Source organism: Balaenoptera acutorostrata, chromosome 20 (genome assembly GCF_949987535.1).
Source record: "Balaenoptera acutorostrata chromosome 20, mBalAcu1.1, whole genome shotgun sequence".
NCBI lineage: Eukaryota > Metazoa > Chordata > Mammalia > Artiodactyla > Balaenopteridae > Balaenoptera > Balaenoptera acutorostrata.
The window spans coordinates 43,137,522-43,206,001 of record NC_080083.1 but is presented as its reverse complement, the minus strand read 5'-3'; the positions used below and the strand labels follow the sequence as shown (position 1 = coordinate 43,206,001).

Here is a 68,480-nt window from a genome sequence, read left to right as displayed (position 1 = left end):
TGCTGGATGCTTGGCATTAAATTGCCCATTTTAATCCTTACCCTAAAAATATAAGATATAATTATACCTTGGAGATATTGCAGGTTCAGTTCCAGACCGTGGCAATCAAGCAAATATTGCACTAAAGCGAGTCACACAAATTTTTAGGTTTCCCAGTGCATATAAAAGTTATGTCTACACTGTGCTGTAGTCTATTAAGTATTCAGTAGCATTATGTCTTTTAAAAATGTACAGAACTTGAAATGTTCATTGCAGCTCTATTTACAATAGCCAGGACATGGAAGCAACCTAAGTGTCCATCAACAGATGAATGGATAAAGAAGATGTGGCACATATATACAGTGGAATATTACTCAGCCATAAAAAGGAATGAAACTGAGTTATTTGTAGTGAGGTGGATGGACCTAGAGACTGTCATACAGAGTGAAATAACTCAGAAAGAGAAAAACAAATACCATATGCTAACACATATATATGGAATCTAAAAAAAAAAAAAAGAAAAAAAATGGTCAGAAGAACCTAGGGGCAAGACGGATATAAAGATGCAGACCTACTAGAGAATGGACTTGAGGATACGGGGAGGGGGAAGGGTAAGCTAAGGCAAAGTGAGAGAGTGGCATGGACATATATACAGTACCAAACATAAAATAGATAGCTAGTGGGAAGCAGCCGCATAACACAGGGAGATCAGGTTGGTGCTTTGTGACCACCTAGCAGGGTGGGATAGGGAGGGTGGGAGGAAGGGAGACGCAAGAGGGAAGAGATATGGGGACATATGTATATGTATAACTGGTTCACTTTGTTATAAAGCAGAAACTAACACACCATTGTAAAGCAATTATACTCCAATAAAGATGTTTAAAAAAAAAAAAAGACCTGTATGCAGAAAACTATAAGACACTGATGAAAGAAATTAAAGATGATACAAACAGATGGAGAGATGTACCGTGTTCTTGGAGTGGAAGAATCAACATCGTGAAAATGACTATACTACCCAAAACAGTCTACAGATACAGTGCAATCCCTATCAAACTAACAATGGCATTTTTCACAAAACTAGAACAAAAAATTGCACAATTTGTATGGAAACACAAAAGACCCTGAATAGCCAAAGCAATCTTGAGAAAGAAAAACAGAACTGAAAGAATCAGTCTCTGTGACTTCAGACTATACTACAAAGCTACAGTGATCAAGACAGTATGGTACTGGCACAAAAAAACAGAAATATAGATCAATGGAACAGGATAGAAAGCCCAGAGATAAACCCATGCACATATGGTCACCTTATTTTTGGTAAAGGAGGCAAGAATATACAATGGAGAAAAGACAGCCTCGTCAGTAAGTGGTGCTGGGAAAACTGGACAGCTACATGTAAAAGAGTGAAATTAGAACACTCCCTAACACCATACACAAAAATAAACTCAAAATGGATTAAAGACCTAAATGTAAGGTCAGACACTATCAAACTCTTGGAGGAAAACATAGGCAGAACATTCTATGACATAAATCACAGCAAGATCCTTTTTGACCCACCTCCTAGAGAAATGGAAATAAAAACAAAAAGAAACAAATGGGACCTAATGAAACTTAAAAGCTTTTGCACAGCAAAGGAAACCATAAAGAAGACGAAAAGACAACCCTCAGAATGGGAGAAAATATTTGCAAACAAAGCAACTGACAAAGGATTAATCTCCAAAATATACAGGCAGCTCATGCAGCTTAATATCAAAGAAACTAACAACCCAATCCAAAAATGAGCAGAAGACCTAAATAGACATTTCTCCAAAGAAGATATACAGAGTGCCCACAAACACATGAAAAGATGCTCAACATCACTAATCATTAGAGAAATGCAAATCAAAACTACAAGAGGTATCACCCCACACCAGTCAGAAGGGCCATCATCAAAAAAATCTACAAACAATAAATGCTGGAGAGGGTGTGGAGAAAAGGGAACCCTCCTGCACTGTTGGTGGGAATGTAAATTGATACAGCCACTATGGAGAACAGTATGGAGGTTCCTTAAAAAACTAAAAATAGAACTACCATATGACCCAGCAATCCCACTACTGGGCATATACCCTGAGAAAACTTTAATTCAAAAAGAGTCATGTACCACAATGCTCATTGCCACTCTATTTACAATAGACAGGACATGGAAGCAACCTCAGTGTCCATCGACAGATGAATGGATAAAGAAGATGTGGCACATATATACAATGGAATATTACTCAGCCATAAAAAGAAACGAGATTGAGTTATTTGTTGTGAGGTGGATGGACCTAGAGTCTGTCATACAGAGTGAAGTAAATCAGAAAGAGATAAACAAATACCGTATGCTAACACATATATATGGAATCTAAGAAAAAAAAATGTTTCTGATGAACCTACGGGCAGGACAGGAATAAAGACACAGACGTAGAGAATGGACGTGAGGACACAGGGAGGGGGAAGTGTAAGCTGGGTCGAAGTGAGAGAGTGACATTGACATATATACACTACCAAATGTGAAATGGTTAGCTAGTGAGAAGCAGCTGTATAGCACAGGGAGATCAGCTCGGTGCTTTGTGACCACCTAGAGGGGTGGGATAGGGAGGGTGCGAGGGAGATGCAAGAGGGAGGGGATATGGGGATGTACGCGTGCATATAGCTGATTCACTTTGTTATACAGCAGAAACTAACACAACATTGTAAAGCAATTATACTCCAATAAAGATGTTAAAAAAAAAAAAAAAGAGCAGGGTTTCCTTAACCAACGCAGATGCTCTGAACAACTGGATAAAAAGGTAGAGAAAGCTGCATAAATAAAGCACCTACCACACACAGGCTGTTTGAATGCATGGGATGAGGCTGTGCATGCACTCTGCACACTGTAGAATGCACGTAAACAGGGAACACGCTGCGTGGTTCGAGGAGTTGACAGCGTGATTGTCAGGTCACAAGCCGGCACCATCTGTCTGCTGTTTCCACGCAGGAGGCAGGCAGCTGGAGCGGTGGCCAGAAGAGAGGCTCAACCCACTGCCCAACCCCTGCCTATTTCTGTGGAGCAGCGCACTGGGGTGTGGTGCGCTCTGCGCATGCCCGGCCGCCCACCTCTCGTCTGAACCTCTGCCAGAAACGGAGTTGCAGACCTCAGACCCCAGAGCAGGAGTGCGGAGCACAGAGAGCGGCAGGGCAGGGCTGAGACCACGTGGACTGGCCCTGCTGCCCGGCCTCTTGCCCCAAAGCCAAGCAGGTCTGAGGTTGAGCCCTTTGGGTTCAGCTCTGAGGGTGCGGCTGGCGGGCAGTGTTGGCCCCGACAGCGTCCTGCCGTGTAACCAAGCAAAGAGCTGGGCCTTCCCATTCCCCACTCTCCGCCCAGCGACGCTTCATTTAATACCAGCGCTCATAGCTACCACTTCCGGGCACTGTGCACACATTGGAGCCTCCCCCAGCCCCATTTTACAGATGCACCAGCTGGACCAGAGAGGTCACGTGACGTGGTTAGGGTGCACAGCCAGACTCAGCACCAGCTGCTCCAGCTCGCCCGAGCGCTTCTTCCCCTAAGGTCCAAGATGTGTTCGCTGCACCTCTGGCTTGTCAAGCAGGTTGAAGATTCCTGTTTAGCACCAACTACCTGGTGACACAGACAGAACCAGGTCTTTCCCGCGGGTCTTGGACTCAAGTTAAGAGCCCAGAGGTAGAGAAAAGAGGGAAGGGGGTCGGGGAGAGACAGAGACAGAGAATCTGTGCGCTGGGAAGGGTGCCCGAGTTAGAGTCAGAAGAGCTGAGCGATGGCCTCGTCCCCGCCACTCACCACTGTGAGGCCTGGGGCAAGTCACTGCCCTCTCTGGGCCTATATTCTCAACTGAAGAATGAGGCAGGGGGACAAAGGAGGCATGGGGCCCTCAGACTTCTCACAGCCCATGCTTCTCTGATCAGAGGGGCGTCCAGGCTGAGCCATGCCCAGATGAGCATGGCTCAGCCAGTGGAATCTGGGGCACTCTGAACTCTGCTCCACAGTGAGGTCTGGCTGTCCCCTCCCCCTTCCCCACTTCACTGTCCCTGCCGCCCTTCACTTCAGCCCTGTGTCCAGTGTTCGGGACTTGGGTTCACCCAGCCTTCCCACCTGCATCTCCCAGCTCACACAACTCCCCTCCCTGGAGCGGTTGGCCTAGGCTGGCTGCTTGGCGTTTGCCTCTCTGGGTGGCACCACCACTCCTAAAATGCCCACAGTGCCAGGCCTGGAGGTGGCCAGCGAGGTGACAGGAGCTGGACAAGGGAGGAGAAACTGAAGGGAAGAGAGAACCACCAGACCAGGCAGGGCTACCTAGGAGGACGGCTTGGGAGCCTTTGCCTCTCCTGCGGCCGCCCCAGGTGGTCCCCATGGGCAGAGCCAAGCCTGTAAGTTATGGCCAGCAGCCATCGGATTAGGTCAGCGTCTGTTCTCATGGACCAGGCCCTCAGGTATCCCTGTTATGAAATATTTTGAATCATTCTGTCACGTCCTACCACTCAGAGCCAGAGGAGACAGACCTGAAACCAAAATCCACACCTTCGCAGCAAGCCCAGATCAAATACCCCCAGTAACTAACCACAGAAGATCGACAGAGGCAAGTTTGCTTTGCCAAGAGAACACACTTTATTGGGTAAATTTCCAGGGAAACCTAGCTTTACACGGCATAGAAGCAGTAAAAGTCAGAAACACAATCCAAGAAATATTTTTGGTAGAAAAATCTGCTGAGCGGGGAGTGCCTCTAGGGAAGGGGGGGGGGTCTTTTAGAGCTGGGACCCAGGGGGGTATCCTCCTTCCTGTGGGCCAGGGCCTGCCCCTTGAGCCGGGCAGCTGGTTACAGCGGCTGCACGTGCTCCCTGCTGGAAATGACTTTCCCGTCTCTGATCTCCTCCTTGATGGTACGGATCTGGGTGCTGAGCTGGGGGGCCGGGGCGCAGGGCACACTTGAGATGTAAGGAACTCTAACTGCAGGCTTGCATTCCATGGCACAAGGGTGGGTAGGCAGCCTGAGGAAACGAGATCATATCAGGGTGTTTGGCATCGGCCATTGGACTGACATTCGCGTTAAATGTAAACAGGGGTCAAGTGAGACGGGTGGGTGACAATGACAAATGGCTCAGACAGTCCCTCTGAAATCCCCAAGGGCTGCAGGGATGAAGACCAGAAAGTCCCAGCCAAAAACAATGGTTGGAGAAGTACCATGAATGGGGCCGACTTGTCCCCCTGCAAAAGCCCAAAGCCCAGGGCTGGAAGGACTCTCTCTGAAGATGCTTTGATCAATCTCCCTTCATCTGTGCAATAACCACTCTAGGACTGACGCGCTCACCGCGGCACTGAGGGTTGGGCCCAGGTGAGCCCTTTCCACAAGCCGGGACCTCCAGAACCCACTCACTTGCAGTCTTCTCCCTCCAGCAGGCAGCGGTAGGTGGTGATCTCCGACTCCAGGCGGGCCTTGACGTCCAGGAGGACCTGGTACTCCTGGCTCTGCCGCTCCAGGTCACAGCGGATCTCGGACAGCTGAGCCTCCACGTTGCCGATCAGGCCCTGTATCTGAGCCAGCTGGGAGCTGTAGCGGGCCTCGGTCTCCGCCAGGGTGGATTCCAGGGAATTCCGCTGCAATGGGAAAGAGGAAGCACTCCCAACAGGAGGGAATCCCACCCAGAGACCCACAGCCCTGGGTATCTGGGTACCATTTGTGATCACACCCCGTGATAACCTGAGGCTGGTGGATCAGGGTGCCTGCCACGAGCTTGGCCAGCCACTCAGGCCGGGGCCACTCACCATGCTGTGCTGGGCCTGCAGCTCGATTTCCAGGGCATTGACCGTGCGTCTCAGCTCAATGATCTCTGTCTGGCAGCACTGCAGCTGCTCCGAGCTGGACACCACTTGCTGGTTCAGCTCGTCAGTCTGAAAAGCATGAGAGGACCCAGAACATGGTCAGAGCAAGTGAAGCTACTGTCAAGGGTGACCCCTCCCCTGAAGCTTGTCCTGGGCTGGCCCGGCCCCACCTGGGTGTTGAACCAGGCCTCCACGTCTCTGCGGTTATTTTCCACCAGGGCCTCATACTGGCATCTCATCTCATCCAGGATCTTGTTGAGATCCACTGGGGGGGCGGCATCCACCTCCACATTCAGCCGGTCCCCAAGTTGGCATCGAAGTGTGTTGACTTCCTGCAGAGAGGAGGCAAGATGGCATAAGGCTGTGAAAAAGATGCTGGATGAGGGTTCGACTGACCTGGCTAAAAACCCTCCTCCTTCAGTTGCCAGCTGTGTGACATTAAACAGGATACTTAAGCTCTCTGAGCTTCAGCCTCCTTGTGCACCTCTACCTGCCTCCTCAGAGGATTTGGGAGAGTAAAGTGAGACGATGCAAACACCAGGCAAATAGAATCATTATCAGGCACTACCCTCCAAATGGAGATTTAGTGTCATGGGCAGGAGTCTGGGATCTGTGTGACATTAGGCTAGTGACTTAACCTCTCTGTGCCTCAGTTTTCTCATCTGTAAAATGGAGCTTGTAATAGTATATACCTCCTGGGATGATTGTGAGGTTGACATGAAGTGAGAATGAAATGCAAAGTGCTTCGTATAGTTCCTGGCACACAGTGGGCCATCAGTAAATGTCAGCTGGGGTTACTGTGGAGGTGGCTGTCATAGTTGTTACACCCAAGGGTCAGCAGTGGCTCCCTGCTGGATGGGAAACATCGAGAGGGTGCGTGGCATCAACCTCACCTCCTCGTGGTTCTTCTTGAGGCACATCAGCTCCTCCTTCAGGGACTCCACCTGCATCTCCAGGTCGGCCTTGCACAGAGCCAGTTCGTCCAGGATCCGGCGCAGTCCATTGGTGTCAGCCTCCACCAGCTGCCGCATGCCCAGCTCCGTCTCGTACCTGCACGCACAGAACCCTGCCGAGTCTGCAGCAAAGCAGCCATGCACAGGCAGGGCCCACTGCCCTGCTGACCAGCTGCAGTGGCTGATTTGGGGTCAGCATCACTGTGGTCCTTTCCCTTGACCCGAAAGGGATCCAGGATCGATTGCACATTTCCCACCTACAGCTCCATCGGGCCTCACTCCCACTCACCAGCTCTCAGAGGCGGGGGACAGAGGCAAGGGAGCAGCACAGAAACCTTCCTAGATCAGGCCACTCACTTGGTTCGGAAGTCGTCAGCAGCCAGCTTAGCATTGTCAATTTGCAGGACCAGCCTGGCATTGTCAGCCTTGGTCAGCAGGATCTGGGGAACAGGGGGTGTCCCATGAGCTGGGGAAGGCCCAGCAGTGTGGGGACAGGTGGGGAGGGGACAGCCCATCTTTCGGATGCCATGCTTCTAAGTACCACCAGCACCTTTGGCATTTCCAGCCCTGAACATTCTGAGCCCAGGTGTAGAAGGAGAATCAGTCCCGGGAGGGGCATCACAGGGATGTCAGTGGCCATCAGTCCTGACATCCGCAGCCCCAAAGTGGCCCAGTGGGTGAGTGGAGAGGCGAGTGGAGAGAACCAGGCCGACCTGGATTCAGGTTCTGCATCCAACACCAACAGGCTATGGGATCTTGGGCAAGTTGCTGAACCTCCCTAAAATTCAACTTCCGCATCTGTTAGATGGATCCAGTAATATCCATCTCTATAAGATGAGGAATAAACAAGCGAAAGGATGGGAAGCTGTCAGCCCCAGGGCTTGTGTCCAGTAGGGGCTTGGTGCATGCGACTGCTCTATCTATAGCTGAGACAGCGGAGGGAGGGGAGGAATGGCTGGCTGGAGAAATGGCTGGATTGGAGGGGAGGTTACAAGCAGCAGAGAGGTCTGGGTCCCCCCAAGAAACCAAGACCCTAGAGAGAAAAGCTGGCCCTGATAGGAGAGAGAATCCCCTAAGAGCTACAGTCCCATCTGTAGTGGGACAAGACAGACCCCTCCCAGGGTTTGGGCTGCTGGGCTGGAGAGGGGCCAGGTCCCAGTTACCTTCTGCTGGAGCTCCTCGATGGTCCGGAAGTAGGACTGGTAGTTGGGGCACACAAGGGGGTCTTGTTGCTGGCTCCGCTCCCGGATGCGGCTCTCCAGCTCCGCGTTCTCCCGCTCCAGCTGGCGCACCTTCTCCAGGTAGCTGGCCAGCCGGTCGTTCAGGAACTGCATGGTCTCCTTCTCGTTGCCATTGAAGGAGCCCTCGCAGGACCAGCCCCCGCTCCCGGTAAAGCAGGAGGAGTGGTACCCAGAGGACAGGCAGGAACGAGGCAAGCAGCTCCCAAGGCCGGAGAGGCCCAGCCTGACAGAGGAGGCTGACCCCCCAACACCAGAAAGGCCAGAGACTCTGCAGGAGCCCACAGAGCGGACACAGGACACCCGAGAGACGCCACCTGTGGTACCACAGAGGCCTTTGATGGACCCAGAGGAGAAGATCGGAGAGCAGAGCTGGCTGGCCATGATGCTAGCAGAGAAGTTTGCAGCTTAGCAAGGAGCTCAGGTTCTGAGTCTCATGGCCTCTCTGGGGCATTTATATACACTTTCCGTGGGGTGTTGCCATGTTATTCCTATTCCAGGAAATTAGTCTCATTAGAATGTGATTTTTTGCTACCCATCCAAATTCCTTGCCTTATAAAAAGAAAAAAAAAATTAGTTTGCTAAGTCAGGACTCTCAGCTGTTGTCATTTGCTAGCAGAATATGAATTTTATTGCCTCCTCAAAGTTCTTGCACCAGATCCCATGAATCAGGAGTGACCTCACAAATGACATTTGGTACCTGCCCTCTCTGCATGATTTCCCCGAGGAACCAGTTATTTGTCACCTCTGTCCACTACCCCAACCCCCCCCCCTCATAGCTGCTCACCTCTGCCTGGGCCACTGGGATGGTAAGAAGGGAGCAAAGGGAACTAAAATTCATGGAGCACTCATCATGTGCCAGGCTCGTAGTTATTTCATTCACACCTCACAACAATCCTGAGAGGTGTTCAATATTATTTCCATTTTACCAGTGTGGAGAGTGAAGGTGAGAATGGTAGAAAGAAGTGAAAGAAAGAGAGAAGAGAGAGAGAGAGAGAGAGAGAGAGAGAGAGAGAGAGAGAGAGAGAAAGAGAGAAAGAAAGAAAGAAAGAAAGAAAGAAAGAAAGAAAGAAAGAAAGAAAGAAAGAGAAAGAAAGAAGGAAGGAAGGAAGGAAGAAAGAGAGAGAAAGAGAGAGAGAAAAAGAGAAAGAAAGAAAGAAAGAAGGAAGGAAGGAAGGAAGGAAGGAAGGAAGGAAGGGAAGGAAGGAAGGAAGGAAGGAAGAAAGAGAGAGAGAGAAAGAGAGAGAGAGAGAAAGAAAGAGAAAGAAAGAAAGAAAGAAAGAAAGAAGGAAGGAAAGAAAGAGAAAGAAAGAAAGAAAAAGAAAGAAAGAAAGAAAGAGAGAAAGAAAGAGGAAGAAAGGAGGGAGGGAGGGAGGGAGGAGGGGAAGGAAGGAAGAGAGAGAGAGAAAGAAAGAAGGGAGGGGGGGAGGGAGAAAAATAAAGAAAGAAAGAGGGAGGGAAAGCTTGCTTGAGATGAACAGGCAGTGAGTAACAGATCTTGGATCTGAAACCAGGGATCTCGGACCCCAAATCCCATGCCCTTGTCCCACTGCTTCCCCCATACAACCAAGGTCAAGTGCAGGCACCCAGAATTTCGGGACAGGAGACCTAGGTTCAAACCCTGGCTCTGCTGATGATCTGCCCTGTGACGCTGAGCACATCATTTCCTCCCAGGCATCCTCAGGGTCCTCACTGGGACAGTACAGAGCATCAGTCTGCCCTGCCTGCTTCACACGGATACGAGGAGAGTCAAACCAGGCCAGAAGTAAAAGTGTTTTAAAACCCATCGGGTGCCGTAGAAAAGTTGGTTGGGCTCAGAGGACAGTCTTTGATGATGGTTTATGGCTGTGGCTGGCAAAGGGTCGTGGCTGCTTTGGAGGGAAGTTTCCTTTGTGACCCCCAATTTCCTGAACCTAAGAGGGTAAAACCAGGACCCTGGACACCCCACGGGTGCCTAAACAGGTTACAGAAACAGTCAATGCAGCAGACCCTTTGGACAAGGAAGGGAGGAACGGATGACACACTGCCAGAGAGTTAAGCGAGCCAGGAGGAGAGCCTGAGACTTAAGGACCAAAGGTAAATTCAGTCTTCCACCCTCAAAGTGGGTTTTCCCAAGGCTTGAACAACCTGCTTACTCTTCCCCCACACAGACACACGCAGCAAGGCTGGCGTTTACAGAAGCATTTATGTGCTTCTGAGGTTGTAATTTACCAACCTCTTAAAACACATTATAAGCTTCTCTCTGAAATTACTCAGGAGGGTTGGCTGTGGTGCACACACCTCGCCCAGTTCAGTGGACACCTCAACAGGATGCCCGAGAGCCACCCGATGGGCTCCCCGGGGTGCACACGCCGTGCGGCCCCTCCTAGGAGGGACTGCAGGGGCATCAGGCCTCCAGAGCTCCACTGCCTCAGCAATGGTTCCTTATGGCTGCCCATCCTCCCTGCTCTCCCTGCAGGGCCTAGGACGGGGCTGTCTCGAGGTCTCTCAACCTCGGCCCTGTGGACATCGCAGACTACGTAATTCCCAGCGCGGGGGCGCCCTGTGCATCGTGACGTGTCTGCAGCATCCCTGAACTTTACCGCCGGATGCCAGTAGCAACCTCTTCCCCCAGGCGTGACAACCAAAAGTGTCTCCAGACGCTGCCAAATGTCCCCTGGGCGGCAAAACTGCCCCCAGTTGAGACCCACTGGACCATCAGGACGGGGGCTGGGGCTCTGGCCAGATCTCCTGTAAGCACCTCCTTTGTTTTCTCTGACAACTAGTGCAGAGTCTGGCTGTCACTGTAGGGCCCATTCAGGCAAGTCCTTAATGCACCCATGACCCAACTCACCTCACTTGTGACACAGCATGCTCGTCCTGAGGGTAGCACCTCCTATGCCCCTGACACAGCTCTTCTCTCTTTGTGGTCTCTGGCTGCTGGCATCTGAAGTTAACGTTCTCATTTTCTTTCTTTTTTTTTTTAATCCCTCCCCTTGTGCAATCTGTATCTGAAGCTGGTTCTAAGTTTCCCTCAGGGCAATGGAGTGAACAGGTGTCTGCTGCTTCAGCTGTGTCCCGTCACTCAGTACGTACATCCAGAGGGCCACTGCGGGCCGGAGTCCAGACAGGTGTCTCCAAGGTTGTGAAGAGAAGCACGTACCTCTTCTGGAGCGAGTGACAAGCTGGCCAGAAGGTCTTTCGGTCGCCCTTGGTCCCCTGCTTTTCTCCATGGTGTAGACTGCAAGGCCACCTCTTGGAGGGAAGTGTGGTAGGGGGGCCTCATGGGAGGAATTCCTCTGCTCTCTTTCACCTCAGAAGCCTGGACCATCAAGGGATGAACTGAGGCCCGAGAGGAACACATGCTCTTCCTGTATCAGAGGAGAGAACCCAGGACTCATAGGGCTGCTCACCTCCCGAGGCAACTCAGCCCACCCCCCCCCCACACCCATGGTGGCCCTGGAGAAAATCCACCTACTCAGTGTTAAGTACATCAGGGGTACCCAGGCATCAGGTTTTATTTCAAAATAAGGTCCTATTCTGAGACCATCCATCCTTTCTAACATGAATCAAAAATACACTGGGCTGGGCTTCCCTGGTGGCGCAGTGGTTGAGAATCTGCCTGCCAATGCAGGGCACACGGGTTCGAGCCCTGGTCTGGGAAGATCCCACATGCCGCGGAGCAACTAAGCCCGTGCGCCACAACTACTGAGCCTGCACGTCTGGAGCCTGTGCTCCGCAACAACAGAGGCCACGACAGTGAGAGGCCCGTGCACCGCGATGAAGAGTGGCCCCCGCTCGCCACAACTAGGGAAAGCCCTCGCACAGAAACTAAAACCCAACACAGCCAAAAATAAATAAATTTTAAAATGTTAAAAAAAAAAAAATACACTGGGCTAAGTGTCAGGGGGCCTGGACTCCAGGCCGACCTCTGCCATGCTCTGTTTGAGCCTCAACCACTCTGGGCCCCAGAGCCCCAGTCTGAACAGGAAGGGTCTGGACAGGGTGAGCCCAAGGCCCTTGCATCTCAGACATAGGATTTAAGGCCCAAGTGTTTCCCGTGCAGCCGGCCAGGAGTCACCTGGACATGTCTGTGACTCCTTCACCATCAGCCACTGTCACTGACCACAGGACAAAGTGGAGTTATGGAGGTTCAGCCTGTGACACGGTTGGGTTTTCTCTTCTTTGCAGTCCGCGTGGACCTCAGTCTCCCTTTGCCTCCAGGTCTACTGTATGGCTGTTAGCATAGCGCCATCTTGGGCCCTTACAGCTCCTCCTCTCCTTCTGCTGACCCTACCCAGGACTGTACTGGGCAGTAAATCACCTCTCTGTCATCAAGGACTTTGTAGCTAATAGATATTGTCTAATAATCATTAGGACCGGGTGACCTCTGTGCTGTTAGTCCCCAAACAATGATGAAAACCTTCCATGACATATTCCCGGCATCCGTGAGACTAGTTACCCATTCATAAATCTTGACTCAGGAATGCACGTCCTGTCTCCAAGCTCCTATCCCCATAGCCTAAGTTAACTCTAAAGTTGTCCCCATGGTGCCTCGGTGGTGCGGAGTACAGCTGCAGATGCTTCCAGATCGCTGTCAGCCCCATCCCACCCTGTGAGTAATAAACTGATCCCACTGATTGGATGGAGCTGCCTGCCTCGCTTTTTGGTCTCAAGATGCCTTCTCAGTTCGGTGGGCACTTATCCTTCCCGCCATCCTCTGACATCCTCCAACACCTGCACACCAGGAAAACGCAATGGTTCGGCTTCCTCCCAGCCTCCCTCCATAGGCAGAGGCAACATGAGTCCACCTCCCAAGGCTGGTCCCTAGGAGGGCCCATTTGGAGGTGCAGTGTCACCAGGACATTAGTCAGTCATCCCCGCATGTCCAGGCTGAAATGATATCTCTGGCCAACTGAGCCAACTAAGACTTGGCTTTGCAGAAGAAGGGCTTAGAAAGTATCGGGCAGGACAGCAGGGCCCCTGGGCCTGGACTCAGCCAGACCTTGGTTCAAGCTCCTTAGTTTCTTCAAGCCTCCGTTTTCCCAAAAGGTGAGTGGAGCTCATAATGCCGTATTCACAGGATTGTGACAACTAAGTTGAAACGTGCTTGATAAACAGGAACTCACTTCTCAGATTTAAGAGATCAAAACTCTTCTTAAGGGAGATCCCTGGTGACCTAGTGGTTAGGATTCCAGGTTTTCACTGCTGTGGCCCGGGTTCAGTCCCTGGTTGGGAAACTGAGATCTCGCAAGCCGCATGGTGCAGCCAAAAAAAAATGAAAATCTTCTTACAACCCATGTAGTCTGAGCCCCAGCTGAATGCTATTTCCAGGGCACAAACTGCTCACCCAGGTTTCATGGGATGCTGATTCGGAGGCCTAACCCAGCTGTACAAGGAAAGACAGCTGCTCAAAGAGGTTGTAGCTGGGACTGTGTCCAGAACTGCAGTGGCCCTAGACTGTATCCAGGTCTCTCTGGCCTCTTTACTGTAGAAGCTCCTAAAAGCTCCCTGACCCCACCTATTGCAGACACAGGTGCTGGCTTGGGGGCTACAGAGCTGACAGGATGCTCTCTGACCACCATGACCTCAGCTTGGGGAGCAGGGCGAAGAGGGAGGTTGCTGCTGCAGGAACAGAAAACACTCTTGCTTTCCCCAAGCCCACCTTGGAAAGCCACCAAGTTCAAAGTCAGTGGCTGAGTGTGTGGCTTCTTCTCTGGTAAAAATAGGTCTCCACCCTCAAATGAGTTTCCATTTGAAAGCCAAGGTTCCCCTTGGGCAGAGACCCAGGAAGTCAAGCCTGAGTCTCTTCTACCCAGCTCTGAGCTGTCCCTTCGATGCAGAAGGCTTCAGGCACCGCCTGTCACAGTGTGCCCAAGGAGCCCTGCTCCTCTGATCTGTGGTCAGAATGTGTCAGCACCTACAGTGCCCCAGTGGCAGTGGCAGAAGCAGACAGTGGACCATGGGGCAGCCAGATCCCCTACGACTGGGCAGCAAGGGGAATGAGACCATTCAAAAAGCCCAGTGACTGCCTCTCTTAGAGTGTCCTGCTGGCGTAGGCTTCATCTTCCTGGTTTTCTCCTGCTCCCTATCCCATCTTCGGCATTCACACGCGCAAGTCCTACAAATTTCCCACCGTAAGAGGCATCTAAGAAGTGCTGACCCCGTCTGTGTCTTAACCTTTTTAGACTCCGGCCCAGAACCCACCCAGAAAAAGGGAGACCCACACTGATCTCATTCCCCTCAACACGGGTGCTTTTTCCTTGTAACAAAGAATTTGTTCGAGCAACAAAGCACTCAGGATTCCCAGCCCCTCCCTGAACAACAGGGTTACTACATACTCTGTGTCAAATAACCACATCAAAACTCCTGCCAGATCTCCTGCCAGCTGATGTTAGATTTCAGTACAGACAGGCAGGAACAGGTCCGCAAAGTTGAAGGAAGCATTATGGTAGGGGAAAAAAAAATCTTCAATTATGGCATTTCGAGCCACCAATTTAATTTGTCCAAAGAATCAGAGAAAGGTCTTGCTTATTTGGTTTTGATGGTGGAAAACTCAGGGCGGTTTGCAAACCTGCTGAGGGTAGGGTTGCCAGATTTAGCAGATAAGAATACACGCAACATCTGGGACATATTTATACTAAAAACGTATTCGTGTGTATTTGCAACTGCAATTTAACTAGGCGTCCTGCATTTTCTCTGGTAATCCTCACTAAGGAAGTATCACTGTTTGAGAACTTCGGCCAAACATGACACAGCTGTTCCTTCCCTCCTTCCGCTGTGACTTGTCACCATGACTGGCTGGTCTCAGGAACAGGTATAATGGGCTTCCCTTGGAAAATCGTGACTTTCCGTCCTTTGTACCCCAATCTCAGTGGCTGCCATTTTTGCCCTCACAGGCCCGGTGAGCAGGATTCAGAAGAGTGCTAAGGTGTCCTTTCTCTCTCCTGGCCACCTCAGTGACATTCCACCCCTACAGCAGCTGCCTTCAGCGGGGTGACTCAGTCCTTCCTCGGCAAGATTTGGCAAGTCCCTCTTGGCTCCATTTCCTGGTCCCCCGGCCTGTGCCCCCAACTTCCGCCTACCCCCTGCTGTCGCCAGGCCTCACCAGCCTCAGGGCAGTCTGAGTGCACACACTAATTGACCATGGAGGTCTTCCCCACTCCCTGGCTGCCGCTCTACAGGGCCCAGAGCCAGTGCTAGGGGCCTCAGGAGAGCAGCGAGGTGACCGCGGTCCTTGGCTTCTCCCAAGACTCTAGGGCTCTGCCAGGCTCCTCAACATCCAGCTCCTCAATGTGCCGCTCCGTGGATGGTCCTGAAGCCCCACTGGGCCAGGACCTGACTCTAATTAGGCCTCAATACTCCCCCTTTACCAGGCTCAGAATCACCCTGGAACCCCCATCTCTCCCAAGATATAAAGGTACTTTCTCTCGCCCTGGGGTATGGTTTTGGCAATTGTCCAGGGCTGCAGGATTCTGCCCCAAACTGTTCTTGCCATTGGGGTGGCCCAGAGAGCTGCCCTGACCCCAATCTTAAGCCATACCTCTCCAGTTCTCTCACACCAAGCTCTGCCTTCTGCATCCTAGGGCCACTTCTGTCTCGCCCACAGGCCAGCTCTTCCTGCACAACTGCACTGGCTCACCGCTCCTGTATGTCTGGAAGAGGCCAGGGCCTCCTACTCAGATCCACTCAGTTCCTAACTCCCCCCACCCGGCTTTTACAGAGAATTCCAGAGCTGTCACTGCTCTCCCTGATGTCCTTAGAGAACCTGTGGTTTGTGGGAGACGCACAGAAGCTGGCCCTTCAGCTGGTGCTTCAGTCTCCCGTGTCCCCTTGATTCAGGTACCACTTAACTGGACCACAAAACGAGTTCCCCAAACACCCTGTTTGATTGGATTCCATCGTCTGCATTTCCAGGGACTGGGGTGCAGTCGACCTCACTCTCTTCCTGCTAATGACAGTTTGTCTGCAAAACAGACTATGGGCTCCAGGCAGTAATTAACCAGGATTTATACTGGGGGTTCTACTTTCAAACTCATCTGAGATCCTCGGATGAAAGAAGCCACAGAGTTATTATGGCTGTTCATAAAAATGGGCCAGAAGAGTGAATACCAGCTCCTTGCCAACTCCCTCAAATCCCCACCCCCTCCAACAGGTGCCCACCCACCTGGTCCCTCCCGAGCACTGCAGCAGGACGGAGAGTCTGATGTGCTCAGCTCTTGGAGAGCCCCCCAGGACAAGCTGCTCAGGAGGATGCCGCCTGCATACCCTGCTCCTCTCCAGCCCCCAACAGCTCCAGGAACACCATCCAACAGGGGGCAGGTCCCAGCCACCCCGAGATGCTCTGTCCCAGGCCGCCAGGGAAGAAGGGCACAGCCACGGACATGCGGAAGCTGGGACAGTGCGTCATCACACCCCATGGACCACAGCCCTCCTGTGACATCTCTTCCTCCTCTTCCCTCAAGCGAGATTCCCCTTACTAGGAAGCCCCAGGCACCCTCATCATACTCAGGGTCTTCTGTGGACCCTCGAGGCTGCTCCCCAAAACAGAGGGACAACAGGCACCCAAGGGGTCTCGGGGCTGCAGCTCTGCCCTTAGCCATGGCCTGCTGCCCAGCTGCCCCACTCAAGGCTGGGGACTGGACAGGGTCTCATGTCGGGACCGTCCCTCCACTCCATGTCACAGCAAGTGGCTAAAGTGGCACTGACATGCTTTCTGGAGTGAGCCTACCCCCTGCAGGGCCCAGGCAGGACGCACAACCCCATTAGGGAAAGCAGAGGTGCGCTGGTCCATCCACCCAGGGCGGAGCCTTTGGGAGAGGGAGGCGCCTCGTGCTGGGGGTGAGGAAGAGGCTGACTGTGCAGCCAGGAGTCACACAGCAATCAGCCACCTTCGTGCAGCACTGCCGTGGGGAGGCACCTCCATCCCAAGCTCTGAGGCACGGGGATGCTATGGGCACATTCCACACTGATGCCTTTGTCCCCTAAGCATTGGGGCTTAAGTGAGAGCCCACTTCTGCCACAGATTCCAGAGCTGAAACTTTGGCTTTGATAGAGGGCCAGCCACAGTCTTGGAAAGCACGTTGGAATGTGGATCCCAGCTCTCCTGCTGGGCAGGTCTCTCAACCAGTCTGAGCCTCGATCTTCAGATGTGTAAAATGGGTGCAACAGTGCCAACTCGGGGTTGTTGTAAAGATGAAATGAAATAAAGAATAAAAAAGAGCCCTAGACAAATGCTGGACACGTGACTTTCCCCTTTATTAGCATCCCCTCTATTTTGGCATCTTTTGCATTAACTGTGTTCGCTGGCAACCAGTGACATAGAGGTTAGTCAGCCTCCGCGGACAGGGCCGTTCCTCACAGCCCTGGGAAGCAGGGGTGTTGAGCCTGGGGGAGGGGTGGGGCACGTGGGCACCTGGCCAACCCAAGGGAGGGGCAGTATTGACCAAGCAGGACTGATGAAGCTGCCCTCCCTTGAATGGTCACCCCATGCAGATGACTGAGGGGATGAAATGAGTCCTGGATAGAAAGAGCAGATTGCCCTCCCCTCCCCCAAGCCTCTCCCACATCTCAGACCAGAGCCCTGAGGTCACCACCCCTGTGCAGCTCAGGAAGGCTCCCGGATTGGCTTTGACAGAAACAGCCACCACCCCCCCCACCCCAGGGTCCCCTCCAGGCTTCCTCGGGATTCCTGATAGGGCCACACAGACCCTCGGATGCAGCGCAGCTTCTCGGTATCCTCCCCGGGGTCTGGGTGAAAGGGTCCCAGGCCAGAGCCCCTACCAGGCCCAGGGTGCAGCTCATTTCGCTACTCCACGTGGGCGATTAACCCCACACACCACCAAGCCCCCCAGCACTGGCTCAGAAAAGGAGGGGGCTGTTCCCTACGCAGCCTTGGCCTGGGTCTCGGGAAGAGGGGCTGCTCCAAGCCCGGAAAGGCCTGGGAGGGCCTTGCACCAGCCCTGGGGCTCAGCTCTCAGGGCCTTCTCCAGCCCAGTCCCCTCCCTCATGCCTGCAGGACAGTGTGCTTGCCTACCTCTTTCATTGCCCAGAGCTTGTCTTCCTTGTCAGCTCTCATCCCTCCATCCAACACATTTACTGAGCTCCTGTAACAGCCTAGTTAGGAGGATGGTGATGAGGACAAATCCATCCCTGCCCTGAAGGAAAGAGGACAACAGAGCTTAGTTTACTGGGCGCTTACTACGAGCCTGGACTGTTCTAAACATTTGACTTTCATAACTTCCGAGGGAGGTGGTACTTAACAGGTAGGAAAGTGCGCCCACAGGGTTAAGTGGCTTGGCCAGGGTTACAGATGGAATCAGTGGCAGAGATGGGACGCACGCCAGGATAACGTGTCTCCAGAGCCTGTGGCCACCGCGCCCTGCCCTCCAATAATGGCCATGATGGCCATCAGTACAGGGGGCCTTGGGGACGGACCGGGGAGGGTGGGAGTGGTGGGGAAAGAGCAGAGGTCTGTGGCAGAAGGTGAACCCTGAACTGAGCTTTGAAGGTAGCAATAATTTATTGTTGCGGGTGTCACCTCCTACCGCCCGCCAGTCTGTGAACCCCCTAAAGAAAGAGGCTGCGTTTTTGCACATCGCTTTCTCTCCAGGATCCAATATAGCGTCTGATACGCGGTGCACTCAATTAACAGCTGCTGATGAAATAGATTAACAAAAAAAGGAAGCGGGTTTGGGAATGGAGGTCATGTCCTCTTTCTCTCTGACGTCTGAGCTCCTAGCACAGCTCTGGGCACGTGGACGAGAACTGAGCCGCACCTCGTTCCTCAGTGGGGGTGGGATCTGGGATGAGTGGACAGAGACACCTTTCCCCTGGCTTAGCACGCTGGGCGGGTCACCTCTGAGCGACCGCTGTGGACTAAACCAACTGCCCAGTGCCCAGACAGGCTTGGGGTGGAGGAGGAGGAGGAGGATGAATGAGGGCAGCGACTATGTGGACGGGGGTGGCGGGAGGGGAAGGGGAAATGAGGAAGGGGCAGGGAAAGGGCAATTGGCAAGAGTGGCAGAACCCCCCTACCCTCTGGCCTACTACCCCATGACAAAGCTCAGATGGCATCCGAGAGGCACTCCCCCAGTTCATTCACCGGTGTCTCCCCTCAATAAGCACTGGCTGAGCCCCAGCAGTCGGCTGGACACAGCCCGGCCCCCTCAGCACACACGGTCTACGGTCAACACCCGGGCAGGAGGGCACAGATATGCCAACACCTGAGTGCACCCCGCTCTCTCTGGGTGCCACAGAGGAGGGGGTGTCCATCTCAGTCGGAGTGTTGAATAAAAACCTGGTGGTCTCCAATAAAACAAAGAGAACAGGGGAGGAAGGTCAGATCAAACGGAGGTCATTCATTGAACAAGGGCCTGAGGGGTCCAGCCATGTGGCTGGCTCACTGAGAACAGTTTGGAGTGGCAGGACCTCTGGGTGGGCGGGGAGAAGCTAGTGTAGAATTAGGGCCAGAGAGAGGCCGGAAGAAGCCAGACCCTGCTGGCCTCTTGGCTGGTGAGGAGTCTGGACTTTCCTCAGTGGCCTGTGGGGAGCTATTGCAGCATCTCTAAGCCAGGAGGAGGACTTTCCATGTCCAGCAATGGCCCTGGCTGGCGTGTGAAGCACGGATAAAGGGGAAGCTCAAACTGGAGGCAGGGAGGCCAGGGAGGCTGTGGCAACCTGCCCAGCAAGTTAAGACATTAAGGACATTGTGCATCCACAGCATGAACTTGTGAGGGGGTGAAGGAGAGAGGGAACCAAGAGGACGCCCAGGCTCCTGGCTTGGATTTCTGGGTCCTCTGGGATGGAGGACCAGGAAGGCCCAGATCTGGGAGAAGAAGGGATGTTCCTTCAGATGAGTGGATCTGAGGAGGTGACGGCCGGCTCATCTGGGCATGTGAGACTGGAACAGAGGAGAGGGGCCTCGGTGGAGAGTCATCAGGACATACTGGTAATTGTGACCGCGGATATGTCCCAGATGGCCCGAGGAGGGGCGGGGTGAAGAAGCAAAAGAGAAGACTGCCTATGTCAGAATTCAGGGGACCCGTCCCCGTGAGGAGTAAGCAGAGCCAGAGGAGGCTGCACGTCTAAGCTGGGATGTCCAGAGAAGCAGGGGGAAGAGGGGTCCAGAGGGGAGGCAGGGAGGAGGGTCAGCGTGAGCACAGGCTGAGGTCACTCCTTGAGTCGTGCATCTGGTCACTGAGTGGCTTGGAATGGCAGGACCTTGGGGCAAGCAGAGGGGTGGGGGGACTGCAAGTGAGGGTGCCCAATGGAAGCTGTCTCCACAGAAAGCAGGAAGGCAGTAGTTGGGGCTGGAGCAATTGTCCTAGGCCTCCTTCTCCCCACACCAGCCCTGCACTAACCCCTTGCATTCTGTCCCAAGCCCTCTGTACCTCTTTCCCGCATGTGCATGTTTGCAGGGCGCCATCACCCGTGAGCCAGCTGTGGCCCTGTGTTTGTCATTATCGACCCCGTGGCTGACGGTCGGCCCGGGTGCCTTGTGTCCCTCCCAGCTGGGAGCTCTCTGGGTCGGGGCTCGTCAGAGTGGGCCGCTCAGCCCGACCTCACCCGCCCACCTCCCCCCGCCGCCCCCAGTCAGGGCCTTGGCAGGTGTCACCCTCAGAAACCAAACCAGAATCAAAAATACATTTGCAAGAAAGTGGGAAACTTTATTGAATTAGCTTTTCTTTTTAGTAGAGAAGTGGAGGAATCAGAGGAGACAGGTCAGGGGGAAGAGGAAGCAGACCCAGAGAGCAGGGCGGGGAGTGGCCGTCCTCGGGGGGGTGCGGGCCGAGAGCGGAGTGGCCAAGCCTTGGGTCCTGCAGTCCCTCCTTTGCTCCTGCAGGGAACCGTCAGCTCTCTCCTCTGGGTGCTGAAGACAGAGGGAGGGGCTGCCCGGCAGATTTAAGGCTTATTTTTTTCTATAAGGCGGCGAGTGGAGCCGGTGGTGCCGCTAGTAGAGATGATGGTGCTTCCTGGGAAATGGAAGAGGCAAAAGACCTTCAGGCTGGAGAAGACCCAGCTCAGGCCAGCTCAGGCCCCCCAGCAGGGCCCCAAACCCCTAGTCAGTCTGGTGGTGTGGGGGGTAGTTGATGGGGACTGTGTTATTGTCTGGGGGACTCCCTCCACGACAGCCCCGTGGGTCTGCGGGGACAGAGCCACCTATTCTGAAAGGAAAACAGAGGAGCACGTGACCACTTCTGCTCTAGTACCATCCCCCCTCCCTACACTGGGGAACCCGGCACTGCCGCCCAGCCCGCCCACAGGGCAGGAGGCTCATCGCCTCTCCCACTGGGTTATTTCCTTACCTCCTGTGGCGAAGGCGGGCAACCTGGGAGAAAGGAGAGAGGCAGCCATGAGCGGACGGCCACTGAGGACAGCCGCCTACCTGTCCTCACATGGAGTCTCTGAGATCATCACTTGGAGCCCCTGAGTTGGGCTCTTTTCCCAGCTGTGCCCCCAGCCCCACAGAGCAACAGCAGCAGGTGACTCCCAGGCCTGTCCTGTCTGTCTGTCTGTCTGTCTGCGAAGCCTCAGGAGGAGATATTATTAGGCATTTGCTGGTCGTCTTGTCCTCCCTCTGCTTCACTCGACCCCTTACCCCTCCCTTGATCCCACAAGGATGGCCTGATCCCTGCAGATAGTCTGAAGGCAGTTAAATCTCTATTTTAACAGCTTTGTTGGGCTGCCCTGAATCCAAGCTAATACTTTTCCAATATGAGATATTTTCTCCATAGTCCCTAGTCCTGCCAATCTAACCTGGAGGCCTGAATTAAAAAGTTAAAGGGGGCTTCCCTGGTGGCACAGTGGTTGAGAATCTGCCTGCCAATGCAGGGGACACGGGTTCGAGCCCTGGTCTGGGAAGATCCCACATGCCGCGGAGCAACTGGGCCCGTGAGCCACAACTACTGAGCCTGCGCGTCTGGAGCCTGTGCTCCGCAACAAGAGAGGCCGCGATAGTGAGGGGCCCGTGCACCGCGATGAAGAGCGGCCCCCACTTGCCACAACTAGAGAAAGCCCTCGCACAGAAACGAAGACCCAACACAGCCATAAATAAATAAATAAATAAATAAATAAACATGCGGTCTTGCAAAAAAAAAAAAAAAAAAGTTAAAGGAAATGCCCCTACAGTCTGATGCCAGAGGACAAAGAGGAAGCTCTGGTCCTGGCTCTTGGTCCAGGCTGTTTAAGCTGACAGGTGTCCTTCCCTCCCAGACGCAAGGGCCTGATCCCTAAGGCCCTGCCTGCCCTGACAGCCCAGGGTCCCGCAGTCACTTTCCCACATGACCTACCTGGTGTCCTGGCCCTCCAGCAGGCTGCGGTAGGTGGCGATCTCCTGCTCCAGCCGCGCCTTGATGTCCAGCAGCATCTTGTACTCCTGGTTCTGGCACTCCATCTCATTGCGGAGCTCGCTCAGCTGGGCCTCGATGTTGCTGATGAGGCCCTGGATGTGCTGCAGCTGCAGGGCGTAGCGGCACTCGGTCTCCGCCAGCGTGCTCTCCAGCCCGGCTTTCTGGTGGGGCAGCAGAGGAGAAGGTCTGAGGGGAGCCGGGCCAGGGGGCGGGGCCTAGAGGGGGCAGCCACTGGGCAGGGGCAGCAGGTGTACCATGCTCAGCTGGGACTGCAGCTCAATCTCCAGACCCTGGAGCGTATGCCTGAGCTCCGTGATCTCCGTCTTGCTGGTCTGGATAATGGCGGTGCTGGAAGACACCTCCTTGGTCAGCTCTGCACTCTGGAATTCAAGCAGGACCAAGGTGACGGAAGAGCCCAGCTGGAAGGCCCGAGCACCCCCTGGCTCAGCGAGGTTAGAGGGCCAGGTACCTTGCCACGGAACCATTCTTCCGCATCCCGGCGGTTCTTCTCCGCCATGGCCTCGTACTGCTCCCTCATCTCCGTCAGCACGCGGGTCAGGTCAATGCCTGGGGTGGCGTCCATCTCCACATTGACCTGGCCGACCACCTGGTTTCTGAACTCCTTCATCTCCTGTAGGGATGGAAAAGGAAGATGCATGAAGCTCCTCAGCCTGCCCCTCCTTGGCTCTGAATGCTACTGGAATGTTCTGGAAAGTGCTTCCAGGTCCCACGGTGGAGGGCTGAGCCTGGCTGTGGCAGAGGGCTCCCCGTCATCACTGAAGGTGATTCAGCCATGGCAAGCACAGCCCACCTCTCACCTCCTCGTGGTTCTTCTTCACGTAGGTCAGCTCCTCGATCAGGTTCTCAATCTGCATCTCCAGGTCGGTCTTCAGCAGGGTCAGTTCGTCCATCACCCTGCGCAGGCCGTTGGTGTCGGCCTCCACGCTCTGGCGCAGGGCCAGCTCGTTCTCATACCTAAAGGATTTTTAAATTGAAAAAACAACATAGAAATGGTATTAGGAGTTTGGGTTTTTGAGCACAAGTCACCCATTCTCCTTACTTAGCCCTGCAATAAACCTTTCTCTGCTCCAATAAAAAAAAGGAAGGAAGGAAGGGAGGGAGGGAGGGAGGGAGGGAGGAAGGAAGGAAGAAATGGTATTAGACACTCCACTACCCCTGCACTGGACTCTGCTAACTTCCGCAAGACCTTCACTCCTGGGATGCTCTGGTTACATTGTTCAGAGGAACATTTGTCTAAAACTATAACTGCTGGGAAAGGGGAATGAGGGAAATAAACTCACTTGAGCCTGAAGTCGTCGGCAGCCAGCCTGGAGTTGTCAATCTCCAGAATGATGTGGTTGTTGTCAATGGTGGCCGCCAAGATCTGCAAAATACAAAAGGTAACCAACCACTGGAGGGTCCACAAGCTTGGGGAGCAGGACTGAGAAAACACGGGCAGGACGGGTGGCCATCAGACTCTGCCTCTTCTCTGCCCCTGTGAGCTGGGACAGGGCACTTCTCTCTGGGCCTCAGTTCCTCTTCTGTAAAGTGAGAGACAGGACAGGTCCCCTTGGTTTGTTCTGTCACTCCATCATTCTATGTCTGGTCATGGTGGGAAAGATCGGGATGTACATTTCAGGGGAACGACCCCACCAAGAACATCTGTGGTCAGTCACGTCTCTGCAGCGTCAGACTGGCAACCTCTCGAGGCCGCTGTCTTGAGAGCCTTTCTTCTCCTTAAGATCAGGAGAGAATCAGCCTGGCTCCTCACAGTTCATAATAACATCACCGGAGCTGGCCTCCCCTCTGAGCAGGGTGGAATTCCAACAAATACCCCCATCCATTTGAATTTCTTGTCTAAACTTTTGTGTTCCAAAGCATTTAAAATCCACCCCACATAGCTGGGACTCAGCCCAGGCAGATGGATTTCTGTTCCAACAAGCTGGCATCACAGCGTGATGGACAGGCCTTGACGGAGAGAATCTCAGCTTAGCACTGCCCAAGCCTCTGCCTGCATCTCCCCTACCTGGTCGCTGCCAATTGAGAATGCCAGTTTCAAGGAGGCCTCTACAAAAAAGTGTTCCCAAACCAATGAATGAACATACATTCCTTTCTCTGTTGGTTTTAGCCATTCTTAGTGGCTTTTAAAACTTCCAAATAACCCAGCACAGCTTCCAAATAACCCAGTGGGTTAGGATTATAGAGATCAAGTCACTAATAACATAACTGGAAAGCAGTAAAAAAAATGTTGGCATGAGTAAGAACAATAAAAATGAATAATGGGAGAGAACACATAGCCTGAGAAAGCCCATCAGGAATAGAGATGCTTGATAGGCAGTAAAAGACTAGATTTTCCCCCAAAGGAAGGGTAAGAATTCTGCCCACACTGCACCTTCTGGTCCCTAGGGACCCTGCTTTTCCTGGCCATCGCATCTCTGCCCTGCTCAGAGGAACCCTCCTCGACCTGCAAGGACTCACCTTGCCCCGGAGGTCCTCGATGGTCTTGAAGTAGGGGCTGTAGTTGCGCTCTTGGCTGACTGGGCTCTTCTTCAGATACCAGTCACGGATCTTCACCTCCAGCTCCGTGTTGGCCTCCTCCAGGGCGCGCACCTTCCCCAGGTAGGAGGCCAGGCGTTCGTTGAGGTTCTGCATCGTGATCTTCTCATTGCCAGAGAGGAGGCTGCCATCGCCACCACCGAAGTCACCAAAGCCACCTCCAAGGCCACCTCCAAGGCCACCTCCAAAGCCACCTCCAAGGCCACCTCCAAGGCCACCTCCAAAGCCACCTCCAAGGCCACCTCCATAGCCTCCACCCAAACCACTACCAGCCCCTCCACCGAAGCCGCAGTTTATGCCACCTCCAAAGCCCCCAGCTGATCCCCCAGAGAAAAACCGGGTTGAGCCGGTAGAGATACTGCGACCTCCTCCCAGCTTGCAGGAGCCACCCCCAAAGCCACCTCCATAGCTGGCAGAGGAATTCTGCAGGAAACTGCTCATGGTGAGAGCGAGATGGGCAGAGAGCTGGTGCAGTAGGATCTTGGCTTGGCCTGGCTGAGGTCTGTGGCTCTTCCCCGGAGTGGATGCCTTTTATACACCTTCCAGGGGGTTGGACGGTTGCCCCATCTTCTCTCCTCCCTTCCCCACCCTCTTACTCGTGCCAACTGCACGTCTGTTTCCCACAAGCTCATTACCTCCGTTCTCCAGGGTGGGTTGTGCCACTGGGGGAGGGGGCATTTTTTTTTTTCTTAATCCTTAACAAAAGTGATGATTCAGAGGGAACGGTGTTGTACTTGAGACTACCCTTTGACAACTGAATTCTGTCTCACCTCTCCACTTAGGGAACTCACTCCCATCGGCCCCACCCAACGTTAGAACCAGGACTGAGCTACACCGGTCTGCCAGGGAGCCTCTGCCGAGGAAGGGTGGCTGCAAGGTGGCCCCGCGCTGTCACTTCAGCCCTCTGCCTCCCTTCTTCCTGTTTCTAAGAGGTCTGACTGGAATGTTCTGCGTCTTTCTCAGCATTTCATCTACTCCAGTGCTCCCAGCAACAATGACAAACTTTGCTTGGTCCTGTAGAATCAACAACCTTGAAGGCTTTTAGGCTGAGAAAAAAATGGCTCCAAGACCATCAGGTAAAGTCATGGTGGCAAGGGACCTTAGGGACCATCCAACACAGCTGGGGAAACTGAGGCATAGAAAGAGCAAGTGGCCCTGCACATTATAATAGCTAACACCCTGAGATCCCTTACCATATGCAGGCACTGGGCTAAGAAATTTATATTGACTGCCTCATTTAATCTTTGCAACAGCCCAATAAGGTGAGTACTCCTATTATCCCCATTTTACACAGGAGGAAACTGAGCCTTAAGGGCAGAGTCAGGACTGAAACCCAAGTCTGGTCCTGTCTACACTAGGCTCATTTTTTTAGGCATTTTTTTCCTACAGTAAAATGGACAAATCATAAGCATCCAGCTTAATGCATTTTTACCCACGTATGAAAATTTAAGCATGTGTTTACTTGTGTAACCACCACCCAGAACATTTCCAGCACCCCATAAAGCTCATTGTACCTTTTCCCAGTCAATCGCCCCCCGATACACTCCGTGCCCCTAACATACCCATAATTCCAACTCTGTCACCATAGATCAATTCAGATGTTCTCAGCCAGGGGCTATTTTGCTCCCCAAGGGACATTCGATAGTGTCTGGAGACATTTTGGTTGTCACAACTGGGGGATGCTACTGGGATCTGGGGGATAGACACCAGAGATGTGGCTAAATATCCTGCTGTGCACAGGACAGCCCCTGCCCCAAAGAATTCTCCAGCCCAGAAGGTCAGTAGTGTCGAGGTCAAAAAGCCCTAGGTCAGCCTGGCCCATGGGTTTAATTACTCCATTATAGCAGCCACAGAGCCACAGCCACGTCCAGAAAGGAAGTCTTCTAATACTGAGCAGGGCTCTTTCTAGCCCCCCAACCACATGACACCTGCCCCAGCTTGTGAGTGTTTGACCAAGAGGCCACATAGAGGATGTGACCCAGGGCCTGGGGCCAGGATCTCTGCCGAGGAGCCTGGGATGTGACTGAAACTCAGGGTCTACTTAGGAAGCCGGCGGAGGAGACCTCACCACTCAGGCTGAATGAAAAAAGAAATGGGCCTTGAGCTGGCCTCTCAGAAGCCCGGGAGAGAAGGAGAGTTTCCAGGGCTGAGAGTGCAGGACACTGGACTCGAGCTCCAAGCCTCCACTCACCAAGGGGGCCAAGGTTGCCGTGAATGGCCTCCTGGGAGCTGCCTGCCCACAGCAGCCTGAAGGGCTGGGTGGGATAGGCCAGGAGCTGGGGTGAGGTGGCACAAGCTTGAGGTTGTCCTGGAAGCCCCTTCGCTGATTCAGCAAGACCAGAAAGGAGGGCTCGGAGTCAGGGCTTTCTTGGCCTTTGTTTTCTGTGGGTAGGGAAGTGGGCCTGCGTCTCCCCCAGCGGGTGTCAGTGTCAGGGAGAGAGCCAGGCCAGGCTGCGGTGCTCTAAGACCACAGGGAGGCCAGGGATTCAGGCTGACCCCTGACCCTGCCCGGCCTTCCTGCCCAAACTGATGGCTCAGCTCTCTCTCTGAAAACGTGTGATTCAGCCCAAAGCAGGAGCCCTCGCTCTCTCAGTGGGGATCAAAACTGACAAGAAGGTGATTAATGGAACCTGCCAGACCTGGAATGACAATCCTCCTGGGGCTGAAGAGCAGGTTCAGCCAACGCCTCTTAGAGGAACAATAACCACAGATCCTCCAAAGCCCCATGGTGGCCAGGACATGCCTCCCTCACAGGGTCAGGGCACGGCCCCTCTGCACCCCTCCCGAGCAGGGTATGTGATGCCTTGACACCTGAATGCCTTCCTCTGACCCCAAGTGAACCCCAGGGCCCATGGGGCGGGGGGACACATGCCAGCGCTACTGAAGGAGCTGGGTAGAGACCCATCCTGGGGACCCCATTTCTCCTCTCCCAGCCCTTGTCCAAAAGGGGCAGGACAGAGTGCTGGGGCTGAGGCACTGCCCACATGTCTAAAGCTTCCTTCTTTGCTTTCTGGCAAAATCACCTCCGCTATAATGTTTCCAGGGAGGGGGAGGGAAAGCCCCATTTATGAGTGACCCCTGCAGAGGAAGCTGAGCTTAACAGGTTGTCACACAACAATAGGAGAGGGGTTTTATTCGCCCCATTTTATAGATGCGGCAGCTGAGGTTCAGGGAAGCTAAGTCACTAGTCCAAGGTCACCATGAAGTCAAGATTTAAACTGGCATCTGGCTCTCTCTACCCCACCGGTTGGGGTCTTGGAGCCTTGCTGCAAACTCAGTGTCTGATCTCTGAGGGTTCCATTCTGTATGTATTAAAAGATAATAAAATAACACTAGCTAACATTTCTGAATACTGTGTGAAACACTCTACATGCATGACTTCATTTGGTCCTTGAAACAACTCTGCTATTGTTATTGTATCCTTTTTGCAGATGAGGAAACAAAGGCCCAGAGAGGTTAACTACATTGCCCAAACTTGAGTATGTCAGAGCCAAGATTCAAACCTCTGGCTCTAGGGTCTGCGCCCTTAACTACTGCCTGGTCGATCCCTTTCAGGCCAGTGTTAGCGCTGTCCCATCCAGAGGGCCTTCTATCTTGCCCTCTCCATTCTCAGGCCTCCTGTCACCCAAGACCCAGCTGGTGGATGGTCCTGCATCCCACAGCGGTTAGGCCTGTGCAGCTGTTGGCCTGATGGTCAGCCTGTCTGCCGTCTGGCCTGATGTGAGCTCCAAAGCTCGGGGGCTTGTAAGGGTACTTACTCAACGCAAAATGTCAAAGCCTAAATTGTCATAGGAAATTCCCCATCCAACTCCTTCATTTCACACGTGGGAAAAACTGAGACCCAGAATGCCAAGGCCCAAGGCAGTGGGAAGGGAAGAGTAATGCATGGATCTCTAGCTCTACCACTGATTAATTGCGGGCCTTATGTTGAAATGACTTCTAAGTTTCCTTCAGCAATGCCCTCTGAGGCTCTTGTTCTCCAAAATTTATCCAGAGTCACCAGATTGTTCATCTGCAAAGCTGAGGCCTAGACTTCATCCCCCAGCTCCTAACCCAGCGGTCCTTGCTTGAATCTTGGGTCAGTCTCCTCCCTCCTTCCCTCTCTCCCTGGACAACAGGGGGCCCGGAGCCCAGGCTGGCTGACCACCTCCCAAAGGGTCCTAAGGCTCCCCCCCAGGGGAAGGGTCTCTTGTGAAAGGCAGACCCACCCCAGACGGTGGACCCGGGCCCTCTGGCAGCCCTCCACCCTCAGAGACACCTGCTTGACACAGCAATCCTCAGGAGCCTTCTCCAGACTAGCCTCAGGGCCTCAGGGCTTCACGTTTCTACATAATCAGCTTTCTAAAATCCCTTTTATACCACCAGGGTTCCCCAGAAACCCCAGCGAGGCCAGCAAAGGCTTTTAATTAGGTGGACCTGTTTCAACCCTACTTCTGCCACAGACTGGCTGTGTGACCTTGGGAACGTTACTCAACCTTTCAGTGCCTCAGTGACCGCAACTGAAAAATAGGCATTCGATGAGTTAGTATTTGAGAAGCACCTGACCCACAGGAGCTCCCGGCAGGCGGAAGGTTACTCTTCCCTCCCTGTTACAAATGAGGAAATGCGAGCTTCTCCTTGTTAGATGACCCGTCGGAGGATTCTTCTGGGCCTCCTCCATCCAGGGCCAGCTCGTTGCTTCGCCTCCCTCTCTGGTCTCTGCAGCCAGCACGACACCCACGGCAACCAGACATGTGACAGTTGGTGGCATTCCTATCTTATTTCCCCCACTCAGTCTTACATTCCCTGAGGACAAGGGCTTTGTCCTCCAAATACTGCTCCTGGCACAGGGGAGCTCTGGCTAACCGTCCGAGAAGCTGTTTCAGAGACACGCTGTCTGCTGGCTTTAGGTGAGAAGGAATATCTAGCAGGAATGGTATCAAGTGGGGTCACCCCAGCTGCAAATCTCATGGGAAAAGCTGCCACCTCCTTATTTCCCCTCGTGCCGCCAGCTGCCCACGGAGGGACAGGTGACCCCCAGGTGGGCACATGCCCAAGACATGAGCGAATGTCCAGAGCCATGTCTAAGGCAAGAAAGAGCAGAAGAGAAGAAAGTTCATGCCTTCGTGCAACAACTATTTATTGAGCTACCCTTCTGAGGACTCAGCAGTGCAGGGTGCAGACACAGCCCCTGCTGTCGCAGATCCCACAGGCCAGGCTCCCTTCAGAGGTCCCAGGACGCAGAGCAGCTCATAGACAACCTCAAAATCATCTCATCCAGTCAGACGCCTCCATTTAAAGATGCGGAAACGGGCTTCCCTGGTGGCGCAGTGGTTGAGAATCTGCCTGCCAATGCAGGGGACACGGGTTCGAGCCCTGGTCTGGGAAGATCCCACATGCCACGGAGCAACTAGGCCCGTGAGCCACAACTACTGAGCCTGCGCATCTGGAGCTTGTGCTCCGCAACAAGAGAGGCCGCGATAGTGAGAGGCCCGCGCACCGTGATGAAGAGCGGCCCCCGCTTGCCGCAACTAGAGAAAGCCCTTGCACAGAAACGAAGACCCAACACAGCCAAAAATAAATATAAATAAATAAAAATTTTAAAGATGCGGAAACTGAGACCCGGAGGAGAACAGGGACCAAAGTCCTCGGGGAGAGAGGGGTGGGCATGCCCCACGCCTGCTCTGGGAAGGCCAGCCTGAACACAGGACACGCCCGGGGCCCTAATCCCTAGTCCCAAAGCTGTCCTCTCTGTGGGGAGGAGAGAGGCCTGCTGCCTGCTTCCCGGATTGGCTGGAAAGCCAGCCCCACCTCCATCCAGGGGCAGGAAACGGGCTGTTTCTGCCCCGAAGATGATTTAAGGGCTCAGCCAGGCATGAGCTATCCCTAGGTGTGGGCATCTCACTCCACGGTCAGGCAGGGCACAGGACTTGGCAGGTTCCAAGGGCTTCTCTGATAGCCTGTCCCTGAATCCCAGCAGAGCAGGAATGGGGATTCGGGGGAGATAGAAGCAGCCTCCCCTTCCCACCCACCCCCAGCTCAGGGTCTGGCCCAGAGAGAAGGCTCACTGGATGAGGGCTGAGCCCCCATGACACCCTGCACCTTTGCAGATGTGGTTATTTTTGCAAGCAAAGAAGACTCTTCGGTGGCTGTTTAGAAGGCCTGAGACCTCTCAACAGAGGCCCGGAAGTCGGCGAGGCAGGAACAGCAGCCCGGCCTCAGTGGGGTCGGAGAGTTCCCAAAAGGAGCCTGGCTGATCCCAGGATGTTGGGGACATGGAACCTGGTGCTCTGGGCTTGAACCACAGCGTGAGAGACCAAGGTGGCATGTGACGACAACCTTTCTGACTGTAATGGCTGTGTGACACTTGAACAGGCTGCCCCTAGAGGTTAAGAAATGGGTTTTAGGGACTTCCCTGCTGGCGCAGTGGATAAGACTCTGTGCTCCCAATGCAGGGGGCCTGGGTTCGATCCCTGGTCAGGGAACTAGATCCCGCATGCATGCAGCAACTAAGTAGTCTGCCTGCTGCCACTAAGACCTGGCACAACCAAATAAATAAATATTTTTTAAAAAAAGAAAAAAAAGAAATGGGTTTCAGACCAGCACACCCTCTAAGGAAGGTGTTGCCAGCTTCTGTCACCTTTATGGCATCCAGGGAAAAGCAAAGGTCTGGAATCAGAGAGACCGTCCCTAACCCAGTTTCACTATTTCCTAGTTTATGGCTTCATTCAAGTGACTCAGCTTCCCTGGGCCTCGGTTTCCTCTTCTGAAAACTGCCGCTGAAGTCTGACCCCCAGCTTCAAAAGCTGTCTGGAGAGTAAATGAGATGCCATCCATCGAATGCCCTGCCCAGAGCCTGTCAGTGTGCAGACACTTAATAAATTCCCTTTCCTTCCTCCGGCCCCAGGGAAATCTGGCCTCAAAGTGTGTACTCAGGAGACACATTCTAGATTAAATCTCCCCCAGAAAGAACAGATGCCACCTTCTCTCCAGCCATGGCTGCTGGGTGAGGAGTTGTACCCAGCGAGACCTATGGGTTCCCTCTCAGAGGACCTGGCCCTCCTCCCAAATGATCTGAATCTAAGGAGAACAGCGGCACCTCCTACCTGCTCTTCCCAGCAGAACAAAGAAACCGGTTCTCCCTCTCCCCGCAATCCTCACCGGAGCCCAGCCCAGCCATGGCACCCAGAGTTCTCCACTTCCTCATTCCCTGCCCTCTATCAGGGGCTATGAATCCCAGAGGAAATAGCCTCAAACCAGAAGCAACAAATCATGTGTGCATGGATATCGCTGCTCTAGTGAGCCCTCAGGTGGAGACTGCTGACAGGAGAGCAGGAGCAGGATTTAGCCAGAGAAGGGCAAGTAGGGGTTGATGTTGCTTTGGACTTAAGCTTGGAGAAATCAGGGAGGACTTCCTGGAGCTGGCGTTTTTCCCTCTGGGCACTTTCAGTGCTTTGTGGGGAGATGGCAGCTTCGGAGGGGATGGGGACCAGCTTTGCAGGGGGGCAGAGAGGGGAACTGGCTCAGCCGCTCTGGAGGTCAGGTGTGCCTGGCTGGAAAAGAGGGGAGGTTCAGGGGGTACATATGGTGAGGGCCAGAAGCAAGGAGGAAGGTCCTGGCAATGAGCTGTGAAGAACCAGGGCCTGGGGTCCCAGAACAAGCCCTGGTCTTGGAGTCATACAGGTGTGGGGCCCAGCCCCAGCCCTACTGCTTACGATCCATCCACGAGGCCTCTGGGCAAGTCATCAGCCTGACTTCCTCATCTGTAAGTTTCTCTAAGTTCCCTCATCTCTAAGATGGAATAATAAATCCTGACCACCGGCAGTTGATTAAATGAGACCCATAGGTTGGTGTGCCTAGCACAGTGCCAACCATACAGTGGCGAACCAGAACAATCTATTCAGTCAACCATCCAGTAAGTGATTAGTCCATGTGTCCAGCCCTGTGCTAAGTACAATACACTGCTCTAAGGAACCCCGCATCCTGCTTCCGTGATCACTAAATGGGGTAAGCAAGACAGCAAGTCATCTGAGCCACCTGATTTGTCCCAGGCGCTCCAGGTAACCCAAAGAGTGACCACGCAGGGACGAGTTCAAAGTCAGGGGCAGATGGCAGCATGTGGGCCCTGGGCTTCCTCAGAGGCCACCAACAAGAAAAACTGGACATACTACCAAGAGATATTTGCAAAAGGAAAAGCAATTCTTTATTGCATGGACATGGTACAATCTATGAGCTAGTTACACAATACAGCTGTTTCTTGCACCTCCCTGCTCTAAGGGAGGTGGGAAAGCTGGAGCGGGGTCCGGGAAAGCATGTGAAGCACCCAACTAGGAGATGAGGGACCCCTTGAGCTGGACCCTCTGAAGGCAGGGCCTGGAGTTTGCTTTTCTGGTCCCTCCGGCCAGCTGTCCACTCAGCCTGGGGAGGGTGGGGATGAAGGGGGTGTCTCTCCTGCGCTGGGCACTTAGATGTCTCTCTTTCGAGAAGAAACCACCTTCCCATCCACTGACTCCTCAACGTTGATACGGACTTTGCCGCTGCCACCACCTCCCAGGGAGGCTGTAGAAAGAAGAGGCAAGCTTTAGAGTGGGAGACTCTCCCTGTCCTCCCTCCCAAGGGGCCAGGACCTTGGCTGAGCTCTGGGAGAACTGCACAGCACCCCTGATAATGGCCATTGGCCAATCCTCCCAGAGTTGCCAGGAGGACTGGTGCTGAATCACTCGTCAAAGAGATTGGCTGCGGCAGCGGCAGGTATGCTCTGCACTGAGCAAGAATGTTAGGGCTTTTAAGCTGTACATAAACAGAAATTAATCATGGGCATCTTACCATAAGTGCATGAAGGTGGGGGGGAGGCAGGGGTTGGGGGGCTATGCCCTGGACAAAGCTTACTCATCCTGGAAGGTTCTGAGTAAATCTTCAATCCCAACCCTACCTGGGGCTGATAGAGGGGTCCCACTGGGGAAGAGGTACCTACTGGAATGGGCATGTCCCCACCCTATTGGGTTGCTTGGCCTCTTTCACTTTGCTCCCCATTCCAAGAAGAATTGTGGCTTCAATAGCTTCCCTCTCCCCTCAACTCAGGAAGAGTTAAGTCTCTTGGACTTCTCTGGCGGTTCAGTGGTTAAGTCTCCACACTTCCACTGCAGGGGGCACGGGTTCAATCCCTGGTCGGGGAACTAAGATCCCACATGCCGCCCAGTGTGGCCAGAAAAAAAAAAGAAGAGTGAAGCCTCTTACCTTCTCTGGTACCAATGCCAGCCATCCTGAAAGAGAGGGGGAAGCAGATGTAAGGAACGGACAAAAGCTCAGGTCTGCCTACAGGAGTCCCCGGGAGACAGCTAAGCCGTCCTCTCCAGCCCTCACACCACCTTCACTCCCACATCTGACTTCTCTAAAGCCTGGGACATCCTGAGAGCCACCCCCAAGCACACCAATTCTGATCTATGATAACACCCCATCTATTTCATGCTGGAAATGGAACCAGCCTTAAATCCAAGACCACGAGCCCAATTGCTATCATTTACAGAAGGCACACAGGTCCAGAGAGGTGACATGACCTGCCCAAGGTAACGGCCAAAGACCAGAGCGCAGAGTCCAGAACCTCTTACTCCTTGTTCTGTTCTCTTTTCACTGTAGATGCTGCACTTAAGATGACTCTCCCCCCTCAACCACAACTGGCCCCTCCCTCACTGCCCCCTGCACCCGAGCCCCTGCCTGGAGTCCTGGCCCTCCAGCAGGCTGCGGTAGGTGGCGATCTCCTGCTCCAGCCGCGTCTTGATGTCCAGCAGCATCTTGTACTCCTGGTTCTGGCACTCCATCTCACTGCGGAGCTCGCTCAGCTGGGCCTCGACGCTGCTGATGAGGCCCTGGATGTGCTGCAGCTGCAGGGCGTAGCGGCACTCGGTCTCCGCCAGCGTGCTCTCCAGCCCGGCTTTCTGGTGGGGCAGCAGACCAACAGACGTCACATCAGGCTAGACAGGAAGCCGCCGAGGGCCTGGGGAGAGGGGCTGAACGGATCGCAAGGAACACCCCCAAAGGGAGCTCGGGAACGCCAAGGCTTACACAGCCATGGAGGGTGGGAGAGGCTGGGGTGGGTGGGGCGGGAGGCAGACCATGCTGAGCTGGGACTGCAGCTCCATCTCCAGCCCCTGCATCGTGCGTCTCAGGTCTACGATCTCCGTCTCGCTGGTCTGGATTATCTCTGTGTTGGAGGCCACCTCCTCATTCAGCTCCTCCGTCTGTAGGTCACGCACAAGACAAGTGAGCTCCACGGGCCTCCCAGGAGCTCAGGGAGCTGGAGCGGGGCTGGCAGGTCAGGCCCACCTTGCTGAAGAACCAGGCCTCGGCATCCCGGCGGTTCTTCTCCGCCATGGCCTCGTACTGCTCCCTCATCTCCAACAGCACGCGGGTCAGGTCCACGCCCGGTGCTGCGTCCATCTCCACGTTGACCTGGCCGGCCAGCTGGTTGCTGAACTCCTTCATCTCCTGCAGGGTGGGTGGGGCCCGTTCAGAGACAGAGGGCGGAAGCCAGAGCCGAGTCTGGGGTCCCACGTGCCAATCCCGGCTCCATCCCTAACTCACCACTTGACGTTGGCTCTGCCCCGTACCCACCCCGGGCCCCTGTTTCCCACTGCGCGTGAAGAGTTTTGATCGCACGAGCCCCTCAGCACTAAGGGTCCCTCCTCCTCTCTAGGTCCTGCCGAGGGAAGACCTCAAGACGGTAGGGCCCTTGTGTGAGTTCATGAAGCGAATCAGGACAGCAGTGCCCACTGGCCGCCTGGCCTGGCTGTGGATCAGAGGAGAAAAGGGGTCTGGGTCGACAGTGCCCCTTCCTCTCCCTGGGGACCCCTGTGTTGGGGGGTGTGCGTATCTGAACCACGAAGCCCTTCCCCCAACTATGAGGAGACCCCAGAGGCCCCACTCTGCGTCCCATCAGCCCCAGCCACTGCCTGGCTCTCACCTCCTCGTGGTTCTTCCGGAGGTAGGCCAGCTCCTCGTTCAGGCTCTCAGTCTGCAGCTCCAGGTCGGTCTTTGCCAGGGTCAGCTCGTCCAGCACCCTGCGCAGGCCGTTGATGTCAGCCTCCACGCTCTGGCGCAGGGCCAGCTCGTTCTCATACCTGGAAAGGAAGAGGGAACCCAGGTGAGGAAGGGTGAGGGGTCTGGGCCGCTTGAGTCGGGAGACGGGGCAGAGGGAGCATACTTGAGTCTGAAGTCATCCGCAGCCAACCTGGCATTGTCAATCTCCAGGATAACCCGGGAGTTGTCGATGGTGGCCGCCAGGATCTGCAGGAGACAGGGAGCTGGTTTCTAGAGGACCCCTCCCTCTTCCCTGCTGCTCTCCCCGCCCTGCACCCCAGGCGGGACCCCTCACTAAACATCTCCCCTCTGACACCAGCAACGGAAGCCTGTAGGACCCCGGGGCAGAGTCCAGGCCACCACTTGGTCTGCCCCAAGCCACCCTCCTCGTCTCCAGAACATGAAGGACCAAGGAGCCAGGGTTGCAGGGAACCCCCTGTGGAAACTGCCTGGCCTGGAGAGGGTGCCCTCTTGGGGGTACTCCACCAGCCTCCCCTGTAAACAACTCATGGTCGCCAGCCTCCTGCACACCTTAACACAGCCATGCATCTACAGAACATTCCAGTCAGGGGGGAAACTGGAGGGCAGCTGCAGAAACTGGTGCAGGTGAGTGAAGGGTGAGTGAGTGGCTAGGAGAGCCCATACCCAGTTCCAGGTCTCCTAAGGTCCAACAGTGCTTTTGCCACCCAAGACATTCGAAGGGTGAGGCAGGCAGTCCTGGCGTTCTGGACTCCTAGAACCTGAGATTCATCTCTACACCTCCGTTCTTGCAAAAAAAACCAAAGGAACGCTCTAGGCAAAGCCCTGCAGGGAGTGAGCACTGCCCCCACCTCGGCCCCTACTGGTCGAGACCAGCGTGCCAGGATCCCCAGCACTGCCAGGCTGAGCAGATGTTTGCAGGTATCCACACCTGGAACGCATTCCCCGTGCTCCAAGTTTGCCGAGGTTACACATCATTACCTGGGAAGGAAAGGATTTCCCCCAGGCAGCTGGCACGAGCCACCTGCTCCCCTCTCCCTGACACCCGGGGACTCACCTTGTCTCGGAGTTCTTCTATGGTCTTGAAGTAGGGGCTGTAGTCCTTGATCTCAGTGGGCCGTTGCTTCTGGTACCAGTCGCGGATCTTCACCTCCAGGTCAGCGTTGGCCTCCTCCAGGGCGCGCACCTTCTCCAGGTAGGAGGCCAGGCGCTCGTTGAGGTTCTGCATGGTGAGCTTCTCGTTGCCAGAGAGGAGGCCGCCACCGCCGAAGTCACCAAAGCCACCACCAAAGCCACCTCCAAGGCCACCTCCAAGGCCACCTCCAAAGCCTCCACCCAAACCACTACCAGCCCCTCCACTGAAGCCGCCCCCATAGCCCCCTGCTGACCCCGAGGAGACAAACCTGGCAGAAGAAGCTGAGATATTGCGGCTCCCACCTCCCCCATAGAGACTCCCCCCAGCAAAGCCTCCTCCCCCAGCCGTGAGGGAACCCCCCCAGGTCGAGCCACCCCCAAAGGTGGAGGAAGAAGTCTGCAGAAACGTGGTGCTCATGGCCAGGCAGCAGCCCTGAGCTCTCAGCGGCACAAGCAAAGCTGGCAGGAGGTGTGAGCTGGGCTGAAAACCGAGGGCTGCGCCTGTCACCCCCAGCCCCAGGCTCCTTATATACCCCTCCCAGGGTGTTGTGGGACCATGTCTCCTCCCCCAAAGGGAAGCCAACTCCTTCTGCGTTCCTGACAAACACAGCTACCTGCACACCTCTACGTGGCTGGTATGGGGTTTTTCTTTTCTCTCTTTCTTTTTTTTTTTTTTTTTTAATGCAACAAAAGTGATGATTCAGAATGAACGGTGTTTTGCCCCGGGCCATGGTTTTAACACTTGGATTACAGGTTCATCTCTACACTCCAGGAGAAAATCGAAAGGAGCAAACTCGCATCACATCTGCCAGGCCTCCGCCTGCACTCTTAGAGGCTCAGGCCAACTCCACCCTCCGCTGGACTTCTCTGCTGCCCGCAGGTGGCCGGCTCCCTGCTCTCAGTTTGAGAATCCACTTTCCATCGCTGCCCTGTGTGGTCCCTCTCACAGACCCCACGTGCGAGCCTGCGGGCTCTGGGGATTGGCGGGCAGAGGTACACAGAGGAATGCAGGGCCCACGGGGATAGACTGAGGACAGGAGAGGGATCCTGAGTCAAGTTCCAGCTGAGGTGACCGGAGGGGCCAGCATCTGTCACTTCCCTGATGCTCCAAATGGACCCCTCTCCTCCTCTCCTCCCCCACCCACAGTCCCCCTCCTTCTTCTCAAGCTCCCCCCCACCCCCCGCCCTCAGCCCCATGGCACTGGCATCCTCACAAAAGCCAGTGTGCTCAGGGCTGACAAGGGGCTGATTGATAATCCCACCACCTGCCAACTACATGTCACTGAACCTTTGCTTGCTCCTGGGACGAGTTGGGGCAAACCTCTGCAGATAAGATGGGAGCAAGTTCCAGAAAGCCCCTGCTTTCTCCAGGGAGAGGCAAGTCGCTGCACAGCGGGGCTAGATTAACCCTGTTTGTCCTGTCAAGCACCACGGGGCTGGGGAGGGACCCGATCCAGAAAGCTGTACGTGCCTGAGCACCATGAGGAGGGAGGGGATAGAGGGGCCTGGTGGGCGGGCTGGAAGACACCTCGGAGATCTGGAAGGTCAAGGCACCGCTTCAGAGAGCAGGATGCTGAGGCCGGAGAGGGGAGTCCAACACTCAGGAGAGCCCTTTTCTCTGCCGCCAGCTCAGGGGCCCGCTCTCCGGGGATACCTGATACCTGTGGGCAGTGCCACTGGAGGCGTGGCCTGGCCCTGTGGCTTTGGCTGCGGGGTTTAGAGAGAGCCACGGGTGGGGAAGTGAGCAAGACCAGGCTGGAGAGTCAGGAGGAGGATTCCTGGACCACAGCTGCAGCACCGTGAAGTTGACGGAGCTCTGGATTCCCTGGGACCTGGCTTCAAGCCTGGCTCTACCCATCACTGCTTGGAAAACCTTGGACACGGTACCTTTCAAGTCTCAGTTTCCTTGTGGCAACGGGCACTCTCAGCTCCCACTTACGGGGAAGCCCTGAGGCCCAAGAGCCCCCATCCTGCCTCCTCCTTGCTCCCCATCTTCTGAGGCGCCGGATAGTGGGGTGCACGTCCAATACTTAGGACTCCCAAGTACCATCACCTGGGGGGACTTTTTTTTGTCCTTGGGCATCAGATCTGCCCTGTGAGTGACCGTCACACTCTGCCATATTCTTCCATAACCAGCACCTATTGGGCAATGCAGGTCATTGTTATTATTGCTCTAATAACAGTAAATTCTTACTTCCACGGCATCCTTCACAGTTTACAAAGCACTTCTGCATCCACGCCTCCTCTATTCCTTTCAGCTAAGAAGATGATCCCTGCCCCTATTTCAGAAGAAATGAAATTGCAGCTCAGAGAGGGAAGTGATTTGCATAAGGTGGCACGGCCAGTAAGAGGGCATCGCCAGGACTCACTGGGTCCTCTGACCGCTCCCCCCGCCACTCAAACAGGAGACAGGAAAAGAAGGTGTTCCCCTCCCCAGACCCCAGATTCCTGCACCTGAGCAAGGGTAGTGGAGTATTCCTTGTATGTGGGGGTGGGCTTCTCCTTGCCCGGCATCACAGTAAGCCAGCCTCTGAGTGCTGGGCCCAGACAGTGAGGTATTGTCTCGTGGGTGGCAGGATACTGTCTTTTCCTCTGAAAGAAAAATAATCAAACTCAGATCAACCATAGCTCATTAAAGCCTCTGCAGACATTACGGCCCCAGCAATTACCCCGGGGAAAAATTACGTGCCATCACCCCGGGATGAGGGAGGGCTGGACCCCAGCCAGCCTCTCTCTGCACCCTGACTCCCCTCCAGCAGCCCCTCAAGGGGGCTTTCCCTACACTCTCAGGCCCAGGCCAGGCAGCAGCTGCCCCAGTCACAAATCCCTGGTTTCGGTCCAAACAGTTCTTATGAGCTCAAGGTCTGGGTGGCCGGAGTCTACTCGTTAGCACCAGAAGGTGATGGCTGGGCAAGGACGGAGATCAAGCTCCATTTGGCTCCAGCCCAGACTGCAGACCTGGGCCCTGCCCCAGGCAGCCTGCCCGGGTTGCTGTGACAGTTTCTGTCCTTTGCCCACTGCAGGCAGACAGGCTGCCCCAGAGCCAGCCTTCCCTCCTTGGGATGGGACGATGCAGCCCAGTGGAAAGAGCCTGAGCTGGACTCCACCTCTGGGTGTGACTTAACATCTCCGAGCCAGGTTCCTGACTTAAAATTGGGTCATTTTCCCACTTACATGAGGTACTAAGAAGAGTCAAAATCATAGAGACAGAAAGTGTAATGGTGGTTGCCAGGGGTGGGGAGGGAGAATGAGGAGTTATGGTTTAATGGGGATAAAGTTTCAGTTTTACAAGATGGAAAGAGTTATGAGGATGGAGGGTAATCATGCTTGCACAACAACGTGAGCGCACGGAACTGCCACAGGACTGTGCACCGAGAAATGCATAAGATGGTAACGTTTATGTTATGTGTATTTTACCACAATAAAAAAATTAAAAAAAAACAAAACACTGACCCCGTTAACACTGGCCCCAGCTACAGGGCCATGGTGAGCATTCAGTGTCACAGGGGGAGTGGGGACCTCCACAGATGTTAGGATCCTCCCTCACTCCTCCGCTCCCCAGGGAGATGCCAGGGTCAGAGAGAGGGCATGCCCTGGGGCCTGGAGAATTCCTCATTTCTCATTTATTTGTTATGTGGCTTTGAGGAATCAAGCCTCCTCTCTCCGAGCCTCAGTCTACCAATTGGAAAAATGGAAATAACGTTGGCCCAGTCTGACTCACGGGGATGGAGCAAGATGATGGACTGGAAATGCTTGCAAACTGAAGTGGTCATGATGACCAGCAGGGCTGGAAAGACCCTGCCCCCCCAAATCCCCTCCCCCTGCCTCTCGCTCCCTTCCCTCTATCCCAGCTGCTTCTGTCAACACGGTACCCCTAGTTTCAGCTCCCAGACTGAGATAGAAAAGTGTCCGCACACACACACATACACACACACACACACATGTGCGCGCGCACGCACACAAAGGAAAGCTTTCTTCCTGATACCCAGACCTGAGACCCCGTCACCAGCCCCACCTGTATCAGGCCCAGACCCCGCCTCACAGCCACATTCCAGGGGCCTCTGGGGCACAGGGGAGGGTTTCAGCTGTGACAACAGAGGCTTTCATGAACAGGGGACAAATATCTCTGGGCAGTCCCAGCCTGGGACTGGGGGTGCAGCCAGGCCTCTGGCCTCTAGCTCCAAGGCCTCCTAAGTTAAGTGGGAGAGTGGGTCTGTAGGTGCTGATGGCCAGAGCGGAATAGCTGGGGAGGTGGCAGAAGGGGCTCCTGGCCCAGGGCTGCGGCAGGGGAAGCGGGAAGAGCTGGGTTCTGGGGTCACCAGCCTGGGATTTGGAGTAAACTGATGAGCCTACCAAGCTCCACGGAAAATGGCGAGAAAAGCACCCCCTTCAGGACGAACACCAGGTATGGCGGGGTCCTGAGCCTCCTAGCGCAGTGCTGAGCACAGGTGGCAGAGCGACGATCTGTCCCCCCAGAGACCTTCCGCCTCACTCAGCCCCCTCCCTCACAGGGTCGGCCGCTGTCACAGACAGATCCACGGGGCCTGAACAGACCCGCTCAGCCTGAACCTCTCTGCTGGGGGAAGTGGGACTTATTTACCTTTAATTGGCCTCCGTTCTTGGCAGCTAAGTTGTAAACCACAGGGGCAGGACCATACCAACCCAAGGGCAGAGTTGTACCAGGAAGCTGGGACTTGCATTCCTTTGGGGGCCCAGGACGGGCCCCAGGCAAGCCAGTTTGGGGGTCTCTGTGGGAGGTCTGGGTCACAGCTGGGTCCTATTCCAGGCTCTGGGCCCAGGTATGGGCTGGTGGGCGTAAGGGGCTTACGCAGGGCTGCCAGGGGATGGAAGGAGGTGTCAGTGCATGCCCACACACACCCCTACGAGGGCGCCCTCTACAGCTCTGTTCTGAGCTGGTGTCCGCCCCCTGACCCCAAAGCCCCAGTTTCTCCTTAAGTTAGGTGGAGAAACCTGTCAGGAGGAACTGCCTCAGGGGCCTTCACACAGAGCAAGACTGGAATGTACTGAGGAAATGGCACAAGCAGTGTCATCCTAGGAGACGGGGTGCAGGGGTGGCACTGTGGGTTAAGAATCAGGAAATGTAATTCTGGTCCTAGCTCTGCCATGTAGTTGCTATGTGGCCTTGGTCAAGTTACTTAACCTCTCTGAGCCTGTTTCCTACTCTATAGGATATAACTCATACTACCTTTCAGGGTTGTTTGATTAAATAGCACTTAGTAGGTGCTCAGTAAACATTAATTACAGATACACAAACACACACCAACCCTTGGGGTGAGTTCAGTGGAATGAAAACTAAATCTGGAAGCAAAAACCAGTTTCAAATCCCACCTTTGCCATGTGTTAAAACAGTTATATATTACAACAACCCACCTCGCCTCTCTGAGCCTTAGTTTATCCCTCTGTAAAATGGGAGCAATGCTTATTTAACAACCTTGTTTTAGGGAACAGGTGAGATACAGGAAGACCTCTGCAAACAGGAATTACTGTAACAGCTGGAGTTTGTGAGCGCCCTCCCTCCCCTTTCCTGGGAAAGCGTGGACTCTGGTCCAAATGAAACCTAAACAATAAAACCCAAACAGTGCCAAGGTCTGGCCCCCGCACCCCGCCCCGCCATGGGCTGAAATAACAAACTCAACGTCCTTCCTCCCCTGGGCCATAAAGTTTTATTGGAAGGTCAGGGGGAGAGCCAGGGATAAGGGTCCCTCCCCTCCCATGCCCCTACCCAGGGGAATTCCTCTGCAGCAGGGTAGGAAGGCCAGGAGGCTGCCAGACTCAGAGGACCTTCGGGGTGGGCAGGTTGTTGTAGAAGGCGTCCTGGCCCTCCAGCAGGTTTCGGTAGGTGGCGATCTCCTGTTCCAGCCGGGACTTGATGTCCATGAGGTGCTGGTACTCCTGGTTCTGCCGCTCGGTGTCGGCACGCACATTGCTCAGCTGGGCTTCGACACCACTGATCAGCGCCTGGATATGCGCCAGCTGGGCTCCGAAGCGAGCCTCCGTTTCGGCCAGCGTGCCTTCCAGGGCAGCTTTCTGAGGGCAGGGAGAGGGAAGGAGACTCAGCAGAGCCTGGTGCCCAGCGATGGCACGGGCCCAGCCACCATCCGGGCTGCCCGAGGCCGCAAGGACACGAGTGTGCGTCCCACAGTGCAGAGGACACATACCATGCTGAGCTGAGACTGCAGCTCGATCTCCAGACCCTGGAGGGTACGCCGCAGGTCGGTGACCTCCGTCTTGCTGATCTGCAGCTGCTCCGTGTGGCCAGCGACCTCCCTGTTCAGCTCCTCGGTCTGCAGTGAGAGGAGGCAGAGGGAGTAAGCGCTGAGGCAGACCCTTGCCTGGGAGCATTAAGCCCGCTCTCCTTGCCACCTCCCCAAGGGGCACCTGCCTCCCCCTGCATACCTGGCTGGTGAACCAGGCCTCAGCATCCTTCCGGTTCTTCTCAGCCATGACCTCATGTTGGCTTCTCATGTCGCTCAGGATCTTGGCTAGGTCGATGCCCGGAGCGGAGTCTACCTCCACGTTGACCTGACCTCCCACCTGGCCCTTCAGGACACTGATTTCCTAGAAAGATACAGCAGAGATGGGCATGTCAGGGCCCAGAGCCTGCTGGGCCTGAGCCACGTCACTCCCCTATCCCCCAGGCCATAGGGGGACTGGTTTTCAGGTGCAGACCTAGGAGCCAGCACTGGGGTACAGACGGGGTCACCACCATCCCCTGCTGGAACCCTTGGGATCCACATGACACACTCAGGGCCAGGTCAAGGGTGCAGCAAATGTGGCCACGGTCAGAGGATACAGGATAAAAAAAAAAGTGTCCTCAGCTCTGGGAAGCTGGGCTGGGATGGATGGGAAGCCCAGCTTGAAACCCACCTCCTCGTGGTTCTTCCGGAGGTAGGCCAGCTCCTCCTTCAGACCCTCGATCTGCATCTCCAGGTCAGTCCTGGCCAGGGTCAGCTCGTCCAGCAACCTGCGCAGGCCGTTGATGTCGGCCTCCACGCTCACTCGCAGGGCGTGCTCCGTCTCAAACCTTTCAGAGGAAAGAGTTGCAGTCAGGCCAGCGTTTCCTCTGCACCTCTGAAGACTTGCCCACCTCCCCTGGGTTCAGGGGCCCATGGGGGATGGGGTGTGCTTCAGACCAGCTGGGGTGGGTGAGAGCAGAGTCCATTCCCCCCACGGCACTGAGCCCCATAAGGGCCTGCGATTGCCCCCCTCCCCTGCCCTGGCTCCTGCAGCCCCCAAGGCAGAGACACTCACTTGGTTCGAAAGTCATCTGCAGCCAAACGGGCGTTGTCGATCTGCAGGACTATCCTGGAGTTCTCAATGGTGGTACCAAGAATCTGGAAGGCAGAAGGCAGGAGGTTGGCACCAGTGCAGTATATGGGCACTGTCCACCCACTTTCTTCCCAGAGGAGAGAGAAAAGCAAAGGAGTATGCGTGCCTGTGTGCCTCCACCGCCAGGAGACCAAAGCCTCGGCCACCCCAGGCTGCCCATCACCCAGCTCTCTGGGAGGCCTTGGAATGGGTCCAGGCCCGGGAGCTGGAGCAGGAGAAACTACTGCGAGGGAGGCTGAGCCAGGGGGAAACGGGAAGGGCAGGGAGGGAAGCCTGGGGGAAAAGCCTCCACGACCTGCACCCAGGGAAACTCTAAATGCTCGTAGGGAGGCAACGTCTAGTGATCCGCAAACCAGACGCAGGGAGCACAGGGGTCACCCTGTGGTCTGACCCCCACTCGAAGCACATTCTGCCTTCAGGGAAGGGAAAGCCTTCTGTTGAGCATGTATTACGTGCCGGCACTTTGTGCCTCCTCTTTGAGGCAAAACGTATTCCCTCGTGTAGGTCACAGTTTATAAAGTTTGAAAGCACTACGCTCGTTGTTTACATCTCGAGCTCTCCCTCATCTACGGGTCTGGTCTAGGCCCCTGGCACCCAGCACCACGCCAGGCACAGGGTGGGCCCAGGCCTACGCTGTGGGGACTGTGCGTTTGGAGACCCAACGTGTGAGGCTGTTAAATGTCCCACTGGCTTTTGAAACATTTCTTCTGGACCGAGATCCCAGCTCCGAGCTGTTCCCTGTGGGCAGAGACCAAGCCCCACCCTGAAGGACCCTGAGGGCCCCCCAGCCAAGAGGCTGTGGGTGAGACCTGGGGTCTCCACCCACACGGCACTGGGCCTCTCCACAGAGGTCTTCACAAGCTCAGCATTCGTCTCTCCTTTACCCAGTTCGAGGGCCACAGCATATGTCCCTCCTTGACCACGGGCCAGAGTTGGCCTCTCCCATTCTTCCTAGAGCGCCTCTAAGTCCCTAGTGGCCCCCTGGGCGGGGGGAGGGGCTTCAGCCTCAGCGTGATGGAAACCAGACCCGCTCGGCCGGGAGAAAAGGAATGCAGAGGGCCTCACACCGGGGGCAGCAGAAGGCAGGTCTGGCCCGGCGAGAACCAGATTCCTCCCTGGCCAAACTCTTGCATTTCCCTGTTGCACAGCGACTCAGGTCCAGACCTCAGGGCAGCCCACAGCGCGCCCCATCTCTTCCTCCTCCTTCCTCCCCCCTTTCCCAGGCCTAGCCGACCGGCGCGCCTTCTTCCTCCCGCCCTCGAGTCCCCCACATTAACCCGCCGCCCCCACTTCCCCGCCCCGCCCACCCCCCCAGGCCTCCACTTCCTGCCCCGTGGTCCTGCCCCTCCTCCCCGGCCGGCTTCCCTCCGCCCCACCCTGCGGGCCCTCCCCCATCCTAACACTCGCTCCCGCCCCGGCCGGGAGGTGGCCCTGGCGCCCGCCGTCCCCGCCTCGGGCCTCACCCGGCCCGCGGGGCTGGGTATCCGCGGCAGGTGCACTTCCCGCGGCCGGGCCGCCTCCCACCTGGCCCCGCAGGTCCTCGATGGTCTTGAAGTAGTGGCTGTAGTCGCGGGCGGGCCCGGGCCCCTGCTTCTGGTACCAGTCGCGGATCTTCACCTCCAAGTCGTCGTTGGCCTCCTCCAGGGCGCGCACCTTCTCCAGGTAGGAGGCCAGGCGGTCGTTGAGGTTCTGCATGGTGACCTTCTCGTTGCCCGTCAGCAGCCCGTCGGAGCCGGCCAGGGCGCCCGCATAGCCGCCGCCGTAGCCCCCGGAGGAGGACGAGGACACGAAGCGGGCGGAGGACACCGACACGCCGCGGCCACCCGAGCCCCCGTGGATGCTGGGCGCGCGGAAGGCGCCTCCCGCCCCGAAGCGCATGGAGCCGCTGCCCAGACCCCCGAAGGACGAGGTGGCCGACGACTGGCGAAGGCTGTAGGAAGTCATGGCGAAGGAGGACGCGGGCGACACCGGTCGGAGTGGCTGCAGTCGGCAAGAGGAGTGGCGAGGTCCTCACCTGGCGCCTTTTATGCCCGGGGTTGGGCGGGGGAGGGGGGACGGTGTCGGGCGGATATCTGAGGGCCCAGGAATTTGCAGGCTCCTGAGTGCAAATACGGGCGCTCTCCCCATTGGTCAGTTCCTGGCGGCTCTGCTTCCGACTCTCCCCTCCCAGGGGCCAGAGGTTCCTGCCCTCCAGAGAGCTGCCCCACACCAGCCCACGCCGACGCCCAGCCGCACACCCCGCTGGCACACTCGTTCGGATCTTCACCCCAACCACACGCACACTTAGATATCCCCGCAATTCACATGCTGGCCCTCCCCCATTAAGATCACCCAGAGTTTGCCACCCCCAGGAATTATAGTTTTTCTGATAGTACACGCCGAGACGTCAGCGCCCCCAGTGATCCCTCACTCAGAGTCCCCCCATCATATTCTGAGCCCCTTCCTTGTGATCAAAATTAACCCCCCCAAAGTACATTCACCTGATTCCTACGCCCCACTAGGAATTACAGCCTCTCAGAACCTGCCCCTTGGGGATCACCCACACCCTGACCCCCCCTCAGTCCCCCACATGAGGTGCTCTGAGCTGCAACTTCCCAGGCCTCCTGAGACAAAGCCGCCCCACCCTGCTGTGGCCATACAAAGCCCCAAGGTGACAATAGGCTCCCGGGAACAGCTGCTGGAAGGGGTTCTGCAGCTGGACTGTAAAAGGCAACTTCAGAATCCCGAGCTCAAGCCAGAACCCCACCTGGGAGCTGAACCCCCAACTCAGTACTCTCACCAACCATCCACCCACGCTGCCCCCCCCAACCAGGACAACCCTCTACCCTCCAACCCCAAAAGCATGCATTCGACACAGACTTACTGAAGTGATGCTGTAGTGAGGCATCTGAGCCTAAGGGAGGCGAGTAACTCGCCCATGAGACTTTCAGCACCTGCCGCCCAGAGACAGGATGGAATCCCTCCCTCCTGTGAGCATCTCCAAGGAGGGTGTCAGAGGCTGAATCCTCCTGTGCCAGCAGTCCTGTCCCAGTACATGGATGAATGACTGGATTGCTAGGGAGGGCGCCCACACACAACGTGGAGAGTTTCGATAATAGAGGAAGGAGTCCCTCCGCTCCACACACAACCCCCAGCCCCGTTCTTCATCCAGCTCAGTAATTCCACCCACCTTTTTGATCGCCTTGGAGGCCCCCCTGCCAGACACTGCAGGGCCCTGAAGCAGCCTCACCCCGGTTCCTGTCCGCAGGGACCTCACCCCTCCTCAGAACTGTCCCCACAGTTCCTTTGCATCCTTATGTCAGAGCAGCCACCAAATCTCAGGACAGAGGCCCGGTGCCCTTTAGACAGGGTGGTAGGGACATGGGTCAGTTACTCTCGGTTTCCTGTGAAAGCTTAGGCCTCCTCTCTGCATATTATCACCTGGGTCACCTGTGGCTAGATGAAGACTTGTCCCCAGCCTCTGAAACCTGTCCCCAATAAACTGTCTTCTGGCCACCAATTGATCCAGGAACAGGGGCAGCAAACCCCCCCTGCACGCGCACACACACACACACACACACACACACACACACACACACACACACACCCTCCCCCCCCCCCCCAGGAGCAGCCCCAGAGCCACTAGGAAGGCCAGCCTGAGGCTGTTTAAACTAGTGAATCAGACCTGCAAGTGGGTCCAGGGGCTCCAAGGGGGAAGAAGACTCAAGGCTGGCCCTGAAAGCAGGGTGTGGCTGGGCCTTCACAAAGGTTGTAGCTGCCAGGGCTAATCTGACGTGAGTCACTATTTGGCCTTAAGGAGGAGGCCTGCTCCTGGTCAGGGAAGGGGGAGATTGGCCAGAGAGTTGCTAGCACAACAACCCCCAGCTGGAACCTCTGCTTCTGTGGCCTGTTAGGAGAGTTTGGGAAGGGACTTTGCATTAGGAAACAAAGAATAGGACCAACAGTTCTCCTCCAAAGATTAACGGGTTGTGAGTTCACTAAACTTCAGAAGAGCTTAGAGTCCCAGCCCCCTACCCCAAAGCCATAAGAACAATTGACTGCATAAGAACAATTGACTGCAGGGTAGTACCATTTACAAAGCCTTTTCAGATCTCATTGGATCCCCACAGCAGCCCAGTGGAAAAGGTATTCTTATGCCCATTTTACAGATGAGGAAACAGAAGCTTCGAGAGGGACAGCCAGGAGTGTCAGATTCTGGCTTCCAGCCTCTTAACCCTCAGCCCCATGGCCTGGGTTCCTGAGTGCAACAAAGGCTGCACTCTCCCTTCCAAGGAAGTCCCAGCTCCAAAACAACTCCTTTGGGTCTCTTTCCCCCCAAATCCTAGGCTAACTCCAAAGACAGTCCCCTGCTCCCACTCTGGCCAGAACAGTGCCTAGCACCTTCCACCATGAGTTGTGTGGCTTTTAAACACTTCTCTGGTACATCAAGAACTCAAGAGAACAAACTGTAAAGTCTGCCCCCCACCCCCACCCCCCACCCCCAGAGACAGAACTGAGGAATCAAGCTGCCGTTCCCATTCGGTAAACAGACTGCCCACGAGCAGAGTCCTTGATCTGCCTCTGGCTGAGTGAGGGCAAGAACCTGTAGAACCTGATCGGAGTAGCTCCTTTCCCAAGTCCTGATCTCCAGCCTGGTGATCCGCAGTCTGCAGAGGAGGGACACACAGGGTCAGCAGTGATGAGAAGGGAATGTTTGAGCATGAAGGGATCCCAGAGAGGAAACTGCCCAGCTTTCCCCCCCACCCCGCTTGTTGCTGCAGAGCCGCAGCCCCACGACACCCTTGTGGGAAAGGGGGGCCACTGTCAGATAGGATCAGAAACACTGCTGTCCCCACTCCCTTTTGGAAATTCACAATGCACGGTACTAAAGGCTGTGAAAACCTCAGTCCTTCATTTGTAAAACAGGGATAATAATCATAATAACAATCTAGTTCCTGGAGTTGTTTCAGTGGTTAGATAGATGCTAATTAGATAGATAGTAATGTACTATTTAATAATAACAATGTAACACAATAAATACTTATCATTTGATGGTATATAATGTATTATATACATGTAAGTATTATATTATTGTAAGTATTATTATTTAACTTCATTTAATCAGCAGTTCCAAAATATACTGGACCATGGCGTCTTTTGTCAGGTAATGCCTATTAATAATCCATATATCACAAGAAAAGCTGATCCAGTCCAAGGAAGCTCAGAGAGGTAAAGTGACTCGCCTGAGGTCACATGGCTAACTTGTGTCCAAGTCCTGAGGCCAACGGTTCTCTCTGCATCTCCACCTGGACCTACCCTAGAAGCTTCTTACACTAGAGCAAATGCAGATTGCAGTTCCCAGAGGGGAGAGATTCAAGGTAGGGAAGTTTTCATCATCCCTGAGGAAATGAAATAGTGGTTGGGGACCACTGGAAAGAAGTGAGAGTCCTAGTCCCTGGGTAGAACGAAATGGTGTGACTATGACAATAAGGGCGATGATGATAACGATGACAAAGGTGATAATGATGACGAAGGTGATGATGATGACAGCCAGCATCTACTGGGCCAGCCTCTAGGTTAAACACTTTGTATACATTATCTCAACTAATCCTGTGACTTAAAGTATTATCATCCCCATTTTACAGACCAAAAAACTGAGGCTCAAAAAGGTTACTAACTTGACCAAAGTCACACAAATAAATAGTGGACCCAGGATTCAAGCCCAGATCTTTAACTCCCTAAAGCTGTAGTCCCAACCACTAACACTGTCCCTCCTCTCATGAGTTGGGGGTTAAGGTGACTTCTTCCACTGGTCTGGAGAAAGGGTCATCAAGTTGGGAAAGGCATAGTGTCACCTGCCAAGGTCCCAACTTGTCCTCCCTGCTTGGATACACAAGTATCTATTTGGTCAGTCAGTGGGTCATACAAACAAGATTCAAAGTTCAGCCTTGAAGAGGAGATGGGCTCATGTATGTAAACAGAACAGAAGTCGTAAGCTGGAGGACAGAAAGGAAAAGGATGCAAGACTTCATGAACTTGCCTGTCATGTAAATTGGTAACCCTTCCCTAAGCAACATCCCCTTCCTAAGGACCATCATCACAAGATGCTCAGCTATCAATACTTTCTCACTCGCTCCTCCATTCAGCAAAAGTGTATCAAGTCCTATCCCCTAATTGCCAGGCAAGATGCTAGATGCTGGGATACAGAAGTAAAAACGAGCCTTTCCTGCCTCTAAGAAGCTGACAGTCTGGCAGGGGATTATAGAGACATTTCGTTTTGATTAAATGTGGTAGATTGAATACCCACATTAATCTTTGCACCTTCCTAAAACCCTGTTAAGCTGACAGTAAAGGACTATTTTAAAAGAATAAAAGAAGAGACAACAGAAGATGATAAATGGCCACGAAAATTTTAAAGCTCGAAAATGGTAACTAAAAGCAGACAAGAGGAAGCTGAGACCTAGGGCTCGGGAGCACAGGGAGGGGACAGAGGAGGGGAGGGCAGGAAATCCACAGAAGCAAGAAGATTTTCAACACAAAACCCAGAAGCCCGGAAATTGGGGCACCAGGGACCCTGAAAGGAGAAGTAGAAGATGGGACTATGAACAGGGCTAGCTAGAAGTTTCTATAAACAGCACCAAGTTAACTTGAAAGAATAGATGTACACTTATATGTATAACTGAATCCCTCTGCTGTACACCTGAAACTAACACAACGTTGTTAATCAACTATACTCCAATATAAAATAAAAATTAAAAAATAAAGTAGGAGTTGGGAAAGTATGACCCATGGGCAAAAAAAAAAAAAAAACAGCACCAATTTCCCCTCCCAGATCCCCAGCCCAACTAAGGGCAACCAGGAGAAGATGGGAGATTCACTCTTCCCCATTAGACTGGAAAATTACAAAGTTTGATAACGTCAAGTGCTGGGGAAGATGTGGGCAAATGAACTCCCACAGATACATTAGTGGGAGGCAGGTTGCAGCTACCACTTTGCAGGGCCATTTGGCAGTGTCTTTCTTTAAAAAAATCCACACACCCTGCAAGCCCCAGTTCCACTCTTCTGCATTTACCCCAAAGAACCCTTGTTCATATATTCAGGGAGGCATATAAAAAGATACTCTCTGAAGCATTGTTTGTAATAAAGGAAAGACGGAAACAACAACAGGTAGGGGGACAGTTGCGTAAACTATGTAACATTCACATGATGTGAGAAGAATTAAACAGAATGAGTCATGTCAATATTTAGTGACATGAAGAATCTTAAAGAACCAGTTGCTGGGTAAAATAAAAGCAGCGGGAGAGCAATACATATAACATAATTAATGCTGACCTACACTTAAAAGATGATATTTCTACAAGTACATATGAATATGCACATAAGCACATAAATAAGGAAGGAAACACACCAGACTGACAACAGAGATTTCCTTGGAGAGAAGCTGATTGAAGGATAGTAGTCAGGGGAACCCAGGCTTGTCTCTGCTATTCTAATTTTTACAACAAGGATGTATTTACGTATTACTAGTTAATTAAAAATGATTAATTGCTAATTAAAAATAATTTCTTAGGAAACACTATATGATGGACATTTAGAACTGGCCATATTTAATACAGTAAATCCCTCTTCCCCTCCCCGTACCCACAACACCGACCTCTGTGTCCCCACTCATACACTCTGACATTCTAGTCTTGGGTTAGGAAAGGAGAGAGGAAGTTTTGGAAAGAGGAACGGTAGATGTGGGGAGAAAAGAGCCCCCCACAAAAGATTTCTAGGCTCCTGCCCCTACCCCTGGGTCCTTTGCTCTAATTTTCCCTCTTTATGAAGCAAGAGGGTGAGAAGGGAAAAGAAGAGAAGGCGACAGAACTTTTCTTTTCTTTTTTCTTTTTTTTTTTTGGCCACACCACGTGGCATGCAGCATCTTAGTTCCCCGACCAGGGATCGAACCCACGCCCCCTGCAGTGGAAGCACGGAGTCTTATCCACTGGACCTCTAGGAAGTCCCTTGACAGAACATTTCAAGAGGGACTTGGAAAGAGTCTGGGTGCAGGAGGGCTCCTTCAGCTCGGATGACTTGGACCCGGGGGTTGGGGGGGAGGTCCCTTCTGTTCTGGCTCCCCAAGGATCGGAAACCTTAGGAATACCCGGTGTCACCCTCTGGTGGGGACCTGGGGGTTCTCACGTCGGGCAGCCAGCCTCCCCAGGTAGTGCACGTGGACGGGTGAGCTGGAGCTGGAGTGACCCCCGCCTGAGCCTGCAACCAGCAGCCACCTTGAGAGCACATGGGAGACATTTGTGGGGGAGTTTCTAGGGGTGCTGGAGGGAGTAGCCACTCCATGGGCCACCGTTCTGAAGCTGTTGAGTCAGGCTTCCCTGGTGGCGCAGTGGTTAAGAATCGGCCTGCCAATGCAGGGGACACGGGTTCGAGCTCTGGTCCGGGAAGATCCCACATGCCGTGGAGCAACTAAGCCCGTGTGCCACAACTACTGAGCCTGTGCTCTAGAGCCCGCGAGCCACAACTACTGAGCCCACGTGCCGCATCTACTGAAACCCGTGTGCTCTAGAGCCCGTGCTCCGCAACAAGAGAAGCCACCGCAATGAGAAGCCCCCGCACAGCAACGAAGGGTAGCCCCCGCTCCCTGCAACTAGAGAAAGCCCCCATGCAGCAACGAAGACCCAATGCAGCCAAAAAAAATCATAAACAAAAAATAAAAGTAAATTTATTTTAAAAAAAAAAAATATATATATATATAAAACTATTGAGCCAGTAGGCATGTGGACCTCAAACAAATCAGTATAATCGGGTGTGTGGGTGCCGGGAATTCCCACGCACGAGCGGGGGGGCGGGGAGGGGGGCAAAGGGAGGGAGCCCTCATTTCTGCCTGGGAGCGAGATGTTCCACAGAGGCACTACCCTCGAGCAAGAGGCTGAAAGACCTGTTGGTGTTTATCAGGCAGGAGGTCCTGGGAGGGTGGGATCACTGGGGCCAACTCGGGGGCCATTGGACATTCAGTTCAGTTGGGGGCATGTGGGGCAGGGGCGAAGCCAGGGAAGAAGTCACAGGGGCTGTAAATCTCAGCCAAGGAGTTGATTTATCCTGAAGACAGTGGAAAGTCATTTCAACCAGGGATGTGATGTGGTCAATTTCATATTTTAGAAATTGCCGTGGGTTCCACGTGTTGAATGGGTTGGTCGGATGAGCGAGGCATGGCCAGGGGTGGGGAGACCAGGTTAGATCTGTTGAGATAGTCCCCGTTGGGGATAAAGAGGGCCTGGACTGAGTCCTAGGATTGATGATGTAGAGTAAAGGATGGAGACAAGAAACGGCTGGCCATGCTATGGAGCGGCTTGCTCAGGCCGGGTGGGTGGTGTCACGGGGACCGAGGCCGGCGGTGGGGTGGGAGCTCCCCCCGACCCAAGTCCGGCTCCCTCTGCGGCAACTCATCGCTGTCACTTCCCACAAGTGGGGACCCAGGGAAGGTGGGACACAGCAGGCTGGCCCAGGATGACCCCAGGTGTTCCTCTTAGAGTCCCCAGGGGAGGAAAAACCAGCCTGACCGGAACGGGGACCAAGCATGGGGGAAGGGAGGGAGCGCTGAGTCCTGGGGAACTGCCCCAGGTCCAGACCAGGGGGGGGAGGGAGAGGGTCAGCCTCCCCCCAAGTGCCACATTCCACGCCCCAGGGAGACAGGACTGGCCTCTCCCTGCCCTGTCCCTCCCGCGGGGCTGAGTGTACGTGACCAGGTTCAGCTCCTCTCCATACAAGCAGGGCCCTGGCCAGCCTCTTAGCCAGGGGTACCTCTCTCTGCCTCTGCCCTGATTCTGGGCTACTTGGGCCCCATTTAGAGTCCTGCGCCAAACCTCGGCCCACACCATGTGAGCTGGGGCATGGGGAGGGCCAGACACAGGACAGAGAGAAAGAAAAATGTCCCGTGTCTGCCCTGATTTCCTAGAGCCCACCGTGGTCCCCTGAGTGGTCTTCTGCTAACTTCCCTCCCACCAGCATCCTCAAGGGAACCGGCGCTTCCTCCCTCAGGGGCAGAGGCTCTAGGATGTGGGATCCTTTCCATTTCAAAACTGATCTGATCCTCTGAACCCGACAGAGTCCTTGCTGACCTCCTCACAGCAAGGTTCCTGTCCGGGAACTGAAACTGTCTTCCTGAAAATCAGGTGTGGTTCCTGGACTCAAGCTATCTCAGCATTTTCACCAAACACCTGCTGTGCACCCGAGGCTGACCCGAGGCCGAGAGGGCCACATCCCTGCCCTCCAGGAGGGGAGCAGGCCCTTCCTCAGACCTGGCGCATGGTCCCTTCTCACCTGCCTCCTTTACCTGGATGCCAGTAACTCTAGTCCCTCTTTCAGCGCCCAGCTTGGCCATCACCTCCTCTGGGACGTCCGCCTGAGCCACTCAGGCTGGGCCAGTTTTTCCCAGCCTCCCCGGCCCCAGCCCCCGGATTCGCCCCATCACATGCCCTGGCTCCGTCTCCCCAGCTAGACAGAGCTGCCCCTCCGCATCTAGCCCCAGGCCAACACCAGCACGAGTAAATGCTTAATAATTATTTGCTGGAGAAGCTGAAGAAAAAGGGAGAAGACCTTTTTTGTTTTCATTCGACCCATAATTACAGATCACCCTCTATGTGCCAGTCACCTTCTAGACTCTGGGCTTCTAGAACAAAACAGTCAAAATCTCCCTGCCCTCCTGAGCTTTCATGCTGGGTTTCTGCCGGCTTTCACACTGGCAGACAGTGTGATTCTAGGAGTGAGGGGCACACGGGGAGAAGCAAAGAAGGGAAGGAGTGAAGGACGTTGGGGGGCGTGGAAGAGAGGACCCTGAGGAGGTGGCACGTGGACAGAGACCTGAGGGAGGCAAAGGAGCCTCCAGATCCCTGGGGACCGGGCTGAGGGCACAGCAGAGACAGACTCCCGGAGGAAGAACGCCCGGAGCTGAGAGCCATGTGCCAGGGGCGGGTGTGCAGGAGGCGAGTCCTGGAGGAGGCCAGGCACACAGGTCGGCAGTCTTACTAGGGAGCTGCGCTTTATTCTGAGAGTAAAAGGGCTTTGATCCGAGGAGCCCTGGGATCCCTGTGGCCGCTCTCCAGATCACAGACCAGGAGCCAACGGAGGAAGCTGGAGATCTGATAAGAGGCTCTGACAAAAGTCCAGGCGAGAGAAGCTGGGGGCTGGATCCAAGGAGATGTGAGAGCTTGGTGAGAAGTGGCCTGACGTGGGGCGTATCCTGACGCAGAGCCTACGGATGGAGCTGATGGAGTCACGAGGAGCACGAGGGAAGGAGAGGAATCTAGAATGGCTCCTAGCTTGGGGCCTGAGCCTGGCATGTGCACTGCAGTCAGAGGACTGGTCTGGAGCCGTGGCTTATCCGATTCCCTCACCCCCCAGAAGGTCAGTGGTCACCCCCCAGGGTCATCCCTGGATCTGCTTTGGATGAAGTCCAGAAATAGGTTCTAACTGGGTTCTACTCACCAAGCACTCCCTGTGCGCACGTCTGCCAGCACTGATGCCCACTGAGGGAGGGGGAAAGACAAAGGCTGTGTCCACACAGGCCCTGCCCACACGGAGCCCACAGTCAGGGCCAGGAGTACGGAGGTGACTTCTGACCAGAACCTGCGTTTTCCAAAATCTCAACAGAGCAACAGTGAACATGTATCACCTCTATAATCTGGGACGGAAGGTGTTTACGTATTTTCAATTCTGACTTGCCCTAGGCTTCAGTGGCCTCAATCTGGCAAGTGCGGCCCAGCAGACTGGGAGAGGGGTGATCAGGTTGGCCAAGCTCCTGGAAAAACAGCTACCTCCCCAGGGAGGAGGGCAGATGGAAGGGTGTGTGTTGGGGGACGAGGGGTGGGGTACATTCTTGAGAGCAGCCGGAATTCAGAGCCCTCTGGAGACAGAATGCTGAGCCTTGACTCTCCTGGCCCTTCCTGGCTCCTCTCGGCTCTTCCTGGCCCCTCCTGGCTCCAGCCGGCTGCAGAGATAAACATTCATTAAGCAGAAACCACAAAGAATCCCAGAACAAGGCGGGCTGCCAGAAGCTGGGAACAAAGGAGGGCCCCAGGTCTGGGGTGTGCTGGGGGAGAAGCCCTTTGCCCAGAGAAAGAACGACTGAGGCCCCGTCCTCTGCCAGGGGCCTGGTATCCAAGGGGCGTTTTGGTCAACCTACAGTCGATTGGGAGGGAAAATGCGCCCTGCCCCAGACAAACACACACACACACCATTAATGGAGGACGAAACCTCACTGGCTCCCTTGGGTGCTTCACTGCCATTCCAGGCAGGACCTATGGGATGCCAGCGCCAGCCCTCACCGGGGCACCCAAGCACCAGGCCTGAGGCCTCCCAGCCGCCACCAGGGAAGCTCGGGGAATCAGCTCTGGAGCCCCAGGGCCAGGAAGCCTTCCAGCCACCCCGGCCTGAGCCCCAGCCCTCTCCAGTGGAATGTGCTGGGGTTGGGGGGGGGGGGGGGACTTCCTTTGCAGGCCTGGTCTGGGATTAGTGCAGGGGCCTGAGGAGACCAGAACATGCAGCGAAGACATCAATCCTAGCTCAGTAAACACACAGAGAGGTCCCCGGCGGGCAGAAACCCATCCAACACCTTCAGGCAGAGATCCATATCTGGGGTTTCAGAAGGAAGGGTTTGAGCCAGGGAGGGGGAGGGGAGGCCCCGGGAACCCGGAACTTGCCATTCCTGCCGGGCCCACTTTACCTTGTCCTCACCGGCATCTTGACCACTAAGAAATACGGTAAACCTCCGCTGCAGGCCGATCAAGAGGACTCAGATGAAACTCCTACACCTGTAGGACGGGAGGGCGGAAACTTCCTCACCCCGAGGTTTGCAAGTCTGGCCTGAGGAGCCCTCCGCAGAGATGCCAACTGAGCAGACCTCTGCTGACCCCACACACTCACACACACTCACACACCCACACTCACACTCATACATACTCATTCACTCACTCTCACACAGGTGTGCACACACTCGCTCACTCACACACCTGTACATATGCACACGTGCACATGCTCTCACACCCTCCACACTCAATTGAGTGCTCACACATACACTCACACACTTACACACACTCACATGCTCACTGTCACATGCATACACGCTCATTCACTCACACACGTGCACACACTCCCCACACTCATGTAGTCATGCACTCACATGCTCCCACATACACACATACACTTACACACTCACATTCCTCCGTCCAAAGCAGCTCCGCTCTCACTGGTTTCGCACAGCCAGCTTCCTGTAAGGTTTTGCTTGAGCAGAGGATTGTCCCTCTTCTAAAGCTCAACGACTGGCACTTTCACCCAACTCCATCAGTTTGTAGGTCAGGAGACAGAGACAGGAGAGAGACTTGGCCTCCCTGAGGTCACACAGCTGGTTTCCCGCAGCCGAACTGAGACCAGCAGGCAGGTGCCCTGGAACCAAGCTGTCTGCCCCCAGGGGAAGATCTGAGCTCATGGAAGAGAAAGGGGTAAACACTGCAGGCTCCTGACAAGAGCAGGTGACAGGCCAGGGGCAGAGGAGGGACACGTACAGAGGACTGCGGGAGCTCAGGGAAGGAAAGCCGCTGTGTGAGACCTGGGGTGAGCAGGGAGGCACCCCTGGAGGAGGCAGAGTGAGCAGAGCCCAGGGTGAGCAGAGTGAGGACACCAAGGTGGCAGATGGGTGGAAAGTTCCAGAAAGGATGCTGTAAAAACAGCCCAAATGTATTGAGTCCTTACTACACGCCTGGCTCTGTTCAAGTATGTAGCAAACTGACTTGTTTCAATCATAAAAGCTCCCCTGTGCTGTAGATACTGTTGCAAACAGCAATATCCCCATTTTACCAACTAGGAAACTGAGGGCCCATGCAGGGATGGTGGACATATCACATCCAATCCTCCTATTGGTGTTACAAGCTATCGGCTATTGAAGGCTCTCCCTGTGCCAGGCACTGTTCATTACATATGATTTTTATTTATCTTGCACAAGCTCTCTGAGGTTGATGCCGTTAGCCCCATTTCAGAGATGGGGAAACTGAGGTTCTGAAATGTTAAGTAACTGGCCTTGGATGACATGGCCTTAAAATAAATAGTGGATCCATGAATCAAACCCAGGCCACATTTTATAGGGGAGGAAACTGAAGCTCGGGGCGGTGAAACAACTGGACCAGGCTAATGAGTAGTTCATAAACTGAGGTGTGGCTCGTTTCAAAGGCCAGCTTGTCACTGGCCTACTACACAGTCACTCATTAATCTTAAATGCTGCACTAAACTGCTTAGCCTCTGCCCCGTAGTTATTTGTACAGATATTCTTTGCTTCGCCTCCACCTTGCCCACTCTACAGGGAGCTGGCCAGCGGCTGGGCCTGGGTCTCTTTCATCTCGCTCTGTATTCTGCACCTGGCGCAGGGCCTGGCTCAGAGCACATGCGTGGCAGACAAATGAGTGAGGCAGTGAATGATACTTTCTGGGCGTGGCTCTGGACACAGGTCAGGGAGGCCACCTGCAGCCATGGAGATCCAGATTGGCTGAAGTCTTGAGGCCCTACTGGGCCCAGGCTTGGGGTCCCAGGCCATCCAAATTTCTTGGCGGGTCTGAAAGCCCAAGTTTGTTTTTTTTTCACAAATGTATTTTATATGTAGCTTTTGGAAGAGGTGCTACATGCACAATATAGTACAAAATTTAAAAGTACGAAGGATAGACAACAAAATGTTAGTCTTCCTGCATCCTTTGAATCCAATCTCCTAGCTCCCCTCCCAGGAAGCATTCCTTGCCATCACTTTCTTGTGTATTTTTCTAGAGCTATCCTGTGCATATACAAATATATGTGCGTTCAAGTTCTTCCCTGGAGCACACATACAAAGGGTAGCAAACGATATTCTTTGCTCTGCAATCTTATTTTTCATCTAAGTATTTGGAAAATCTTTCCTATCAGTCCCATATAGAGCTGCCTCATTCTTTTTGATGGTTGCACAGTATCGTATTGTATAGAGGTATCATATAATGGATATTTAGATGTTTCCACCTTTTGCTATTATAAATAACACTGCAATGAACATCCTAGTACATCATGTCATTTTGCATGTGTGCAAAAATACACCCAACAGATAAATACCTGTAAGAGAAGTTGATGGGTCAAAGAACTATATCTAAAATTTTGATGGAAGTTGGAAATCAGTGTTCATAGATTTTATACTGATTTTCCTGCTATCAACAATGGGTGGATTTTTCAGTTCCCCATATGCCCAACAAATAGTAAGTTATCAACCCTTTTCATCTTTACCAATCTGACATGTAAAAAATGAGAAATCATGATAGCCTAATTTGCATTTCTCTTATTGTGAGTGACGTTGAACATTTTCATATGTCTAAATGCAATTTGTATATCCTGAGATATATTATATATATATATATATTCTGGGAACTCTTTGCTCACATGCTTGGCTCTTTTTTCCTCCTGGGTTGTTGATCTCTTACTTGGTTATTTGTAGGAACTCTAAATGTCTTAAGGCTATTGGCCATGGGTTCATGATATAGCTTGCCAATATTTCCCCTTGGTTGTTCCCATAAATTCTGTAGTGAAAGGCTACTCATTAGCCTGGTCCAGTTGCTTCACCACCCTGAGCGGGGGAGAGAGTGGTACTGATTCTAAAGCTGTCAGTTGCGGGGGTCACATGGGTGGGAGGGGAGCAGGCTAAATGGAGAACAGTCACTGAGGGACAATTACAAAGGCCAAACTGGCCATGACTGGTACCTCAATAAAGCAGGGGAATGAAAGCTAAACAGTGACGCGAACTGGTACCCACAGGGCCCGCCCCAGCCCCACCATCCCTCTGGGGCAATGTTTGCCCCCTCATCTCAGAGGCCAACTATGTGGATTTGGAAATGGAGCAGGCACTGGCCTTTCAGCTTTTCCAGGCCTATTCCCCAAAACCACACCTTCCTGCAACCAGACGCCAGGTGCCGGCAGGAGCTAGCTGCTTATGTCCTCAGGCTCCTGCCTCTGTTCCGCCATCCCCTCCACCTGCGGTGTCCTTGCCCTCGGCCATCAGAGCTCGAACCCTACCCCTTCTCCAGTGCCCCATGTGATAGGCAGATAGTGACCCTCCAGAGATGTACAAATCCTAATCTCCGGGACCCGCGACTATGTATCTCACATGGCAAAAAGGGAGTCTGCGAATGTGATTAAGTTAAAGACCTTGAGATGGAGACATTATCCTGGATCATCTAAATGGGCTCAGTGCAATCACAAGGGTCCTTATAAGAGGGAAGCAAGATGGTCAAAATCAGAGACAGGAGATGGGACCACAGAAACAGAGGTTGGAGTGATGCACACTGAAGAAGGAAGGGGCCACAAGCCAAGGAACGCAAGTGGCCTCTAAAAGCTGGAAAAGGCAAGGAAACAGATTCTCTCCTAAAACCTCCAGAAGGAACACCGTTCTGCTGACACCTTGATTTTAGCCCATAAGACCCATTTCAGACTTCGGACCATTAGAACTATAAGATACTAAGATTGTGTTGTTTTAAGACACTAAGTTTGAGGTAGCTTTTTCGAGCAGAAATAGGAAACCAATACACCACTTCCTCCTTCAAGCCTCTGTGGCCCTGGCACCCTCTCCACCCCAACTCCTTCCCTCCTCTAGCCCATCTGGTGCTTTATCTGACCCCCTCCTGGGGCTGTCCTCTCCCCACCTGGTGAGAGTTAGTTGGCTCTTATCTCCTCCACTAGACGGTGAGTTCCTTGAGGGCAAGGTCTGGCTCTGTATGTTTGTGTCCCCACCGCCCTGATAATTCTTCTGCATCCTTCCAGATGTATTCTCCACCCTTCTTGGCCCTGCTCTGTGCCCCGACGGCTAATCTCTGGCTGCCCCGTTGGATCAGCCAGTGGGGGGCAGCTGCAGGAGATGGAAAGGAGGGAAGAAAGAGGCTGGGCATACACTCCCCCCACCCCCAGGGCAGCTGTGGTCGCTGCTTCTGCAGAGCAGCCCTCCTGGCCTCAGCCCCCACCAGCTCCCATCACACTGCTCCCCCCTCCACTGTCCCTTCAGCTCCCATGCTCCCCCCCACCCCGGTTGCTACCCCATCCCTGCTCCTGTCCAGACCTCCAAAAATAGTTCTTTCTCTAAAGTCCTTTCAGCTGACCCCGAGAGTCATTGTATTCTGCGGGCACCCTGACCCGTGCAGGTGTGGCAGTCAGCTGCAATGGGCCTGCTGCCCATGTGGACACCGCCTCGGTCTGTTCTGTCTTAGATGGTGACTCCACCAGGGCTGGGAGAGGCCCACGGAGCATTCTCCTCCACCCCCAGCCATGCAGGCAGGAAGAAAAGCCTTAGCAAAGGGGGGAGCAGGAGGGAGTGGGCAGCAGGTGGAGCAAAGCAGCCTGGCCCTCACCCCCATCAGGTTCTCTGGACCCCACTGCCCACACCTGGAGAGATCCCAGCCACATTTCTCCTCTGGCTCCACCCCTGCTCCCGGGGCACGTGGGCAGGGCAGGAGCTGGTGGGGTGGGGCTGGCACGGTGCCACGCCCTCGCCGCCTTCTGCAGGGCTGCCTCGGTGCCTGGTGTCTGGTCCCTGGTGCCCCCAGGCCTGGCCAGCTGCCGCACTCCTTCCCCTTCACTCCCCAGGGTCTGGGCTGCTAAGTGACTCACCCCACATCCCTCACACCCTGCCCCTGCCCCTGACTGGTTCCAACAGCCTGAGCAATGCTGCCCCACGCCCTGCACCCCCAGAATCCAGGGAAGCTCGCCCCTGCCTCACGGAGATACAGCAGGCCTCTGATGTCCCAGCCCAGACCCGGCGCACCCCACATTTCCAACACTAGCTACCCTAGACCAGGCGCCCGGACGTAACGCGTTGCATCCATTTTGTACAACTTTCCAAGGGAGATCACCAGCACCCATTTCACAGATGATGACACTGAGGCACAGAGAGGTAAGTGACTTGCTGAAAGCTACAGGGGCAGGTGGCAGTGGAGCGAACTCCAAAGCCCTCTGCCTCCAGCCACGGCAGCTTTCCTGTTTACCCTGAGCCAAACTCAGGGAAGTCACAGTATGGAGGAAAGGGCGCTGGGTGTCGAGTCCAAAGCACTGGATGGAGTCTGGGCTCTGTCTGAGAGAACAGGGAATTGCAAGGCGGATCAGAGGCTGGCATCTGAGCCACGGAAGGAGGCGGTGGTGTCCGCCCCGCAGCCAGCCACGGCTTCGGAAAGAGCAGGCTGCGGGCAGGCTGCGGGCCACCGGGCTGACTTTACAAGCTCCCCGGCCGCCTGCAGCTCCCTTTGTCCTCAGCGTGCTGAGCTCATTACGCCTGTGCGGCGGGCGCCCAGGACCAGGCCAACTCGGTGCCACAGCGCCCCCTGGAGGCCGCATGGGGACTCGCCGCCCTGCCACGGGATGCGGCCCTCCCCTTTCTGCATCTCTGACTGCGCAGTTCTGAGAAGAGAGGAAGGGTCAGAGAGGTCTGTCTGGGCAAGGGCAGGCCCTACACTCCAGTGTACTCCTTGGCCTCCCTATGGAGAGCAAACGGGCACTGAGCTGAGAGTGGTACAAAAGAAAGAGCCCCAGAAGGGCTGGAAGTCCGAAGACCCAGATTCTACCTGTGGGACCCTGGGCGTGTGTCTTTCCCTCTCTGGGCAACAGAGGAGTGGAGGAGGCCATCTAAGGAAACGTACCTCCCCTCCCAATTCTAAAATTGTAGTTTGTCTGACACTTAGTTGCCTCCGTGCAAAATGGCCACAAGGGGGCGCTGCAGCCACAGCTATGAAAGAAGCTGGAGCTCATAGAAACTGGCCACACCTTCCCAGCTGAACTACCTGGCCGCACCACAGCCCCGGCACGACCCCGCGGGCAGTCAGCCCAGCCTCCCTCCTCCCAGTACCATCCCTGCTGGAATCATAATGTAACCCAAATGTTTACAACCTTCCCAGAATAGGACAGTCCCCTCAATTCATAGTTCTATTGGGGGTGGAGCTTAGTGGGACCATTAGGAGATGGAGCTACAGAAAGCTGGGCAAACTAGGAGCATATATCCAGTGAGACCTAGAAACACCCCTAAATCCCTTGCAAGGGGCTAAGACAAGATGCCAAAAGGAAATCCGGTCAGCCATGGAATCCCATGTGTGTGGGCTCAAATCCAGGAGGGTAGGGAGTCCCCAACTAGCTGTTGATTCTTAGACAAGTCAATGAACCTCTCTGAACTTTGATTTCTTCCCAGAACCACCTGGTAGGAGGAAACCCTCTGCAGGTGGGGTCAGTGTTTGAACTGGGGGACCCACCCCCAAGTTCCCCCCATCCCCAGCAGTTGCCCTGCACAGATAGGAAATGTGGGCATAGGCAAGGGGCTCATAGCAGCCTCAGAGCAACCCTTGAGATCACTCTAGAGATGTGACATTAGAAGATTCCTCAGCCTAACCCTCCTACACTGCTGTTGGGAATGTAAATTGGTGCAGCCACTATGTAGAACAGTATGGAGATTCCTCAAAATACTAAAAATAGAGTTGCCATATGATCCAGCAATTCCACTCCTGGGCATATATCCAGACAAAACTCTAATTTGAAAAGATACACACATCCCTATGTTCATAACAGCACTATTCACAATAGCCAAGACACAGAAGCAACCTAAATGTCCATCAACAGATGAATGGATAAAGAAGATGTGGTACATATATACAATGGAATACTACCCAGCCATAAAAAGAATGAAATAATGCCATTTGTAGCAACATGGATGGACCTAGAGATTATTATACTAAGTGAAGTAAGTCAGACAAAGACAAATACCATATGATATCACTTATATGTTGAATGTAAAATATGACACAAATGAACTTATCTATGAAACAGAAACAGGCTCACAGACATAGAGAACAAACTTGTGGTTGCCAAAGGGGAGGGGGCAGGGGAGGGTTGGATTGGGAGTTTGGGATTAGCAGATGCAAACTATTATATATAGAATGGATACACAACAAGGTCCTATTGTATAGTGCAGGGAACTATATTCAATATCCTATAATTAACCATAATGGAAAAGAATTTTTTTTTAAAAAGAAGGATCCACAGCCTGAACACAGGACTCTACATGGGTACCCCTCTCCAGCATGGCTTTTAAAATCCTTTGTGATCCAGCCCAGCCTACTTCTCCACCTCCAACCCTCATCACTCTCCGCCTCCCACCATTCCAAACTTCTTCTGGTTTCTTTCTCTTTTTTTAATTTATTTATTTTATTTATTTATTTTTTTTTGGCTGCGTTGCGTCTTCGTTGCTGTGCACGGGCTTTCTCAAGTTGCAGTGAGCGGGGGCTACTCTTCAATGTGGTGCGCGGGCTTCTCATTGCAGTGGCTCCTCTTGTTGTGGAGCACAGGCTCTGGCACGCGGGCTTCAGTAGTTGTGGCTCGTGGGCTCAGTAGTTGTGGCGCACAGGCTTAGTTGCTCCGCAGCGTGTGGGATCTTCCTGGACCAGGGCTTGAACCTGTGTCCCCTGCATTGGCAGGCGGATTCTTAACCACTGCGCCACCAGGGAAGCCCCTGGCTTCTCAAATGTGCCAGGCTGGCCCTTCCCTCCAGGCTTCTGCAAGTGTCCTCCTTATTACCCATTCCACCACCACCAGCACCTCCACTTTGTCCTCTCCCACCTGTGTCTCCTTAATCCTCTCCCTAGTCTAGATTGGGAGTCCCTGCACCGAGCTCCCCAGCCTGTATTCCTCCCCATGTTTACCTGTGTGTCCCTGGTGGGTGGTGAGGTCCATGGGAACGAGGGGCTATGTGCTCATGGAAGATTTGCCAACTGCATGGATGACCTGGGAAGGGGACTGAGGACCCAGATTTAACGGCAGGAGCAGCTTTGGACACAGCCTCTCTTGTTTTCCTTTACCCTTAGTCCCACAAGCTTCACTCCATCTCACAGGGTCTTAGAGGCTCTGAATACTCCTTGTTCATTCCCATAAAGTTCTCCCTGTGCTTCCCAGACATTTCCTCTGAAAATTCCAAAGCATCTCAGACAGAACCAAGAAGAGAAGGGAAAGGAAGAAAACCAAGAGAAGAGAAAAGAGGATTTTTTTTCATGTTTGGGCCTAAGAAAAAACTAGAGCAACTTTCCCCTGCGGCTGAGGGGAGCCATGACATTGGAGAGAGAGATGAGAGGCCCTGCAGGGAGGCGAAAGCTTGAGGAAAATGCAGATTTTCTTTGAGATTGATGAGTTTCGGAATCATAAATCAGTAGAGCCAGAGGGTCCCCAGCCCCGGCCGCTGTTCTTTCATCAGTTACACTTCAACATGTGTTCAACAAGCATAGACCTCAGCCCCTCCACAGAGGAGAAGGGGTTGGTTTAGAAGTCAGCACAGCTTGGGTTCTCACCTATCTGAGCCCCTTTCATCGGAGAATTGATGGGAAGTCTTCTCTGCCACTTTGGAGCCAGGCCAAACCTGGTCACTTATATGTTAAGTGACCTTGGGTGAGTTGGTGAACCTCTAAGACTCAGGCTCTTGAGACAGCAAGACCTTCCTCAAATCGTGGTTGTGAGAATTCATGAAACAGCATATCTAACCTGCCTGGGACAGGGCTGGGACCTAGCCGAAACTCGACCAATGGGCGTCATTTACTTTGTTTTTTTTTTAAATTAGTAGTAGTAGTTGTAATATGGTTCTTGTGCACATGTTGCAAGAGAGAAGGTCCCCAGCTCAGGGGCTTAATACACGTGATGGTGAAAACAACGCGTGATGAACTGACACAGACATCCATTGGGACAATGGCAAGGCTCTGCCTTGATAGTTGCTGGGAGGAGAGATAGGCTGGGAGGTGGTGGTGGAGGCAAGGAATGCTTCTACCATTCCCCACGCTCTGCTTCTACACACTGAGGTAGAGCCACAACTCTGTTTTCCCTTGTCCCATGTGCCCTGGGGCTGGAGTTTCTCAGAAACTCTGAGATGACCTGTGTCCATCTTCAGTGGGGGCCCCTTCTAGAAGTTCTCTGCCCAGCTGAGGAAGGTGGGTTGGGGGACCCCAACCACCCTATCAGCATCCTTCAGAGAGCACCAGCTCTTCAGCAAACTGATGAGGGAATTCTGGGTACTGTTACCTCCTCTTGGAAACTCACAAAGCACTTTAAGAAAACAAAGGCTTTAAAAAGTCCTGCAAATACAGAAAACTGTTTGACTTGTTTACTTCCCTGTTTCCCACTGGATTTGATCTCAAGAGTTTTGGTTGTGTGGGGGGGGGGTATTTTTATTGGCACCCCCAGGAAAATACATTGGAAAATTGAGAGCCTCAAAGAATCTAGGAAGGGACTTCTGTTAGGAACTATTATGAAGAGGATGCTTTGAGCAAGCCCACCCTAACACACATACATACTTTTTGCACCTCAAACAAAACTATTTGCAGTGGATTTTGAATTTTGTTTCCTTTGTATTTATCTGAGATATCTGCCAGGGCTGACAGAAGTTCCCTTGGAAAATCCCAGCATGTCATGTTGAAGAGAACAGAGAGAAGGGATTTGGTTTGGTTCATGTTTGGGCCTGAGAGAAAGAAGATGGTGTGGCCCTGAGGTTGAGGGGGTAGCAACAAGACAGATGGATATAAGACCCCAGGGGCAGAGAAAATTCAGAGAGATTATGAATGATGGATTTCCCTGGCTCAGGAAGTCCGTGGAGACCACCCACTCCAGTGCCCTCAACCCTTCAGTGTCAATCCATTTGTTCCACACACTGAAGACCTCTAGTGGGGAAACTGAGGTCCAGAGACAAGAAATAGCTGAGACAGTGACTCATTGTTCATTTGTAGCTACTTGCTTCCTAAGAAGAGAATTTCCAAAGCTTTCCTGCTCGTGGGAGGTGTTCATCTCTGCACTCAGTAGGTGCCCAGGGATTATTTTAGATGGCATGAGATGATGAGGGTGGGCTTGTGAGTCAGACCAACCCAGATCTTTTGTCAGCTGAGTTATGTCATCTGTCTGAGCCTCAGTTTCCCATCTGTGAAGTTGGGTGGTTGTGGGCAATCAAGTAGATGACTTACGTAAAGGCCTGCCACGGGGCCAGCATAAAAGAGGTGCAGCTGCAGTCATGATGAGGATGGGTTGGAGGCGGAGGACAAAAACGTCAAGGAGACTTATAGTTGTTACCAATGGAGCATAACTTTGGAGAGAGGAAGGGACCCAACTCAGGCACAGTTGTAAGCTGGGGGGCGGGGTCCTCACCAGTGATGGGTGTCATGGGCGCACACAAGGAGCTATTGAAGCCGTGGATACAACTCAGCCATGGTGTTTACTCAGAGAAAGCAGGTGCTGGGAGTTTGATAAATGATGCTTCCCGACTCTAGCGCAGCGTCTGACCAGATTGGAGACCATGTATCTTCTTGCCAGACTCATTCTCTACTAGGAGGATTGCATCCGGACCAAAGATGGTGGCACTTCTTGGCCAATAGGGCTTTGTCCCCCACACAGGGCTGGGAAAAGGTGAGTGTAGAGAGGGCACGGGCTTACCTGGGGCCCTCGGGATCCAGTTCAGTCTCCTCCCCTTCACCGAACAAGTCCTCCCCTTGTCCCATCCCCGGCCCCTGCCAACCCAACCTGCCCTCTCACCAGCCCCAGAAAGCGGGTTCCAGTTCCTCCATTAGGCCACACTCAGTGTCACCTCCAGGCCTTGACAGCTGCCCCTGCCCAGAGCACTGGCCTCTCCGCAACACACACATGCACACAAACACCACACCCCCATCGATTTTCACCTGGATAAATCCAACCAGTCCTTCAGGTCTCGGCCCAGCCCTGGCTCCATGGAATGTTCCCTGACTCCCAAGGCTGGGTTGGGACTCGTGCTGTGTGCCCCAGAGCCCCCGGGCTTCCCAGAGCGGAGCTCAGCACCCTGGGTTGTGCTTCTGCTACTCGTTGGTCTCCCCCCGTAAGACTCCGGGGCAGAGCCCGTGTCCGCCTGGGTCCCTGTCGTAGCCCTGGTAACCAGCAGCGTGCACAGAGCAGGCCCTGGATAAGTGCGTGTTGTGAATGAAGGGGTCAATGACTTGGTAAAGGTAGACAGGGGCTCCACTGGGGATCCCCATGAGCAGGAGGATCGGAGGAGCCA

General features: G+C 54.0%; 4 protein-coding genes across 4 annotated transcripts; all 4 read right to left on the bottom strand.

Annotated features, from left to right (window-relative positions):
• Window positions 1-4,829: 4,829 nt before the first annotated feature.
• LOC103016140 (keratin, type I cuticular Ha6) lies at window positions 4,830-8,408 on the bottom strand. Its single transcript, XM_007177615.2, has 7 exons — window positions 7,950-8,408; window positions 7,144-7,226; window positions 6,727-6,883; window positions 6,004-6,165; window positions 5,777-5,902; window positions 5,388-5,608; window positions 4,830-5,001 (listed from the first exon to the last, which is right to left on the bottom strand). The coding sequence occupies exons 1-7, from the start codon at window positions 8,406-8,408 to the stop codon at window positions 4,830-4,832; spliced, it is 1,380 nt and encodes a 459-aa protein (XP_007177677.2).
• A 12,436-nt stretch (window positions 8,409-20,844) lies between these two features.
• Window positions 20,845-25,388, bottom strand: KRT13 (keratin 13). The gene is made up of 8 exons (XM_057535344.1): window positions 24,833-25,388; window positions 23,656-23,738; window positions 23,173-23,329; window positions 22,824-22,985; window positions 22,609-22,734; window positions 22,295-22,515; window positions 21,311-21,333; window positions 20,845-20,977 (listed from the first exon to the last, which is right to left on the bottom strand). The coding sequence occupies exons 1-8, from the start codon at window positions 25,349-25,351 to the stop codon at window positions 20,907-20,909; spliced, it is 1,362 nt and encodes a 453-aa protein (XP_057391327.1). The 5' UTR covers window positions 25,352-25,388; the 3' UTR covers window positions 20,845-20,906.
• A 7,733-nt stretch (window positions 25,389-33,121) lies between these two features.
• On the bottom strand, window positions 33,122-37,496 carry KRT15 (keratin 15). The gene is made up of 8 exons (XM_007177618.2): window positions 37,002-37,496; window positions 36,090-36,172; window positions 35,850-36,006; window positions 35,213-35,374; window positions 35,002-35,127; window positions 34,604-34,824; window positions 34,127-34,152; window positions 33,122-33,448 (listed from the first exon to the last, which is right to left on the bottom strand). Exons 1-8 carry the CDS (start codon window positions 37,494-37,496, stop codon window positions 33,354-33,356), a joined length of 1,365 nt encoding a protein of 454 aa, XP_007177680.1. The 3' UTR covers window positions 33,122-33,353.
• A 5,258-nt stretch (window positions 37,497-42,754) lies between these two features.
• KRT19 (keratin 19) lies at window positions 42,755-46,456 on the bottom strand. The gene is made up of 6 exons (XM_007177617.3): window positions 45,953-46,456; window positions 44,351-44,433; window positions 43,967-44,123; window positions 43,496-43,657; window positions 43,258-43,383; window positions 42,755-43,126 (listed from the first exon to the last, which is right to left on the bottom strand). Exons 1-6 carry the CDS (start codon window positions 46,370-46,372, stop codon window positions 42,872-42,874), a joined length of 1,203 nt encoding a protein of 400 aa, XP_007177679.1. The 5' UTR covers window positions 46,373-46,456; the 3' UTR covers window positions 42,755-42,871.
• Between the last annotated feature and the right edge of the window lie 22,024 nt (window positions 46,457-68,480).

What these genes read in the sequence shown, in the direction of transcription:
- KRT15 (XM_007177618.2), bottom strand. Translation starts at nt 37,496, where the DNA reads ATGAGCACCACGTTTCTGCAGACTTCTTCCTCCACCTTTGGGGGTGGC. An exon ending in TAGAAGAACTCCGAGACAAG is followed by an intron (nt 36,173 to 37,001) that starts GTGAGTCCCCGG and finishes TGTCTCCTGCAG; the next exon opens with ATCCTGGCGGCCACCATCGA. An exon ending in CTGGAGGGCCAGGACTCCAG is followed by an intron (nt 34,153 to 34,603) that starts GCAGGGGCTCGG and finishes CCTCTCTTTCAG; the next exon opens with GATGGCTGGCATTGGTACCA.
- KRT19 (XM_007177617.3), bottom strand. Translation starts at nt 46,372, where the DNA reads ATGACTTCCTACAGCCTTCGCCAGTCGTCGGCCACCTCGTCCTTCGGG. An exon ending in TCGAGGACCTGCGGGGCCAG is followed by an intron (nt 44,434 to 45,952) that starts GTGGGAGGCGGC and finishes TCTGCCTTCCAG; the next exon opens with ATTCTTGGTACCACCATTGA. An exon ending in AGGCCTGGTTCACCAGCCAG is followed by an intron (nt 43,384 to 43,495) that starts GTATGCAGGGGG and finishes CTCTCACTGCAG; the next exon opens with ACCGAGGAGCTGAACAGGGA.
- KRT13 (XM_057535344.1), bottom strand. Translation starts at nt 25,351, where the DNA reads ATGAGCAGTTTCCTGCAGAATTCCTCTGCCAGCTATGGAGGTGGCTTT. An exon ending in TCGAGGACCTCCGGGGCAAG is followed by an intron (nt 23,739 to 24,832) that starts GTGAGTCCTTGC and finishes TGTATTTTGCAG; the next exon opens with ATCTTGGCGGCCACCATTGA. An exon ending in CTGGAGGGCCAGGACACCAG is followed by an intron (nt 21,334 to 22,294) that starts GTAGGTCATGTG and finishes CCTTTCTCCCAG; the next exon opens with GTTGCCCGCCTTCGCCACAG.
- LOC103016140 (XM_007177615.2), bottom strand. Translation starts at nt 8,408, where the DNA reads ATGGCCAGCCAGCTCTGCTCTCCGATCTTCTCCTCTGGGTCCATCAAA. An exon ending in TCGAGGAGCTCCAGCAGAAG is followed by an intron (nt 7,227 to 7,949) that starts GTAACTGGGACC and finishes CCTGTTCCCCAG; the next exon opens with ATCCTGCTGACCAAGGCTGA. An exon ending in TCAAGAAGAACCACGAGGAG is followed by an intron (nt 6,166 to 6,726) that starts GTGAGGTTGATG and finishes TCCTCTCTGCAG; the next exon opens with GAAGTCAACACACTTCGATG.